Below are 69,270 nucleotides of genomic sequence, written 5' to 3'. Positions count from 1 at the left end.
TGAGGGGGCAGGACACAGGTCTCTGGGCCAAGGGAGCTCCTACTTAGTGCATCCTCACTTGAAGCCGGCCTTGTGCGCCCTGCACTGTGTCATCTTGAGTTATTCTCTTCACCGTTGTGCCGCCAGCACTGAGAAGCAGGTGCTGCCGCAGATGTAGCGGGCGCTCTCGTGGGGGCTCCCCCTGCTGGCCGTCAGAAGAAGGGCAGTGATGACTTGCTGGGGACCCGCCAGGACTCTGGAGCTAGAAACACTGGGAACTCGAGGTCAGGCCAGGCCTTTTTGTTTGTTTGTTTGTTCTGGACCTACCCTGGGTGAAGCAGATTTCCTCAGTCAAGGGGACAGCTGGGAGTTGTGGGCCAGGGGACCAGACGGGTAAGGAACGTTCTGGATTGCTTTCTCCACACTTATAAGAGCCACCCTGGCAGTAGGTTCATATAGCTTCGGGGGGGGGGGTCCTTGTTGGGGTAATATACCCTATAATGCACTGGAAGTACTCCAGTACCCACACACCGTCCTTACCCAGCATCCTTCAGGCCCAGTCTCCTGGTCTGCAGACACCGTCTGAGCTCCCAGAGCAGTCCCTTTGTTCCCCTGGGGTTTAAAGCTGGTGATGGAAGGAAGAGAGATGGAAATGGAACCTAGGGGCTGGGGCAGGGACAACACATGTTTGCTCAGGCAGGGAGGGGGGGGGTCAGACTTCTCCAAATCCAAAAGGCTCCAGAAGCTGGGTGTGGAGGCGCAGACCTTTAATTCCTACGCGCTCAGGAGAGGCAGGATTCTGAGAGTTCAAGGCCAGCCCGGTCGATGTAGTGAGTGCCAGCACAGCTGGAGCTGCGTGGTGAGACCCTGTCTCGAAAACAAACAAAAACAAAAGGGATCAAGAAGCTGGCACTTCTTGCCGGGCGTCGGTGGCGCACACCTTTAATCCCAGCACTTGGGAGGCAGAGGCAGGCGGATCTCTGTGAGTTCCAGGCCAGCCTGGTCTACAAGAGATAGTTCCAGGACAGCCTCCAAAACAATACAGAGAAATCCTGTCTCAAAAAAACAAAACAAAACAACAACAACAAAAAAAAGAAGCTGGCACTCCCAAGGTGTCGGCAGCTTTCATGGGTGTGTACAGCTTTCATGGGTGTGTACATGCGTGCCTTCGTGTGCAACAGTGAAGTCGACTCCAGGAGCCTTCCTAATCCACTCCCCACTTTTATTTCTCCAAGCATGTTTTCTTGCTCACTGGTTCTAGCTCGCCTGGCTGGCCAGCTTCCCCCGGGTATCCTTTGATTTGTCTCTAAGTAGTAGCCTGCCCAGTTTTTTTGCTTTTGTTTTTGTTTTGTTTTGTTTTGTTTTTACGAGACAGGGTTTCTCTGTATTGTTTTGGAGGCTATCGGTCCAGCCCAGCCTCGAACTCACAGAGATCTGCCTGCCTCTGCCTCCCGAGTGCTGGGATTAAAGGCGTGCGCCACCACCGCCCGGCTGCCTGCCCGGTTTTAAGCGGGTTATGGGGCTGTGACTCCCAGGCCTCACGCCTGTCACTGTATCTGTTGAGCTGTCATCTCACCAGCCTCTACTTCAGGGTTTTCTTGACAGCAGTGACCCAGATGTCCCTGGGTGTCTTGGAGTCCCATTTTTTCCTACTCAGGCTCCTCCAAGGTCGGCAAGTAAAAAAAAATTTTTTTTTAAGACAGGGCCTCTCTATATAGCCCTGACTGCCCTGAAACTCACTCTAGACCAGGCTGGCCACAGACTCACAGAGATCCGCCTGCCTCTGCCTCCTGAGTGCTGGGATTAAAGGCGTGTGCCACCGTACCAAATGAGTAACTAAGCTAGATCCTGACCCTCGGCTTCCTGCTGTCCCCCATCTTCAGGTCGACTTCCTTATGTGCTACCAAGGAGATGGTCTAACTTTTCTACGTTGCTTTCAGTTATCAAATAACTCAGCACCTACTGCCTGTCTTGGTCTCTAAGGGTTCCACTGTCCCCCCATTCTGGGGTTCTGGTTACTGTGTTGCCCTTACCTCTCCAATACCTGAGAGATTCAGTATGCCTTGCTGTATCCTCTCCACCCCCACTTCCCCCCTGGTGGAACTCCTCCCCCTCCCCTTTTTTTAAAAAGATTTATTTATTTATTACATGTACAGTTTTCTGCCAGAAGAGGGCACTCAGATTGAATTGGACATGGTTGTGAGCCACCATGTGGTTGCTGGGAATTGAACTCAGGACCTCTGGAAGAGCAGCCAGTGCTCTTAACCTCTGAGCCATCTCTCCAGCCCCAACTCCTCCCCTTTTTAAAATTGCATTTTCTGCCGGACGGTGGTGGCACAAGTCTTTAATCCCAGCACTCAGGAGGCAGAGGCAGGTGGATCTCTGTGAGTTCGAGGCTAGGCTGGACTAACAGCCTCCAAAATAATACAGAGAAACCCTGTCTCATAAAACCCCCCAAAAATCTCGCATTTTCTTCTTTCTTTTTTTTTAAATGATTTATTCATTTATTATGTGAACAACATTCTGCCTCCATGTGTGCCTGCAGGCCAGAAGAGGGCACCAGATCTCATTACAGATGGTTGTGAGCCACCATGTGGTTGCTGGGAATTGAACTCAGGATCCTTGGAAGATCATTCAGTGCTCTTAACCTCTGAGCCATCTCTCCATCCCTAAAGATGTATTTTCTTTTCTTTTCTTTTTTTTTTTGTTTTGTTTTGTTTTTTCGAGACAGGGTTTCTCTGTGGCTTTGGAGGCTGTCCTGGAACTAGCTCTTGTAGACCAGGCTGGCCTCGAACTCACAGAGATCCGCCTACCTCTGCCTCCCAAGTGCTGGGATTAAAGGCGTACGCCACCAACGCCCGGCTAAAGATGTATTTTTATTTTATATATAAATGGATGTTTTGCCTGAATCTCTGTATCACGTGTGTGCAGTGCCTGCATTGGTCAGAAGAGGGCGTCAGATCCCCCTGGAACTAGAGTTACAGATGCTTGTGAGCCACCACGAAGCTGCAGTTCAGGGTTCAGAAGGAAGTCACATCCCAAGGCTTGGGAGCATCTGGGATCTGGTGAAGTCCCTGGAAGACACCCACAGGTGGTGAGGAGCTTCTGGAGGTACAGTCTCCACAGTGACTCCAGTATAGCTCAAACTGGACAGGGCGGGGGGGGGGGGGGGGCTGCATAGGTAAAGGCAGTCTGAAGAGGTCTTCCCCTTCCTGGCTTCAATGCATGGTGCGTTTAGAAGCATGGGAAACTCACCAAAGGGAGGTTTAGAAATGTCAGGCCATCTCCTACCGACCTACGGGATGTGTTAGCAGACTCCAGTGCTGTTGCCAGGTGCTACACTGGGCACCAGTGTTAAATACACAACCAGGACAGGAGGCACACAGTTCACTTTTGTCCAGTGATGGTGACCCTGGCATGACATTCTCACCTCCCCCCTGGCAGGTCCTGGGCAATCTGTGCAAAGCATCGAGTACAGAACGGGGCAAGAGGCTACACCTCAGTGAGGGGAGCTATTATTAGCCACTATGACCAGAAGCTGCGGCATTCAAGGGCCGCTTCTTCCTGTCTTACTCAACGATTAGGAAGGGAGGGGCGAGCCCTTTTCATATTAAAGCGACAAATACAGGCACACGCTGGAGAAAAGTGCAAAACTCATTTGGATTTGGGGTGCGGCGTTGCGCGCGTCCAAGTGAATGCATGCTCACACGTGTGTGGGCACAAACAGTGTGTTAGGGTGACCCTGAACATGTGTGTGCTTACGGATGTGGAACCCAGAAATGGATGCCAAGTATCTTCTTGGATTATTCTCCACCTTATGAAGTAGGGTGTCTCAGTCAGAGTTACTATTGCTGCGATGAGAAACCAGGTGGCAAGGAGAGGGTTTATCTGGCTCACACTTCCACAGCACTGTTCATCATGGAAGGAAGTCAGAACAGGAACTCAGTCAGGGAAGGGACCTGGAGGCAGGAGCTGGTGCAGAGGCCATGGAGGGGTGTGGTTTACTGACTTGCTCAGCCTGCTTCTTTTTTTTTTTTTTTTTGGTTTTTCGAGACGGGTTTCTCTGTGGCTTTGGAGGCTGTCCTGGAACTCGCTCTGTAGACCAGGCTGGCCTCGAACTCACAGAGATCCACCTGCCTCTGCCTCCCGAGTGCTGGGATTAAAGGCATGCGCCACCAATGCCCGGCTGCTCAGCCTGCCTCTAATAGGACCCGGGACCACCAGCCCAGGGATGACACCGTCCTTCCGCTGTGGGCTGGGCCCTCTTCCATTGATAACTAATTGAGAAAATGCCCTACAGGCTTGCCCATGGCCTAATCTTACTGAGGCATCTTTTTTTTTTTTTTAAGATTTATTTATTTTTAATGTGTACCGTGTTCTGCCTGCATGTATAACTGCAGGCCAGAAGAGGGCACCAGATCTCAATACAGACTGTTGTAAGTCACCATGTGGTTGCTGAGAATTGAACTCAGGACCTCTGGAAGAACAGTTGCTCTTAACCACTGAGCCATCTTTCCAGCCCCCCTGAGGCATCTTCTTAATTGAGGTTCTCTCCTCTTAGATGACTGTTGTTTGTGACAAGGTGACATAAAATTACTCTCATATCAACCCGGGGCACGCTGATTTAGATAGTCTAGCAACCGGTTTGCTCTCCAACTCCTGAGCACTGGGATTACAGGAAGGTCACCACGCTGTCCAACATTGCCATGAGTGTCGGGGATCCAAACTCTGGTTCTCACACTTGTTTGGCAAGCATTTTATTCACCGAGCCAACCCTCCAGTCCCTTCACTTGGATTTGCTTTTTTCTGGACAGGATTTCTCTGTATTGCTTTGGAGGCTGTCCTGGAACTCGCTCTGTAGACCAGGCTGGTCTCGAACTCACAGAGATCCGCCTGCCTCTGCCTCCCGAGTGCTGGGATTAAAGGCGTGCACCACCACTCTCCAGCTTGTTTTTGTTTGCCTTTTGAAATAGGATCTGGAACTTGATTTGTAGACCAGGCTGGCCTCAAACTCAAAGAGATCTGCCTTGGTGCAGCCTCCTGAGTGCTGGGATTAAAGGTGTTTTCCACCAAGCCAGTTGTAAAGTTTTATTGTATTCGGTGTGTGTGTGTGTTTTGCCTGTCAGTGTGTCTGTGAACTACATGCATGCGGTGCTGGAGGAGGCCAGATGGCAGCACCAGGCCCCCTGGAGCTGTGAGCCCCCATCTGGAGCTGGAGCTGTGAGCCCCCATCTGGGTGCTAGGAATTGAGCCTGGGTCCTCTGGAAGAGCATCCAGTGCCTGTGACTGCCCAGCCATCTCTCCAGCCCTGTGCATAGTAACCTTTCCCTGAGTGTAGTCCCATGTCCCCAATATCTAGAAAATTACCCTAAATGCAGGGTTCTGCCCTTTTCCCCTATTGAAGGGCCTAAAATACTGTAATAACAAACCACCAGACTGTCATTGACTGTCTGGAGGGGGAAATGTGTGAAAAATGCTTTTCACTGAGCAAGGTTAGAGGCTGATCTTGAGTATTCTTAATTCCTTTTAAACAGCCCATTAGAAATTCTTCATCTGAGAATGTGTCTAAATTTTTAGGGCCTTACTGAGGTGGCACACCAAATTAATAGAATTACTATTTATATTTTACAGTGGTAATAAGGAGCCAACCATAGGGTGGCTGAATAACAGTTCTGCCAGTCGGCAGTTGAGTCTAGGCAGGGGGCTTTGAAGTATTACAGTAATGATTAAATGTTACCGAGAGAGAGCTATATGCCAGGCACAGTTCTACATTTAATCTTAGCCCTGCAACGATGCAGGCATTGCTGTTGTCAACCCTATTTTACATACAAGAAGACAGAGGTGAAGAGCAGCAAACTGAGCTTGCTCAGTACTTCAAGTTCCCCTCTGACTTTCACAGGGTACACCTAGGCCCACACATACACAAGTCACACACACAAACCAAATAAAGAACAAAAGTAGTAAAAATCTTAATTAAGAAAAAAGGGCTGGGAGCCGGGTGGTGGCGGCGCACGCCTTTAATTCCAGCACTCAGGAGGCAGAGACATTCGAATCTATGTGAGTTCTTTTGAGGCCAGCCTGGTCTACAGAGCAAGTGCCAGAAGAGGCTCCAAAGCTACACAGAGAAACCCTGTCTTGAAAAACCAACAAAAAAGAAAGAAAGAAAGAAAGAGAGGAAAAAGAAAAGTGCTGGGAAGAAGGCTCATAGGGTAAAGGCGTTTGCTGTCAAGGCTGAGGACCTGAGTTCAAACCCCAGGACCCAACTGATGGAAGGAGAGAACAGTTCCTGCAAGCTGTCCTTTGATGCCCACACGTGTACCAAGGCTCCTTCACTGTCCTTCTCCCCAAAATAATAGTTTCAGGAAGAAGGAAAGAAACTCAGTTGCTTGGGTTTTTCTTGGGGGGGGGGCGGTTGGTTGGTTTTTCAAGACAAGGTTTCTCTGTGTAACAGCCCTGGCTGTCCCGGAACTCGCTCTGTAGATCAGGCTGGCCTCGAACTCACAGAGATCCGCCTGCCTCTTGCCTCTTGCCTCTGCCTCCTGAGTACTGGAATCACTGGCCTCGAACTCACAGAAATCCGCCTGCCTCTTGCCTCTTGCCTCTGCCTCCTGAGTACTGGAATCAAAGGTGTTCGACACTACAGCCCAAGTTGCTTGTTTTTATAGATCAGCACTAGGCAGCCACGATTTGGAATCACAGATCCTACTTTTTTTGCTATTACTTTGTTTTGTTGTTTTCAAGATGGGGGTCTTACTATGTAGTTCTGGCTGTCCTGGAACTAACTATATAGACCAGGCTGGACTAGAAATCAGAGATCTTCCTGGTCCTTACCTTCACCCACTCCCAACTACCCCTGAGCTATGCATAGGAGGCCTCTCTGAGCTCCAGATTCACCAAGAGGGGTTTCTCTTTTTATTTATTTATCTATTTTTGGTTTTTTTCAAGACAGGGTTTCTCTGTATTGTTTTGGAGGCCGTCCTGGAACTTGTTCTGTAGACCAGGCTGGCCTCGAACTCACAGAGATCTGCCTGCCTCTGCCTCCCGAGTGCTGGGATTAAAGGCGTGCGCCACCAACGCCCGGCTTTATTTTTAATTTTGATTTTATGTGCATTGGCCCTTTGACCATGGGTACCGGATCCCACGGAACCGGAATTACAGACAGTTGTGAGCTGCCATGTGGGTGCTGGGAATTGAACCTAGGTCCTCTGGAAGCGCAGTCAGTTCTCTTAACCACTGAGCCATCTCCCTCCAGCCCCCCAAGAGGTGCTTAAAGGCAAACCACTAGTACTTCCGATTACTGACCTTTATTGTCTCTCTCTATCACAACCTGTAGACCAACAAATCCCTAAGGGGTCATGACCTTCCGACTTCTGCTCGGGAGTCTACACACTCCATACCTATCTATTAAAGCCTTGCTTACAAGCTACCTTAGAGTTGCTTTTTCAGCTATTTAATGAGTATTTGTTTTATGTGCCCAAGGACACTGTCCTCTACGGTACATGTTAAAGGTATGTGCAAACACACCTAGCTGATAACTTTTTAGAAAATTACTGATTACGATTATATGTGCATATATGATGGTTAGAATATTGATTATGATCGGGGGCTGGAGAGATGGCTCAGATGTTAAGAGCACTGACTGCTCTTCCAGAGGTCTTGAGTTCAATTCCCAGCAACCACATGGTGGCTGACAACCATCTACAATTCAATCTGGTGTATATGTAACAAATAAATAAAATCTAAAAAATATTGATTATGATTATATGTGCATATATGATGGCTATGGGCACAAGTGTGCTGCAGTGACTTGGGCACCTACAGGACAAAGATGGCGTCACCCTGCAGGGCTACAACTAGACTGGAATGCTAAAGGCGCTTGTTAGAACTTGTTGACTACGGGTGGTGACACACACTTTTCATCCTAGTACTCACTTGGGAGGCAGGGTCAGGCAGATCTCTGAGTTTGAGTCCAGCCTGATTTACATAGAGAATTCCAGGCCAGCCAGGGCTACGTAGAAAGACCCTGTGTCAAATAAACAAACAAACAAATTACCATTATAGGAAAATGGGAAAAAAGCAGTTGGGGGATTGATGAGATGGCTCAGTAGGCAAAGCATTTGCTACACAAACCTGATGACCTGAGTTCAATCCCCAGAACCCCACATAGAGGTGAAAAGAAAGAACCAACTCCACCAAGGTGTACTCTGACCTCATGTCACTTGTGAAACACCCATCGTATACACACGTATAATCATAATCAATAATTTAAAATTACTTTTTTTGTTTTCAAGACAGGGCTTTTCTTTGTAGCTCTAGCTGTCTTGAAACTCACTCTGTAGACCAGGCCTTGAATTTAGGAGCTCTGCCTACCTCTGTCTCCAAGTGCTGGGATTAAAGGCATGCGCCACCACCAAATGGCTTTATTTTTATTATTTATTTATTTATGTTTTTGGGAACAGGGTTTCTCTGTGTAGCTTTGGAGCCTGTCCCGGAACTCGCTCTTGTAGACCAGGCTGGTCTCAAACTCACAGAGATCGGCCTGCCTCTGCCTCCCGGGTGCCGGGATTAGGATTAAAGGCGTGCGCCGGATTAAAGGCGTGCGCCACCACTGGCCTGCTAACACAGATTAATTTTTTTAAAAAAAGTTGTCAGCCGGGTTGCAGTCTCCGCCCCTCCAGTCCTCTGCGACCACCGCCCTCCCTTCCACCCCTGATCCTGCCCCTTAGTTCCCTGCCTCCCTGCCACGCCCTCGCGGCGGCAGTCCTTCCGCCCCCGCCCCAAGCATCTTCAGCGTCCCCTAGCGACCGGGCGGCGGCTCCTAGCAACAGCATCCCAGCGCCCTAACGACGGAGGCACGTAGGTCCACGTCAGCGCGCTTGGCCCCGCCCCCGCGCCGCCGGCCCCGCCTCCCCGCGCTTAAGCCGCCGCCGCCGCTACCGCCGCCGCTGTTGCAGCCGCCGCCGCCGCCGCCGCCGCCGCCGCCCGAGACTCGCGCCGAGCAGTTATGGCGGATCCCGCAGCGCCCGCGCCCGCGCCCGCTCCTCCCGCCCAGGCCCCGGTGGCGGCCGCCGCCGCCCCGACCCCGGCCGCAGCCCCCGCCGCCGCCCCGCCGCCCGCGCCCGCCACGGACTCGGCCTCAGGGCCGTCCTCCGAATCCGGCCCCGAAGCGGGCTCGCAACGCCTGCTGTTCTCTCACGACCTGGTGTCGGGCCGTTACCGCGGCTCGGTGCACTTCGGGCTGGTGCGCCTCATCCACGGCGAGGACTCGGACTCGGAGGGCGACGAGGACGGCCGCGGCAGCTCGGGCTGCTCCGAGGCCGGGGGCGCGGGCCACGAGGAGGGCCGGGCCAGCCCGCTGCGGCGCGGCTACGTGCGCGTCCAGTGGTACCCGGAGGGCGTCAAGCAACACGTAAAGGAGACCAAGGTGAGGCGGCGGGCCGGGGCGGCCGGGAGGGCTGGCGGGGGAGCGCCGCCTCAGCGCCCGGTGCACCGTCATCGCACCGGCCTGGGCGCGCACGCCGGCAGGGCTCGGGGCGAGGGGAGGGGCCTTGCGAGCGATGCTCGGCGGTGGTTGTGTGTGCGTGTGTGTGTGTGTGTGTGTGTGCGCGCGCGCGTGTGTGGGCCTCGGCGATGGACGCGCCGCACGGACGCCCGTGGGGACCTCCTCAGGCTCTGAGGCGTGTTCGGCATTACACCAGTGCGGCGTTTTGCTGACACCCTCTCCCTTTCTCTCTCTCTATCAAAAAAAAAGGCTCCGTGCTGCATTGTGCTTCCAGAAGGGAGGGCCGTGCGTGCCGGGGAGGGCTTGGCCGTGGGCATTCCAAAACAAAGATCGAGGTGAAAACCCAAGAAGTTGAGCAGGTGCTGACGGAACGCGTGGTGGGCAGCGGCCCGGCGTCCTTTTTTTGGTTTTTTTTCTGATTTGTTTTAACCCCGCTGCCTCTTTTTGGATTGCTGTGGGGAGAACTTTGCGAGGAAAATGATGAGCAGTCCGGAGCCATGATGTTAATAGTACTGGGGGAGATGGTAGCCGCTGCGGTTGGGTGTCCTTTTGAAAGACTTCTTGGGGTGTGGGGGGTATCCTGGGCAGCCGTGGCTAGAGGAGGGACCCGCGGGGAAAGCTGCCGGGTTTTTCTTAACCTGGAGCTGTTAGGCGAATACCACACTCTCCCACCGAGTTGGGATGAGGCTAGTGAACGGAACGATTCTATCAAAGAGGTCTGTCATCATAAACCTTAACCCAAGGTTGGTCTGCGGGCCTGAATTCCTGAGTGTAATTTCTATCAGTGAGTCTCTCTCAAACACCTATCTCTTATCTCCCAGCTCCCCCTCCTGCCCAGTCAGGAAACATTTCTAAGCCTGCCTCATTTTAGGTCCCTGGAAGGTGAAAGGTCTGGTTTTTTGTTTTGTTTTGTTTGGTGGGGGGGAGGATGCTGTTAATTAATTCATTAATTTCTGCAGTGCTAAGGGTTGAACCCAGGGACTTGATACTAGACCGCGCCTTTCCACAGGGTTACATCCTCAATCCATTTTAACTTTATTTTGAGAGTAAGTCATGCCAAGTTGTCCCGGCTGGCCTGGAAATTTGATACTCCCACCTCAGCCTCTGCAGTATGGAGGATTAAAGGGAGCCATACCACCAAACCCATCACAGGAGGCTCTTCAGAGGTTAATCTAGGGCCGGGTGTGGCAGCACTCGGGAGGCTGAGGCAGGAGGATCTCTTGAGTTTGAGGCCAGCCTGGTCTACAGATTGAGTTCCAGGACAGCCCTGTCTCAAAACAAACAAAAGTTAATCCGGGTTTTTCATACTGGGAGAAAAAGACAGCAGAAGGATATGGCTTCATGCCATACTAGGAAGGGAGACACTGCCGATGGAGAATGGCAGGAGACCAGGGAGGAAAAAGCCCTGCTCCTGAATTCTAGTTCCTGTGCAGGAGTTATTGCAGATGTCAGCATCTCTTTCATTAACAGTGAGCATCCAGCCGGGCGGTGGTGGTGCACGCCTTTAATCCCAGCCCTCGGGAGGCAGAGGCAGGCGGATCTCTTGTGAGTTCGAGGCTGGGCTGGACCAACAGCCTGGAAAACAATACAGAGAAACCCTGTCTTGTAAAAACCAAAAAAAAAAAAAAAACAACAGTGCGCATCCACAGGCGCAACTCCACACACCTCAGCTTCTCAGAAAAACTAAATCAGGCAACAGCTTCACCACTTCTTAAGAAAACTGAATTTCCAGGCAAAAGAATTGGGAAAATAATCCATTTTGAAACAGAATTTCTACTAAAAATGATTAGTGTTGTGTTGGGGGGAAAGTTATTGCCCCTTCTGTGTCTGCAGTGTGTTGTCAGTGTTTTTTTTTTTTTTGGGAGACAGGGTTTCACTGTGTAGCTCTGACCTAGAACTTGCTTTGTAGATCAGACTGGCCTCGAACTCACAGATCCGAGTGCTAGGATTAAAGGCTGGGCCACCACCTGAGAGGTTCAGAAAATGTTTCCTGTCCATCAGCCAACTTCTCCTGAGCTTTGTGACCCCAGCCCTGGCTCAGAGAGCTCGGCCTGGCTCTGCCTCTGGGCACCGCCATGCTTGTCAGTTGTCTCTCTTCGACAGGGTCTTGGTGGTTAGCTTTGTTTACTGCTATCTTCCCTCTCCCAACACATGTAATAAAATTTGACCTGAAAAGCCTGCTCTTGAGTTACATACAAAACAACTTTAGGTTTTGCAGATTTCCTCCTGTAACTTGGTTTGAGTGTACTGGATCTCATCTTGTGGCTCTGGTGTTTACTGTGCAGTTTTTGTGGCTTACAGCAGTGGGATTCCAAGGAATGGTGGTCTGTGAGTATCTGAGGTGAGAGGACCCTATTCTGTTGCTAAGGACTAGAGAACAGATGTTTTGGGGAGGATGTGCATTTATAGGTAGCAGCTGTCTGTCATCAGGAGCTACAGATGCAGATGACAGAAGTGGATTCTGGGATCTTGCTGTACTTTGTTTAGGAAGCTTGTCTTCCCCTCCCCCAACTCATTCATCTTAATATCAGGGTGACTGCCGAAAAGAAAGGTTTGGATGGTTAGTGTATTGATTTCTGCTCATCATGAATCTGGTTATGTTACTGGCAGAATAAAATGACTGGATTTCTTTCTAGCCCTGGCTGTCCTAGAACTCACTATATAGACCATACTGTCCTCAAACTCAGACATCTTCCTGACTGTGCTTCTCAAGTACTGGAGTTAAAGATGTACACCAACACACCCAGTTTTTTTGATGTTGTTGTTGTCGGTTGGTTGGTACGTTTGTTGGTTTTCTGAGACAAGGTTCTCTCTGTAGCTCTGGCTGTCCTGGAACTCCCTATAGACCAGGTTGGCCTGGAACTTACTATGTAAACCAGGCTGGACTCACTCACAGAGAGCCCCCTGCCTCTGCCTCCCAAGTGCTGGGATAAAGTTATGTGTCTCCACACCTAGCATCACCCTGCAATGTCTTAGTGCTTCTGTTGCTGTGATAAACACCATGGCTAAAAGCAAATTGGGAAGGAAAAGATTTATTTCAGCTTACAGCTGTGGTTCAAACATCCAGGAAGTCACAGAGATCTGCCTGCCTCTACCTCCTGAATGCTGTTAAAGGTGTGTGTCACCACTGCCTTTTTTTTGACAATTGTTGGAATAATTTTAACTGTGTCTGGTGTATTCCTTATACCCTGAAGTATTTTTGTAGTTTACATGTTCAGTTGGAGAATAAGAATGAGAGACTTAATACTAGTGTCCCTTCCCTGGGTTTTCCTGTCATCCAGGCCCTGAGACACTTTATTGTAGCCATGCTGACCTGAAACTTACCATCCTCCTGCCTCAGCTCCCTGAATATCTGGAATTTCACGGTGTGTGCTGTTATGCCTGGCTTAATATCTCCCTCTCTTTAAAAAGATTTGTTTTTATTTTTAATTATGTGTGTGGGTATATATGTCTGTGTGGGTTTATGTGAACTGCCTGACCTGGGTGCTGGGAACTGAACCTGGGCTCTGGAAGAACTGCAAGCACTCTTAACTGCTGAGCCGTCTCTCCGGCCCCAATGCTTTCTTTAAAGGTAAGCTTTTAGTGAACATATTTAAAAAAGAAAGACAGCCGGGCAGTGATGGCACACGCCTTTAATCCTAGCACTCCGGGGAGGCAGAGGCAGGGGGATCTCTGAGTTCAAGACCAGCCTGGTCTACAAGATCGAGTTCCAGGACAGCCCCCAAAGCCACAGAGAAACCCTGTCTCCGAACACCGTGTGTCGTTCCCCCCCCCAACAGAAAGATGAAGAAATAGGCAGCAAGTCCTACTCCCTTCCAGTCCCCTCCACATACATAAGCAGCAGAAGTAAAGTTGCTTCCTACAGAAATGGCAGAATTTATGGTTGGGTTTCTGAAGCTCCTAGCAGCCAAGATTAAGCTTCTTTAGAACCTAAGAACAGCCAGATGTGGTGGTGCACATCTTTAGTCTTAGCACCCTTATTCTAGCGCTCCAGGACAGCTTGGTCTACATAATGAGTTCACAGCAGCCTAGGCTACATAGAGAGACCCAGTTTCAAAACACAACAAAAAACCACCCTCCACCTCCCCACCCCCTGAAAAAGAACTTAAGCAAACAAGTAGAGGCTCTCCCAGGCAGACTCCCTTCTCCCCAGCTCCTGACCAGCCTGGTGGTCACCTATCCATCTGTGGAGGCTTGCCCTTTCCCCAGCTCATCCTTTGAAAACCATTCTGAAATGAAGCCAAAGGCCGACAGCCCCTTGCTGCCTGAGCCTGGCTAGTCAGGTGGTCTTCCTTGTTGCCGCCTGTCACGCTGGAACAGAGCAGTCCTGAGGAAGGAGCCCGACTGCTGTCTGTCAGTCAGTTCAGGATTCCTTCTGGTGGTGCTTGTTTCAGCTTTTTCTGGTTCTCTCCTCCCTCCCTCCCCCTCCTTCCTGCCTTCCCTTAATAGGGTCTCACATCAGCCGAGCTGCCCTCAGACTCTCCTTGCAGCCGAGGATGACTTTGTGCTTCTGACCCTTGGGCCTCTCCTCCCAAGGGCTGGGATGCAAGCAGGTGTGTGCCGCCACACCCCACAGTTGCTTTCCCACCTCTTGGTGTTGTCTTTTAAGTTGCCGAAACACTTAGTGTCTCCCAGATTTGAGACATGGTGTCTGCATTCAAGCTGTTTGCTGTTACATTGCTTTTGTGAAGGCTGTGCGTTGGGTGTGTGAAGCGCCCTGATGACAGGTCCCTCTGGAATTGGCTTTGCAGTTTATTTTTGGTTCCTACTCAGGCCAGCATTTCCATGAGGAAAGCTATTTAGGTGTAGCATCATAGCCTGAGAAGTTTGTCTCACTTGTCCAGGTGCGGGGCCCATTAAAAGGAATTGTTCTCAGTGATGTAACAGGAAGGAGTTATGTAAGGTTAAAACAAGATGCAGGACTAAGTGTTTCTAAATTGCATTCTATTCAGATAGGATCACAGCTTGGAGACTCTTCACAGCTGTCTTGTGATTTTATTTTGTCCCTTGATTTTTCCTCTAATTCCTTGGCCTTGAAGACACAATTGTGTCTCTGTGGTAATTGCCTGACTCAAGGGCACTTTGACCAGATGAGGGATGTGTGTTTGTGTTGCAATTGGAAGTCAAAACCCTTGGGAGCTCCTGGCTAGCACCTGCTCTGATTGACCTTGGCTAAGTCATTGCCTCATCTCTCTTCTTTGGAAAGTGAGATGACTCCCTAACCCCTGAAGTGAGCCTGCACTGGTGGAGTGGTCAGAAGCACAGCCCTGCTCGTCTGGGGCGTCCACTTGATTTTCAGACCCTATTCTCATTCTCAGAATGTCGCAGGGTTGTGCTAAAGCACAAGGCACCTTGGAAGGCTTGTTTCAGTGCCATGGGAATTTCCAATTCTGTATCATGAGTGATGGCGGTAAGTGTGACTTTGGGAGCCCTTTCCTTTCCGTCAGTGCTCGTGAAATCTCATAACTTTGTGACTTTATAAGAAATTTAGCCTGGTGGTGGTGGTGGTGGTGGTGGTGGTGGTGGTGGTGGCACACGCCTTTAATCCCAGCACTCAAAGGCAGAGGCAGGAGGATCTCTGAGTTTGAGGCCAGTCTTGTCTGCAGAGCGAGTGTCAGAAATACATAGAGAAACCCTGTCTGAAAAGTCCAGGGGAGGGGGAGAGAGAAAGAAATTTATAGGGTACAACTAGAGTAGCACCTGCCTGCCTCCAGGAGCAGACAGAGCAGATGTGTAGGTACGCAGCTGACTGAGTGGATCCCCAAAGCTAGTGACACCCTCATTGTAGACAGAGCAGATGTGTAGGTACACAGCTGACTGAGTGGCTCCCCAAAGCTGGGGACACCCTCATTGGCAGTAGCAGTGGCTTTTGAGGCATAGTCTCACCATGTAGCCCTGGATAGCCTAAAACTGTGTGTAAGACCAGACTGGTATCCAGCTTACTGTGATCTGCTTGACTCTGCCTCCCAAATGCTCCAATTCTGAAACTCCCACAAGATAGGTGATAAAGATGAATCCCAAGGGTCAGAATGATGTTTTTCTCCTAGGATCACTGCTCAGACCTACCGTTTGTGTGCCAGGTGCTCTGCTTTACACAGTGCTCACAGCAGCTGTCTGAGTGAGATGCTGTGCTGGTCCAGAGGAGAGTGAGGAGCAGTGGGCATCGCACTGCCTAAGCGGAGGGACCTGGAAACAGACTATAGGGAATGCCATTTTTACCTGAGACAGTAAGACTTCAGGATTCATCCATCCTTGGTGTACATACAGAACCACAGACTGGGGTTGGCACAGCCATCCAGTTGCTGAATATGGAAAGCCTTAGTGGGGTATGGGGTGGCCCTAGGTGAACGTGGAGGTGTGTGTGTTGTGGGGAGCAGCCCGTATGCTATTGTGAGCACATGACTCCTGCCCTAGCCTCAGTCATCCTCAGAGCCATGAAAATACTCTGTATTTCAGGGGAGCTCTGGCATTAGCCTGATGCAGTCCAGCACTGAGTACCGCCTTCCACCCCCTGGAGCAGGCAGGAGGGTGGGCTCTCAGTAGTTGGTGCCTCCATATCCCATCAACAAGGGATCCAACCTGACTTGTCCCCTTTGTTGCTGCTGCCACTGTCATCCCACTTCTGGGAATGCTGACTCAGGATCAGGATCAGGAAGTAGTCCTCCGAGAGGCTGAGGTCCACCTCACTTTCTTTCCTTCTGCCTACCCTGTGTGTTCCACTTTAGACCATGGAAGGTGCGTTTGTGTCTTCCCTGCTTCACTGATGTCCTTGCCTTTGGGGGGGATGCGGTGGGGGCATTTCTGTGTATCCCTGGCTGTCCTAGTATTCACTCTGTTGACAGGGCCAGCCTCCCAGACTCACAGAGATCCACCTGCCTCTGCCTCCCCAGTGCTGGGGTTAAAGGCTACCACTGCATGGTACTAAAACTTGCTTTTTTCTTTTCAATTTTCCTGTTTAGTCGAGAACTGTGTCATTTACTATTTTATACACTGCTGGGCCTCATGGAATCCCCTGGAACCTATTTGAGGCCCACACTTTTAAAAAGAAGTGCAGTTATCATGTGTAATGTGAATGACATTGGCACATGATCAGTGTCTGCTGCCTCTAGTGGTCCCCTGAGGGGAGTCAGGGTGACTGCTGTGTGTTCTCCCAAGACGGTATAGGCTGAGCTCCTGTTGGTCCACAGAGGCTCTGAGAGTGCCCGCCTATGACTCGCCTGTTCTTGGGTGAGGTTGGCAATCTTAAGGTGGGGAAGGCAGCCCTTGGGAAGGGTTAGAGGGCTTTCCAGCAGGGGCACTGTCCCTGAGCGTTGTCAGTAGGTGTATCTCAGAGTAAAATTGAATCACATTAATGGCTGTCTGATTTTATCTGTTCCAGGGGTTTTGCCCTTCATCTCAGGGTGACTGTGTTGACTGAAGCCTTGGTCACGGGTGTCCAGGTTGTCCAGAGTCCCAGACAAATGTGTGTGGTGTTCTTCCAGGGAGGATAGCTCAAAGCAGGTCTCCATGATTTAACCTTTGACCTTCCATCTAGCCCCTCACACACAGTAGGCAAATGCTACACCCTCACAAGGATCCAGTCATCAGTAAGTGGCTACCATTTAGGGGTTAAATCTGGTTGGTCGTATGTATGACTGGGTATTTTCAGGGTTTTTGCCTGTTTCGAAAGACTTCAGCAGCAGCATTTTCCTACAGCTGGGTCAAGGGACTGAAACACTTGCTGTGTCATTTTTGGTTCAACTTGATAACATGGCCACATCTGGGAAACAGTCTGACTATGGCAGTTTAAAGTTTTTTTAAACATTAAAATACTGAGTCATGCTTGGGGGTTGGGGGAGATCCAGTCAGCCCTACCCAACCAGCCCAGAAAGATGAAAACACAGCTAGCACTGACAGAGATTTCCTGCAGGCTCCCTCACAGAAATCATCCTTCATTTGCATACTGCAGGGAGAGCCTGGGTTCTGGCAGGCTTCCTGCCTGTCTCATTTCTGAGCCCTTTGTGAGAGCCGCTGCTGGGATGTGCAGGGTTGTTGTAACAGCCTGCTGGCCTCTGAAGGCCAGGTGGGGAGTTTACAGGCACAACTGTGTCTCTGCTAGAGCACCAGGCTTGGCATGTGTGGTGCTGGAGCATCTTATATTTGTCTGCTTCTGTTTTAATGACTTAAGGGACTTGGAGGGCCCTGAAGGTTGATGACATCATCTTCTAGCCAGGGAAGAAAACCTCTATCCCTGCTTCTGGGACATCCCAGTCCTGAGCTGGTGGAATTGGTTGTCTCCCGTTTCTCATGACCTCCCACCTTTGACCTTCCATCTGACTTACCACACTGGATGTGATGGCTTCCCAGAGATCATAGGTGACTAGTGAATTCCTGGTCATCACATTTGCTGTCTTGGTCATTGTCATCCTCCTTTAAGCCTGCTGTTATTTACTGTGGTTAACTCAGCTGTCTCTCTTATTTTTAACATTTATTTTGTGTTTATATGTGTGTGGGCACGAGTGCTGTGAAACACAGTTGGAGGTCAGAGGACAACTTAGGAGAATTGGTTCTCTTCTCCTACCATGTGGGTCCCAGGGATCAAACTCAAGGTTGTCAGGCTTGGCAGCAGGCACCTTTACCCCTTGAACCATCCCAGCAGCCCTGAACCATGCCCTTGGAGACAGACGTCTTCTGTGTGCTCTCATTGTATCTGACTGTTACAAAGCTTTCTTTTTCTTTTCTTCCCCCAGGCCTTCCTCAACCTCTCCTTGCCTCTCTTCCTCTACTCTCCTCCCCTCTCCTCTCTCCCCGTCTCCTTTCTCCTCCCCTCCTCTGCTCCCCCCCCAGGTTTTGGGTGCATCTATTGGTACCCGCCTCTGGATGAGTGCCACATCTGTGTCACCTTCCTGGCTTCCTGCTGAAAAGCCCTGTCAAGCCACCTAGCACCTCAGACTTTGGGTGTGAAGTCTTGTGATATGACTGCCCTCCCCTCCCTTCCCCAGCATTTTAATATGAAAACATCAGGCATTCAGAAGAGCTGAGAGACTAGACCACTGATTACTAATTGCCAGCCACCGTGAGTCAGCAGCTGTTGTCACTCTGCCATCTGGCTTCATCCCTGTGTATGGAAATGCTTCCTTGGGAGCCACTTCTGAGTTAGGCACAAACACAATGGCAGTGTGCTGTCCATGCTAAAGCTCGTAACTTGTGGCAGTCAAATTGTTGCCACCATCACAAAGTCCCTTGACCCAGTTCTCACCCCTTTGCTGTCAGTGTCTTGCTGAGCCGTCCTTTTTCCTGTGCCTGCTTTCGTTTTCCTTCCCCTGTCTTGTGTACTTGATTGAGCCCATGGCCTCATGGATGTTAGGTGGGTGCTCTCACACTGTACCCTCTCATCATTTGATTCCGACACAGGGCTTGCTAAGTTGTCCAGGCTGGTCTTGAGCTGACTTTGTAGAATCTGCTGCAGCGCTTGCTCAGTCCTTCCCTGCAGCCTTGGCGTGTTCCTTCTTAGGCTAGAGTGACATCTGTCTCCTGGATCGCCCTGTCTGCAGGCCCTCCTCCAGCCCAGACAGCTTCAGGGTGACCTGCAGGTGACTGCTTACTCTCTCAGGCCAGCCTTTCCCTGCCTGAGGTTGTCCCTCCTTCTGTCCTGCCTTCCAGTTGTCTACAGCCAGTCTGACAGTTTCCCACAACTCACAAGTGTGGCCCACGGGCATTCATTCTTGTGAAACAAGGATAGCAAGAGAGCCTCCTGTGCAGATTCTTAGGACTCATGAGGACCAGCATTTACTCCTTCCTTCCAACTTGCTCATGAAGGAGTCTTCAGTACTTGTCATTGGCTTTCTTTCTTTTTTGTGGTGCTGAGACTTGAACCCAGGGCTTTGTGCAAACTAAATAAGCACTGCTGCTGAGCTGTCTCTGCAGCTTCCCCCCTCTTCAGATGTCTCATGGTACTGGAGCTGTGGGCCCCTTGCCTGCCTGCCCCTCATACCAGCCTTTCTTTAGTCTTGGTTGGCAGTTGATCCTGTCATTTATTGCCCAAGCTAGACTTCCTTGAAAGCACTATGAAGAGTTACTCCAGGACCAACCCCCACAAGTATCCTAATACTAGGAGCAGATTAGTCATAAGACACCATATTGCCATTTACTATTCTGGCAACTTCCATCACCAGGCTTGTAGGCAAACTACATGTGTAGAGGGCTAGGACAAAGCTAGCTTTAGCTATGTCTATCAGAAATGGACATTCCTGGCCAGAGAGCTTCCCAAGACTGGGTGAGACCTGAGGACGTCACATCCAGGGGAGAGTCACACTGGCCTGTAGAAACTAAGTTATAGTTAAGTTCTAGTAACTTTAGGTTAAGCATGTGTCATATGTATTTCCTCCTTGATCAGTGTGAGTGACTCCTTTGAGGACAGCTTGGGTCTTGTGTGCTGCCTGCATGGACACTCTGGGGGAGGAGTTCAAGAGCATAGCGGCAGTTGTAATGATTATGGCAGGCCTGCTTCTTGGGAGAGGTTTAAAAGAACTGTTAAAAATGGATGTAACCAGCACAGTTATCAGGGTGTCTGGTGGAGGAAATAGGGAAGAGTGAATGAACACAGCCTAGGCTGGCTCTAGGCAGATGCACCTGCCTACACATGGGCCTCTCCTCTGCAGATTGCTCAGTTGTTCTACCAAGCTCCAGGGATGCCTCTGCTGGGCAGGCCTGCTTCCAACCACACTAGTGGCACTAGGTAGACCTAATGACTACCACACCTTTCTCCCCCTCTGCTATTGCTGCTGGTGGTGGTTATTAGAGTAATGCTTGCTTGCTCTTTTAGGGTGAAAAATAGAAGGTGTCTGAGTGTGATGTAACTCCAAGAGGGTAGTTAAGTGTTTTACTGGACTTGCTCTTCTATAAATCCTGCCTCAGTGAGCTGCTGCTGCTGCTACTGCTGGAGGACACAAGCCTTCTACGTGAGCTCTCACTCCCCCAGTGGGGCTGCTGCCCTATTGGAGAGATGGAGAGAAACCTGGAGTGTTTGTAACTTGCCCAAGGCAGAGTCCAGATTTGAACCCAGGCCTGTTTGTGCTACTAAAGTGCAGAGTTGACACTGCTAACTTCTCTTGCTCCTCCAGGCCAGATGGATGCAGGGAGAAGACACACTCCACCCTCTAGACTAGGGACCAGCAAGCCTCTTCTGGACGGAGCTGATGATAAATGCTTGCAGGTTTCACTGTCTCCATCACTGCTCCGCAGTTCTGCGCATAAGCACTTGGGGATAATACTCAAGTGAATGTTAAATGTTCAGGCAGAGTTCCAGTAAAACTTTATCTTAAAATTGTTTTGTCTCACTACATATCACTGGTTCATATCACTGGTTCAGGGAGGTTTGCTAGGGGAGAGAGGGAGTGTACACCTGCACATAGGGCTGCAGGAGCTGAGCCTGTGGGAAGGTACAGTTTGCATTCAGTGGTGCAAGAGCTTGGGTAGGAAGGTGCCATGGAGATGACTTTAGCCCTTGGAAGAGGAGAACACTGAACAGCAGTGGCAGCTAGAAGGACTAGAGCAGGAGTGCATGTAGGTACTGGTGGAATGGTTCATTTTAGCTGTTCTAGACTAGGGCTAGAAAGATGGCCCGGGCCTATGACCCCAGCACTTGAGAGGATGAGGCAGGAGGATAGAAAATTTGAGGCCAGCCTGAGCTACATAGCCAGAGCCTATCTCAAAAAAAAAAGAATAAAACTTAGACATCAGAATTCCTCTAACCTAAAAATTACTGTGGACCTCAATGGGGTTTTATTATATGAGTTGTGTCTCTTATGAAAACATTAAAATAAATTTAGAGAACAGTGTGTATTCCATCAGACATAAAAGCAATGACGTCATCACATGAGAGGATGAGAATGAAAAAGGTAAACAATGTCTTAGTGTTAGGGGAGTTTTGATTTCAGATTTCCTAAAGGGGCCCGGTGACACTGGGATTGTGTTTAGAGATGGAGGAGAGAATGCTGCCAGGAGATGCTGGCGTTGACCACAGTGAGAACCACTGCTCCCCGTGCATGTGTTCTGCCATAGGCACGGCTCAAAGTGTTTTCTATATGCTCACTTGAAAGCATGTTTGTTATTTTATGCCTGTGTGCTTTGGTTGCAAGCGTGTCAGTGTATCACCTGTGTGCTTGGCACTGTCAGAGGTCAGCCTCTGGGACTGGAATCAAACCAGGGTCCTCTGGAAGAGCAGACTGCTTGTAACCACAGAGCCATTTCACTTTTCATTTTTTTTACTTTCGAGACAGGGTTTCTCTGCGTAGCTTTGTAGACCAGGCTGGCCTCAAACTCACAGAGATCCGCCTGCCTCTGCCAACCCAGTGCTGGGATTAAAGGCATGCACCACCAATGCCCGGCTCATGTTCACTTTTTTTTTTTTTTTTTTTTTTTTTTTTTTTTACGAGACAGGGTTTCTCTGTATTGTTTTGGAGGCTGTGGTCCAGCCAGGCCTCGAACTCACAGAGATCCGCCTGCCTCTGCCTCCCGAGTGCTGGGATTAAAGGCGTGCACCACCACCGCCCGGCTTCATGTTCACTTTCTTAAGCCTTTTTGCCTGATCCCAGTGAAGCAGGTAGTGTTACTTTCAGATGAGGACATGTCTGGGGGACCCTGCTCAAGGTCATAAGTCTGACCTTCAGGATCTCAGGTTAAATCTGCTCAGGGTCATGAGTCTGATCTGCAAGAACTCAGGTTAAGTCCTGGCAGTGTCCCCAAGCTACCCAGTCAGCTGTCCTTTAGAAGACTTGGCAGCATGCTTGCTCTGTGGCATGCAGGTCTTTGGGTGACAGACTCGGGAGCTAGTGAAGAGCCACTGCAGAGGGACAGTGGCTCACTGTGGATGAGTAGCCAGCTGGAGAGTGTGCAGACAGTTAGGAAACTTCTGCAGTGCAGATGAGCTACCTTAGGGCATTTCACGGGCGTGACTTAGCATGCACGCCAGGCATGGAGTGTTGAATGTGTTAGATTTTAGAACAGAATGACCCCAGCTGTGAACCAGCAACTTCATCAGAACCCAGGGAGGAGAGCCTGTGTTGACTTAGACTGGGAAGGCCTCCCAGGTTAACTTTACTGATGCTCTTTCAGCTTCGTCCTAACTCCCCAGTGAGAAGCTGAGACAGTGGTAAAGCTTTGAGTGAGAGTGAGCAGTGGGTGGACAGCAAGACAGCTTTTGGAGGGTTTGTCAGCTGGAGTGCCATGAAAGGCATTTGGGGAGGGACAGGTGCCCTGCTGGCACACAGTGGAGGCTGGTGTGCTGGGACATGGCGACGCAGCAGAACAGCGGTCATAGTTATGCCAGGCTTTCAGAGGATCAGGAGAGAGGAGGTGCATTTTGTTCTAACTATGGTAAAATGTTGAAGTAAACACGGCCTTCTGTGCCTTTCCAGAGTCACGCATACCGCACTGGCCATCTCGACCTTTTCATCATCCTGTCTGAGCCTTGGTCTCCATCAGTCAAACTCCCTAAACCTCTCAAATGGTTTTCAACTTTTAGAGAGACCTTTTATAATAGTAGAGTTTAAGCCTGTGACTCCAGCCCCAAGGGGATCTGATTCCTTCTTCTGGTCTTTGTGGGTATCCCCTCACATAAATAAATCTTAAAAAAAAAAACCAAATGTTTACTGTAAACATGGTTACCTGCTGTGAGGATCTAGAAGAGTGACAGGGATGCAGGCTCTGCTGTGCATGTTCCCCCAGAAGACCAGTGTGGGGAGAGTCAGTGTCAGTTCTTTGTATGTTTGCGTGTGTGGGATGTGTATGTATATGTGCATGTTTGGGTGCTTGGGTGTGCTGCATGTATTGGGAACCTAGAGGCTAATTGGGTGTTTTTCTTAATCACTTTCCCCCATCCTTTTGTTTTTGAAATAAGGTTCCTCTATGTAGCCCTCAGCTAGCTTGGAACTCTATGTAGACCAGACTGGCCTTAATCAAACTCAAAGAAATCCCTCTGTCTCTCTGCCTCTCAAGTATTGGGATTAAAGGTGTGTGCTACCATAGCAGCGTAATTTTGTATACGTATATATTTTCATTTTAAAAATAATTGATGTTTATGAGTGTTTTGTGTATATATCTGTGTAACGTGTGGGCCATGTGTGCGCCTGGTGCCTGTAGATATCAGAAGAGGCATCAGATCCCCTGGGACTGGAGTTACAGAGGGTTGTGAACTACCATGTGCATGCTTGCAATTGAACTCATGGCTTCTGAAAGAGCAGTCAGTGCTTAACTACTGAGCCATCCTCCACTCCTGAGTCCAACCCTTTTTGAGGTAATGTTCATGTTTCAGATCTCAGAGCATTTCAAAGTTTTGGATTAAGGATGTCCAATCTGTTACCCCCACAAAAAAAAAATCCAAAAATCCTAAAAAATTGGGCTTAAAGTTTGCTCTAATGCAGTCCCTGAGATAGCTGCTTTATACTTTATATTTCAGTGGATGTTTATTTTACTCTTTTATAAGTATATAAATATTTCTGTTCAGAAAAATCTGTCATGCTAACTGTAATCTTCTCACTCCCCAAACTTAAGAAGCTCTTCAAAGGGGTAAGGTTCCAGAGGACTATTAGTGCATACTGAGAGGGACCAGTTTGCAGTACCCCGCGCACTTGTATTCCAGCCGTGGAAACCTGAAGATCCCCTAGCCTTCTCACTGTTGATGAATGTTCTAGAGTGCCTGGCCTCACCTGCGCTGACAGTTGTGCTTTAAGTGAGGTTTACCCCTTCAGGATGACATTGCAAACTAGAGCTCAGCCTCTGGAAGTCACCCTCTGCCTCCTATACGATTTGACCTCCAACCTTGCAGGGTTGCCTTGGCCTGTGCTCCTCATGCTGTTGGGCTGTTGGCAGCGCATCTCCATGGTTTCAAGTATCTTTGTTTCCTCCTGCTCGTTCCTAACAGTAGTATTTGTGGTGTTCCTGCTCAGGTTCCCTTTGAAGGGCAGTTGCAGCATGCAGGACCTTTGCTCAAGACGGGTGCAGCGGGGTCAGTTCTTCTCAAACATGCAGACCAAGCACTTGGCCCAGGTTAGAAAATGAAATGACTCTGCTTTTTCAGGAGTCCCCTGGAGTCATTCTTCTTCTGAGATGGAGGTCATAGCAAACGGGTATGCGTGTCAGAAAGCCTTTCTGTTTCAAACAAAGCATTGGAGGGGGTGTCAGGAGCATGTACATGTAATGTCAAAGGCCATCTTATGTCTTCAAATCATTCTCTACCTTAGGTTGAGACAGGTCCTGACTAATTGAGTTAGGTTGATCTAGTGAACTCCAGCCCTCATGCTTGTCTGGTGGCACACTACTGCCTGAGCCAGCCACCCACCCCCTAGAAAAACTCTTGATAGGACTTCTGCTGAATGCAGACAATGCCCTTAGAGAGGGACTTACTCTGGAATCTGTCTCCCAGGACCTGTTCAGATGCTCTCAAGTTTAAAGGACAGGGACTAACGTCATTGCATTTCACATTCTACTTTGTTACACCTTTACCTTTGTTTAGGATAAGTTCCCATGTGGAATTACTGGGTGTTTAAAGACCTTTGGTTCATCTTAGCTGTCGTCTCAGGCAGGTAGTGTCTGTTTACAGTGCATCTCAGAATGCTTGTTGTCGAGCATGAAGGTGAGGATTTGGGGTGACATGCCAGACCCTGTGTTCGTTGGCAGGATCTAGAGGCTGGGATGCAGTTGGTTAACTGTCTGCACCCTGGTGCTGGAGCTGCCCTTCTACAGGATAGGCTGGTCTATGGTGCCTTGAGCTTAAGGGTAATACAGCCCTCGTGTATATGGTAGACCGGGGGCATCGCCAGCCAAGAGGAACATGTGCAGAGCAGTGATTGCTGTGTCCATAAATAAACTGGGAATGTCAAGTTTCTACTCCCTGATGATTAGATGAGCTTACCTTTGAGGGGCTGAGCAGATAACCTGACCTTAAAGGCCAGTTAACTCTGCTTACCTCTCCCCACTGTGGTTGGAAGCCCACTTAGTGTGGTTGAAAGAGTTTAGGGGAGGACTGCTGTTAGCTTGCCCCTTAAAACGGTTTTCTCACTGCAGTGGGGATCAGTCCCAGAGCCTTTGCATATTAGTCAAGTGCTCTAACACTGAGCTACACCTGAAATTTGATATTTTGTTCTGGTGGAAACCATCAAAATCTCACCTTCGGCTTTTTGAAAGGTGCAGAGTGTGTTGTTAATATCTAGTGAAGTGTAAACGTTTCTGTGTCTGAAGAGACACATGCACATGGCACTGTATTCCAAAAAGCCAGAGGTGCATGTTGGTCATATTTCTGTGACCATATCTGTGCATGCATACGCTAGTGCATATGTCTGGGTTATGTGTTCTTGTTTCGTGTGCTCTCATGTGTCTAGCTAAGCACGACCTTAAACTTCCTCCTCCTTCCCATCTCCTGAGTGTAGAGATAGTTATGTGTCATCACGCCTGCTTTATGTAGTTTTGAGATCAACCCAGAGGCCTGGCATACTAGGTGAGAACTCTATCCATGACCCACATTCCCAGCCCCAGCCCCCCTCCTGTATTTTTTTTTTTTTTTGCTTGTTTGATTGTTTGTTTTTGTCTTTTCCTTTTAGGGTCTATGTGGTTCTGGCAGTCCTGGGACTCACTATGTAGACGATGCTGGGCTCTCAAACTGTCAGATCCTCCTACCTAGGCTTCCTATAAGTAACTGGGACTCTGAGCCCACACCATTGCAAATCTTTTGTCTCTGCTTCATCATGCACAAAGCTCTCTGTGTAACTGCTCTACACTGTCCAGGTTATGCTTTGGATCTGGGTAACCCTGAGTCCAGCTAAGACAGTTCTTTTCAGTGGTTCTTTGGTTCCCATCTGCTTGGTGGATGCTGTCCTTCCGAGCTGTTCAGGCATGTAGCTTCCTTCCTTTGCTCTCTGAAATGTGATCCTTTTGCCAGTCTGCTGAGCCAGTTTAGTGCTATCTCAGGAAAGAGACTGGCTTTGTTATTTAGGGAGTCCCAGGATCTCTCTTGGGGTGGGGTTTTTCTCAGTAGCCTATGGTGCCACAGATGGAGTGGGGGGTCAGAGCTAGTTGAATTAGATAGAACAAGGGATATTTTAAGAAGCTTAAGGACCAAGTATTTCTACATGTACCTGAAAGCCTTAAGTCCTGTCCTCGGCACTCTGCCTGCCAGAGTTGTTCAGTTGGTTTCCTCTCCACCTTTACTTGGGTTCTGGGCATTGAACTCAAGTTATTGGGCTTGAGCTGCAGAGCTGTACCCACAGCCCACACACTGTGATAGGTCTGTGATATACTGGCCATGTGTGTTTCTTTGTTGGACATGTGACTATTAGTTTTTGTTGTTGTTTAGTTTTGGTTTTTTGTTTAAGACAGGATCTCTACATGTAGCCCTGGCTGACCTGGAATTTACTATGTAGACCAGGCTGGCCTCGAACTCACAGAGATCCCCCTGCCTCTGCCTCCCGAGTTCTGGGATTAAAGGTGTGTGCCAATACCTTCAAGCTGTTTTTGAGTTTTTTAAAAAAAGATTTATTTATTATGTATACAGTTTTCTACCTGTATGTCTGCCTGCAGGCCAAAAGAAGGTACCAGACCTCATTACAAATGTGGGTGCTGGGAATTGAACTCAGGTCCTCTGAAAGAGCAGCCAGTGCTCTTAACCTCTGAGCCATCTCTCCAGCCCTGTTTTGACTTTTTTTCGGGGTGGGGTGGGGTGGAGACAGGGTTTCTCTGTGTAGCTTTGTAGACCAGGCTGGTCTCGAACTCAGATTCCACTGGGATTAAAAGAGTGTGCCACCACCTCCCAGCCCTGTTTTTGGCTTTTTGTCTTGCATCATATGTATGCTGTGAATCCCCCGGAACTAGAGTTACAGATGGTCGTGAGCCCCCACTGCAAGATCAGCCTGTACTCTTAACCACTGAGCCATCTCTCCAACTCCCTCATCTGTCCACTTTTAAATTGGGTTATATGTTGGCCTGCTTGCTAGGCCTTGAGCTTGGGATCCTATCTATCCTTCAGTTTGGCCACTTGTGTGCAGGTGTCTTGCATCATTTTGGTTAAACTCTGTTTCTATTTATATATACTGTTAAAGATTTGAGACTCTTAGCAACTGAAAGCGTTAAGTCCAAAATCTTCCTAGCAACAGCATTCTAGTTCTAAATATTGAGCTGCAGACCTTCCTTGGGTCTTGGACAGTGTGCAAGCTTTCCAGTGTACTGTCACTCTCACTGTAGTGTGCCATGCCGGGTGTGGTTTGTGAAAGGTGGAGAGATTGTGTGACCTCTGTCGTTTGGAGCATGGTCCTCTTTATGCAGTAGGATGGACTGTTTGTTGCCTGGCAGGAGCGTAGCTCTTTGAGAACGAGGGTCATTTGGTACTTGATGATCATGGGAAACGAGGACTTTGCCTGTGTGCTATGGTTGGGAGGTCCCGAGTGTCTCAAGTGTGTCTTGGCTGCTAATTGGCTTTGTTGGAGGACATGTGTCACAAACTTTGAGATTTCAAAGGACTCACTTATGCTCAGTATGCCTTCTCTCTGCCTCCTGCTTGTGGATGGAGATGTGAGCTCTCAGTTGTGCCTTCGGACATGCCTCTGCTCCACCATCATGGATTCTCTGAAACTGTGAGCCGGAATAAAGCTTTTTAAGTTGCCTTGGCCATAAGATTTTGTCACCGCAGTGGATAAACAGTTGGGTCAGGATATTGGCTATAGATGATGTACAAAAGTTCATGTGCTGCTGTGACCAGCCACTATGGATTGCCCCCACCCCAGCAGTGCTGGCCTACTTAATTTGGTGGCTGCTACATGGGGGGCTTTTAGGGACCTGCCTGCTCACCCGTCTTTAGGTTCTAGTGTAAAGCCACTGTGGCCTCTTTGCATGACAGCAGCCTTGGGAATCCTGGCAGTCCACTGGAAAACCCAGCTTTCCCGAGGGATCAGTTTCTGACTGAGGCCCAGTGTCATGGATGTTAGTGTCCTCTGCCGGCCGGGTTCTTTGTAGACACTGCTGTAGACTTCCTGCTCCCATGAGCTGAGAGAGAGAGGGCAAGAACACGCGAGCATGCGAGCACACGCAGGTGCCCAGAGTCCTGAAAAGAGCATTGGATCTCCTGGAGCTGAAACTAGAGGTACTTGTGGGTACAGGCATTGCAGACGGTCAGTCTAGTGCTCCTCTTGGTTGTCTTCAGTCTCCAGGCCCATTACACATGCACACACACACACACACCACATGCTCCCACACCATCCAGGGCCCAGGAATGGGGAAAATAGAGCCAGCCCGTGTAGAGGAGAAGTATTTACTGTTAGGAATTGTAATGTAAACATCTGATATGCAGTGGTGTGTGCCAGTGACTTCAGAGACTGTTGGATTGTCACAACCTGTTCTCATCCCAGGCATCTTATCTCATCTTTGGCTTTCCATGCTTTCCCAAGCCCTTACTTCCTTGTGGAAAAGAGTCCCAGCTGACCAAAGAGGTGTGAACAACAGTGCTGTTACACGGTTGTTCTGGTAGGTCATGAGTCCTGCCTCTTCTCTCTGGAGAATTCTCTCCCTGCCTGTGTGAATTTGCCCAGCTTCATGTCCCTGGAAAGTTCTAGCATGGTCTTCTGTGGCCACCAGGAGTGATCCAAACAAAAGCAAGACCATTCAGGAAATGGAGACTGCTGTAGGATGGTCAGCACCTGTACTCTTCAGTGGGAACCTGCCTCCCCCCACCAATCCCCACAGCCTCAGTTCCAAGTCTCTTGTGGATTATTTTACTGCCTTTCCCTACTATATTTGCAGTTTTAAAAATAGCAGTGCTGAGTGAATTCTTTCTTGGGTGAGTCTGCCTAGCCAGGCAGGATGATGCACTTTATAGAGTGGCCATTGATTAGCTGTCACTGTTCAGCCTTGGGGATCATGGCCACAGGAAGACACTGCCCTGCCTGAGTGAGATGAGAGACTCCTTGCTTCAACCTCCCCGGAGGGATGGTGACTTACACGCCTAAGGGTCCCATTATACCGGTGGGGAACAAAGCAGGAGGAACACACACCCCGAGGGCCGTCCCAGAGACTGGGGCTAGCACCCTCCCAGCAGGGCACAGTACTTTCCTCAGTGTGGAGATTTTGCCATGGTTTACTCATGACCACCTCTAAAACTGTGCTCTTGTACCAGGAAACTGCTCTCCACCTGAACATCATTAGGATGACACAACAGTGTCCTCTGCATGCTGGCAGGATCTGATCTTTGCTTCCATGGCAACAGCTGGCTGGGTCCAGGCCTTTCCTCCATCTCTGTCTCTCTCGGCACTTCCCATCCCTCAGCACTGGCCCAGCTTGGAATCTGGCCCACCTGAGCAGAGTCTCTCAAAGCTGGGGCCCTGTCTTTGAGGACTTGGTGCTAGTGTGTCTATCCCCAGGGCTCACCCACAGAAAGAGCTGCCAGGGAATTCTGAGCAGTGTGCAGTGTTAATTATTTTAAGCTACCATGTTTTCACACCTAGATCTAAGGCCATCTATTAAAAACAACATCCCAGTGGAGTGTGATAGCACATACCTATGGTTCAGGAGCCTGAGGCAGGAGGATCACGAGTTCAGGGTCAGGCTGGGCTGTGAGTGAAACCTGAAAGAAACGCAAGAAAAGGAATGGATTCCCAGTAGAGTGATTGTCTGGCATTTCTGAGGCTCAGGGTTCAGTCCCCAGGCTGGGGGTGGGGAGTGGGGAAGTCTTCATCTACATAGTCATCCAGTAGATTTGAAGTGAAAAATCAGAATGCTATTTTTTCTTCAATTATACTTTTTTCTTTTTGAAGCAGGGTCTCATGTGCAGCCTTAGCTGGCTGGGAACTTTGTATATGTTTATGTAGACTAGTCTGACCTCTGTCTCTGCCTCCCAAGTGCTAGGATTAAAAGCATGTGCCACTATGCCTGGCTTTTTTTTTTTTTTAAGCCCGAATATATGTCTGCATCATGTGTACGTCTGGTGTCTGAGGGGACCAGAAGAAGGTGTTGGGTCAGTGGGACTGGAATTAGACTGCTGTCACCATGTGGGTGGGTGCTTAGAAGTGAGCCCTGGTCCTCTGGGAGAGCAGCCAGTGAGTGCTCTTAACCACTGAGCCCCAGAGCTCTAACCCACCCAACCCTTGCTCCCAGGGATTTTCTGTGGAGTGTAGCTTTGAAGCCTGTCCTGGAACTCTGTAGACCAGACTGGTCTTGAACTCACAGAGATCCCCCTGCCTCTGCTAGCATTAAAGGTGTGAGCCACCACCACCAGCTCAGAGCTCTATTTTTAAAGCACTCCCTGGGGGGTTCTCATTAACAGCCCCCCTAAACAGCCTCTTCCTCCTGAGAGCCCATGGCTGCCTCCATTTTTCACAGTTCCATGACCCTGCTGTTTCAGCAACCCTGAATTATTCAAGATTCCCCTAATTTTAAGGGGTCCTTTGTTGGTTTCCACCAGCTGCTCTTTAAAAGCTGCTCAGCAGCATGAGGCCAGCCACCTGCCACCTTGTGGTTGCTGAATGTAAGGTTCAGCATCTTAGCTCTCTGTCAGGTTTATGATGAGCTCATGAGAGCAGCGAGTCCTGTAAAGGTTGTGCACTCCCGGGGGAAGGAAGTTTCATGTGTATTTGTGTAGGAAGCAACATCCTTCTGGTCTTGGTGACCTTGTCTGTACCCTACCTGTTCCTACAAGCTGCTGTCCTGTCCCGTGGGTGGGCCTGGGTGTGAGGCTTACTTCAGCGTGGCTCAGCCCAGCCCTACATCCCCTGTCTCTGGGATCAGACCTACCCCTGAGGTGCCCTGCTGTAAAGCCCAACTTGGTCCTCTCCCCTCCAGTTACCTCTGCTGGGCCTGATACAGCGCCTGTTTCCTGTCCTGGGGCTTGAGTGTTGCTGCTCATCTCTGTAGTGTTTCTGGGTGTGTTACAGTAACCTGAGAACAGGCTCCCATCAGCTGTCTGTGTGCTCTCATGTGCTCTGACTCACTCTCCCTCCAGCCAGAGCCCATCACTGGGATGGGAGTGTCCCGGGTGGGTAGAGATGTTGACCACATAAGCTAGAGGGTCGTTAATACTACACAATTTATTGTGGGGTTTCCTCAGGAGTCTCCCCTGACAGACCTAAAATTCTTTCAATTTAAAAATGTGCTGAAGTCATGATACAACTGTGTTAATCTCAGTATTTCAATCCATCCTTTGTAAATGTTACTTCACATGCATTTGGCTCCTCTGGCTGAGCTATTCTTCAGGAGACTGCCTTGGCGCTCAGGTTCCTGAGGTCTGTTTAGCTGACTTACTTTGGGTTCTGTAGGTATGCACTTCCCAAGAAGATCACTCGTGCTAAGAGCAGGAGTGTGGCCTACAGCAGGAAGAGGTGCTAGGCAGGTGGCACTCAGGGTCTCCAGAGCTGCATCTGTAAGAATACATCTAGCTTGGTGCTGCCCTGTCCCCAGGGAGTCTTCTGGTTCCCAGGAGGACCCTTGGCACCCACATGGGAATAGCAGTGCTGTTTCCTCAACAAAACCTGGTTCTTGTGTGCTCCCCCTACCTAGAACCCCACTTTTCCCTGTGCATTGGCCTCCTTGTGACTGGCTGTGATGTTGTCTCACGTTCTCGAGGACTAGCTCTTACCCCCATGTGTTCTAAGTACTTTTCAGTGGGTGCTTTTGCTCTGGTTCCTGTCTTGAGATGCTTGTTGCTGCCATGCCCTGGAAGAAATGGGGGTGGAAAGATGGGTATTTGAAGTCTTTGGACTTAGTGATTCACCCAAGCAGTGATGTTGCCCCTCAGAAGCCATCTTGGTCAGTTCTGGTGTCTGCAGACCAGTTAGGGTCTGGAATGCCAACATGCCCACCATGGTTTCTTTTCTTTGTCCTGGAAATAAGTAGCAGGTGTGGGTGTTTGTAAAGCCAGTGATACTGTTGTGGGTCCTGTGAGGTGGGCTCCTCTGCACAAGGTCTGCTGGGACAGGCCCTGCTCACTGGACTCAGCCTGGCCCTCTAGTTCCCCACTCCTCCTGGGGAACATAGCTGCAAGTCCTTTCCACTATTCTGTTTCAGCCCCCTCTTTCTCTTCCTTTTTGGTTTTGTTTTTTGACAGTCTCTCTGTATAGCAGCGTACCCTAGCCCCCAACTCAGATCCTGCCTCGGCCTCCTGAGTGCTGAGATGACAGGTGCACGCCACCATCCTGGCTGCTTCTCAACTTTACTACTTCTGGAAGAGAGAGCCCTGCTCCTTTTGATTGCAATCTTTGCTCCCAACTCTGTCACCAAGTCTCTGTACTGACTATCTCAAACACTACGTCATAAAGATGAGCCTCCTTCCAGGCTTATCTTTCCATCCTTCCCTCTCACAGCAGGCTGACGGATGCCATCCCCTCAACAGGCTGCACCCCTAGCGCATCCCAGCCAAGCTGCTAATTGCTACAGGCCTGCTGCATAACTCCTGACTGTGGACTGCCTGTCTTTGCAGCATGAGAACAGAGGTCCCTAGGAAAGGGGTGGGACTGCCCTGGAGTGGAGTGTCTGTGCTGTTCCAGTATCTCGGGAATGCCTGTCCTGTGCAGCCTGGCCCCTCCTGCCATCTGGAACAGGAATCTGTCATGTTACCCAGCTCATTCACAGAGCTCTTATGGGATGGTTCCTGGAGTGTGTATTTGGAGTGTTGTACCCAAAGATGCCAACAACAATAACAGTTCAAATGCTTTGTAACTTTACTTTTGAGTCAGGACCTCACTGTGTAGTCTTAGCTAGCCTGGGACTCACAATATATACTAGACTGACCCCAAACTCATAGAAATCCTCCTCCTCTGCCTTCCAAGTGCTAGGATTAAAGGCATACACCACCATACTTGGCCTGCATTTCTTTTCTTTCCTTCTTCCTCTCCCCCAAGCCCTTGAGGCCCTTTGGCCAAGTGTGTTTTTGAGGTCAGGTCTTCCATTCTTACATGGAGGGGCAGATTGCTGAGTTCCCACCAACTGAGCCACATGGTGGTCAACTGCTCCAAGAGAGTCCTTACTCTGGCACAAGCCAGAATCCCTGACCAATCAAATGCCTATTCTAGCGTAGAATTGGGAAGACACTGGAAGAGGGGCCTGGCTCCAGCAAACAGGAAGCCCTGTTTTTCTGCTGCCACTGCATTTACCACTCACTGTAGCTGATGGAGGGATGTTCAAGGAAGGCCAGAGTTATAAGTATAGATATCCAGATGCTCGTGGGGACTTTGTTGCTGGGCAGAGACTTGGGGTGGAAGGAGGATTCTCAGGGCTCTCAAGCTTCCCAAACTTTTGACAGTGACCCATAATAACCAGCTTATTTTGTGACACAGGGCATGTGTCTTGATTTCATATAACTGAAAAGCCTTCCTCAAAATAGCACCTACCCTTCCTGCACGTATCTAATGCACCCAGATACTCTCGCCTTTTCCCAGCTGGCCATGACCTACTGAGTTGTCCTACCATGGGTTATGATCCATGGTTTGAAAACCACTGCTGTGGAGAGACTGCTGTTCTAGGACACTTTGAGATGTCCACAGAAGAGTGAACCCTTCAACCTGGCGTGAGGAGCTCCCAGGCCACCTAGTTAGATGAGGGCGAGTCTGGACCCGCCCCACAGTGAGGCAGGGCGGTGCTGTGGAGTGGGCTGCAGGCAAGCCATAGTAGGAGGTCCTTCAGGGACAACAGACTGAGAGGCATCTTTGCCGGGGCCTACAGGAGGGTGAACAAGGCCTCCTTCACAACCTCAATTGACCACTGTCTATTTCACTTTTGGGGGACAGGATGCTGGGGGGACATGCTGGGCAGTACTCTACCTTTAGACTACGTCCCTAGTACTTATTTCTCTCTTCATCTGTGTGTCCAGGACACACACCCAGCTCAGGCTGTGTGGAGGGGAGTGGGTGGGTGGTTTACTCACCACCTTGGCAAAACGGCAAATAGGGACTAAATCTTCCATGCCAGTCTGGTGTGGTGATCTCTTTGGGAATCTGTTTGGAGTGTTGGCCATTTGAATAACTTCAATCTCTGTGTGGCCTAACTTGGTCAGTGGTGGGAACCTCTCTCTTTGAACACAAGTCCAAAACAGGGTCCGCTGTAAACTATCCCCGTTTCTCCACTCACCAAGTGGTAAGGGAAGCTTTTTCTTTGCTAGCCCCTTTGGTTTATCCCCTGCCAGCCGCCTGGGTTCTGCCGCATTGCAGTCCCCAAATAAACACACAAGACGCTCTATTAATTATGAAGCTGTTGGCCTTTGCTTGTTTCTTACTGGCTAGCTCTGACTTAAATAATTACCCCATAATTGTTAATCTAAGTATGTCTCTTACCGGAGAGGTTTCCAGGCTTCCTACCCCAATGGTGTTACATCTCGACTCTCTGTGTTTCTCCTTCCCAGAATCCTCCTGGACTCCTAGTCCCTCCTATCTAGATTCCCTATTGGCCAGACAGTGCTTTATTGGCATAAGACTTCCCCAACAACCAAGGATGCTGTTTATTCTTGAACCCTTACCTTGCTACAGTAGGTGCGAGGTATGACTGGGGAGGGGCATTCTTGCTCCCTAGTAAAGGAAGGGCCCTGTCCTGGTTACATTCCTACCCCAAGGAAGTCTGGGTCATTTCCTGAGACCAAGGCATGGTTTTCTCATTTGGGCTTTCCCAGGAGATAGTGACAGCGGTTATGGCCTCCTTCTTGAGACATGCATGCTTAGGCCCACTGAAACCCTTTCTGTGGGGGCTGGAGAGATGGTGTCAGAAGATTGCCTGTAACTATAGCTCCAGAGACTCTGCGGACACCTGCACTTGTGTACATGTCCACGCACAGATGTACATGCACACAATTAAAAATAAACTTTAAATAACCCTTCCTGTGGCCTTGTGGCAGCTCCGCCTTGAGTGAGGAGCCCCGTTAGTTGGAGCTGTCTGTCTTAGCAACCTTCTGTTTTCAGCTGCTTAATCTTGGAGACTTTTATACGGGAGACTTTTAGTATGCCTGGTTGACCAAGTTCAGTTTTATGAATGAGCTTCTAGGCTGGGAGCACAGCTCATGCTCAGAGTACAGCCAGGGAGGCAGCGAGGAGTGGCCTCTTGGGCAGATGGGGTTCTGGGAGGACAGAGCCTGCTCACTCCACAGCAGAGCCTTCTCCCTGGGGCTGCTGACCTCTGCCTTTCCCCCATTATTCGTACGGTTGTGTGTGGATGTGGATTCACTCATTCCGCCTGTGCCAGTGGAGGCCAGGGGTCAATATCAGGTCATCAAGGTGTCTTCTTTTTGTCATTCTCCATTTTGTTTATTTTTGTTTTATGTGTATGATTGTTTTGTGTGTGTGTGTGTGTGTGTGTACGTGTGCACGCGTGTATATGCATATGTGTGTACCATTTGGATGTAGTGCCCTGCCCAGGAAGCTGGAGATGTTGGATCCCCTGGAAGTAGTTACAGATGGTTGTGATCTGCCATGTGGTGCTGGGGAATCCTCTGAATTTTTAGTTGTTTTTTAAGTAAAATAGGCTGGAGAGATAGAGGTCCAGCCGCTAAGAGTGGCTTCTTCCACAGGAGCTGAATTTGGTTCCTAGCACTCATGTCAGACAGCTTGCGACTGCCTGTATTTTCAGTTCCAACTGACTCAACACCCTCTTGTGGTCTCCATGGTACTGCACACGTGTGCACAGAAACACAGATACATATAGATACTGAAGTCTTAGGTTTCACAGTTGTGTTTAGGGTGTGATGGATGTGTAGAGGTCAGAGCACACTGGAGGGTCAGTTCCCGTCTCGTCTGCCTTCTGGCTTCCATCAGCTGTCAGGTGGTGACAAGTGCCATTATGTATCCCTGGCCCTCTTCCTCAATGTGTTTGCATTTGTTGAGCCATGGCTGTGCGTTCTGTGGGGTAGGGAACAGATGTGCATGGCACTTAAGCGACATTGCAGGACACCTTTCAGGCATTGGTTAGTCTCTACCATGTACAATGTCAGGGTTGATCTTGAGTTGTCAGGGTGACAAGTCTGAGTATCCGCTTCTCTCTGGCCCTGACCCACACCCGGGACTAAAGTTATAGACACCGCTGCACCTGGCTTTTATATGGGCACTGAGGTACTTAAGTCCTCATGTTTGTACAGCAAACACCTTACCCACTGAGCCATCTCCTCGGTCTAGTAGGTAGTTTTTATATATCAGTTATAAAAAAGGAAATGTCATGGTGCCACATAGCTTTAATCCCAAAATGAGAGGCAGAGGCAGATAGACCTTTGAGTTTGAGGCCAGCCTGGTCTAAAAAAAGTCAGTTCCAGGCCAGCCAAAGCTACACAGTGAGACCCTGTGTTAAATTGGGGCCAGGACAAGAAATGGGGTGCAGTGGAAGTGACCTTTGACTTTGTTTCCCAGTGTCCTGAAGAGCCTCAGGTTTCTCAGCCTGGACTCTGCTGACCCATTGGCCAGTCATTCTTGTGACAGGAGCTGTCCTTTGTATCATGAGATGTACAACAAACCTTGGCCTCAACAGCATCTGCCATGTGTGACAGCCTGGAGTGTCCCTGGGGTGAGAAGACAGCGTGGCTCCCAATTGAAAGTCACAGAACCAGTTCTTTCCCTTGCCAACAGCAGATGGTCCCAGTGTGTTTCCTTGGCTCAGGGCCCACAGGGACTTATGCCTTGCTCAGGGTGGACATTCCTAGGGCCTGAGTAACCTTCCAGCCTCCAGACACTGCTCTTATCCCTGGAAGCTCACTGCCTTACTCACCCAGGTCTGTAGTCAGATGCCGCCTCGGAGTGGCCCCTTTATAGTCCTCAAGTTGCATATTGTGTGGCTCTGTACACGGCCTAGCCTGTGTCTGCTCTGTTCCCTCATGTGCTTGGGCGTCCGTGTTGTGTGGACAGAGGGTGCTGTCCCTTAAAGCCAGCTGGCCTCCCTCCTCCACAGCATGGCCCTGAGTTGTTTCCACAGGAGGCAATGAGGTACCCAAAGTGACCCATGTTTATTTCACACAATCCATGACTCCGCCCACACAGAGCCTAACATTTGGTGTCATGGCTTCTCTCCTGCTGTTCCAAAACGTCTGCTCACTGCTGCTTTCCAGGAAATGCTAAACATTATGTGGCCAGCTCTGCATTGCCGAGCATGTTAGAGACTATGACAGTTAAAATCTACAGGGTCCACTCACCTCTGGCTCTTGTGACACTTGTGATGGCCACACCTCAGGGCCTCCCTTGGAGGTCGAGACTTGGGTTTTTGTTTCACAGCTCTAGTTTGGCAGTAGAGTCTTTCTCAACTGAGCAGGTGCAGTGTTCAGTTCCTGGTAACGCTGGCACCTGTGAAGTCCTTGACCTTTCCGATGGAAGGGAAACTGCTTGAGAATGTGTGGACCCTTTGACTCTGTCCTGTCTCTGCAGCTGAGGGTGATATGGTGAAGGAAGAGGGCAGAAGCAGGGCTGCTGAGTTCAGCTCAGCCGGAGCCTCTGTGAGCTGTGTGACCTTGCACAGTCGCTTTCTCCAGTCAGAGGAACGGTGTTTCATGAGTTGTGACACCTCAAGGTAACACATGCAGGGTCCAGAAACCAGCCTGGGGCCTGTAGTGCAGAGCAGAGGATGCCCCCAGAGTCACAGCAGCTCCTGACAGAAGGGGACGTTGAGGGCTTTGAGAAGTGGGTAGCCCTTGCTGGGGCAAGGCAGGAAAGGGGCACTGAGGTAGAACGGCACCCAAGCTGCAGAGCACAGGCATGTTCGAAAGTGTTGGAGAAAGACAAGGGAGCAGCGAGGGAGAGCCTGGCCTGTCCCCTTTCTAGACTGCCAAGGCCAAGAGAATGTCATACAGTAATGCCAGGCCTCCCTCTCACTGTCTCCCTCCCCACTGCTCCCAGTGCCACTAGGTCTCTGGGGAGATGGGGCTCCTTGTGATGACAGCATTGGAGCCGGAGACAGTTTCCAGGTGGACAGCCACACTCTGAGCCTCCCTCCTGGTACACAGGGCCTCGCTTCAGCCATAGGCCTGGAACCTCCACTTGATGTGCCCTGTGTGAGGTCATGCCAGTGAAGGCCTGGATATGTGTAGGCCTCCCCTCATCCCTGGCAGTGCCTGGGCCTGACAAAGCTGCAGACTCAGCTCAAAGCTCTCCTCAGGGACCCTCAACCCTTGACCTTTACATGCAACTTCTGGTTTTTGTGGTGACTTAGGCCCCTAATCAGTGGCCTCCTGGATCCTGTCACAGGTACCCAGAGTTGGCTGCTGAGGTAACACGTGTGCATATAATATAGACGGCAGAGTGTTTCTTAGCAACAATCATAGGCTGTTGTCATCTGGAACAGGTCCTGGTCCCTGTGGGAAGTTTTTCATTCCTGCTTCTGGAGTCTGCTTTAGTTGACCTTGCCAAAGCATCAGTGACCTTGTGCTAGAATCACACTTCCACCGCTTCTCTTACACTCTTCTGGTGACCACCTCTCCGAGGTTGAGAGAGGAGAGGTCTTTGATGGGGTAGTGGGTTGGGTGGGATTGAAGAGGATAGCTCTTCCTGGGGTGTGGTCGCCAGTCTTTGAGCAGGGAAGATGGAGAGCTCCCATTACTTGTAGGTTGCTGAAGAGTGGCAGAGGAGCGGCCGAGATTTGGAGACCCAAAAACACAGGAGACAAACTGGCCTGGCAGAGACCCAGCTCTGCCTGGTTGTTGGAGGCCATCCAGCAGCTTGGTGGCAATAGGTGGCAGTTGCTGGGGGTTCACATGGGTCAGGACAGACTCTGCAGCCAGCCTGAGAGCCACACAGCCCAGGCTCTGCAGTGCCACAGATAAGGAGCATACTGCAGCTGGGCAGGCAGGGTAACCCAGATTAGAAGGGTGGTACCCAGTGATAGCTGGCTTCAGCGTGACCAGCCACAGCCCTGTGTCATGCCAGTTCCCCACTCAGTCCTGAGTGCTGACCAGCCAGGGTCAGAGAGCAGGCACTTGGAGAAGGATTTAACTCATCGGGGTGTTTGCTTTTGTAGAATGAGCTAAACCCTGGGTAGAGTGCATCCTGCCTTTAGACCTGCTGCTTTCATGCCTCGTACTCATGTTTTCTTTACAGCTGAAGCTAGAGGACCGCTCGGTGGTACCCCGGGATGTGGTCCGCCACATGCGTTCAACCGTGAGTCTCACCCCCCCACCCACCCCACCCCCCCCCCCGTCCCATCCTGAGTCCTGAGCCTGTCTGTTCCCACACTGGTTTGGAGGAGAGAGAGCTGCCTGGTTGGGGAGTGGGAGGCACTTGGGACTGTCTGGGTGGAGTGTGCCATGGCAGCTTTGCAGGATATTTTCTCCCTCCCCTAGGACAGTCAGTGTGGCACAGTGATAGACGTGAACATTGACTGTGCTGTCAAGCTCATTGGCACCAACTGCATCATCTACCCTGTCAACAGCAAGGACCTCCAGCACATCTGGGTAAGTGCCTCTCATCTTGGCTGTGTGACATCTGTGCTGCTCCTGCCAAGCTAGTCTTTCTGGGTCAAATAGCACAGTGCTTGTTCCCAGTGGCCAGCCTGCTCCTGGAATCCTCAGTGTTGTCCTTGCAACTACGCTATTGGACAAGAGGTCAGGGTGTGCTTCTCCTTGGCATCAGCACAAACCACTGACAAATGTGGTTATTTTCCTTGTTTTCTCACCTCCAACACTGATGTTTGTTTAATATGGGAGGCTGTTTTGTCTGTGTACGCTCTGTACCACTTACATGTCTGGTATCAGAAGAGGGAGTTGAATTCCCTGGAACTGGCGTTACAGATGCTTATGAGCTGCCATGTGGGTGCTGGGCCTGGAATCCAGGTCCTCAGTAAAAGCAGCCACTGCTCTTAACTGCCGAGCCATCTCTCCAGTTCCATCTAACACTTAACTTTTAAAACAAGAGGGCTGGAGAGTTGGCTCAGCAGGTAAGAGTACTTATTCTTGCTGCGGACCTATTGTTTCAGAGAATTCAACTCTGTCCTTTGACCCCTGAGAGCACCAGGCAGGCACACACGTGGCACACATATGTGTGGCCAAGTACTTACTCATAACAAAACAGGTTTCTTTTATTAACTTACTTTTGTAAGTGGCTTAAGACTTAGCCAAAAGTGCTAAGTTCATGTGCCCACTTCTCTAGTGTCTGCAGCTGTTAATAACTCTCCCACTCACTCCATTCATCTTCACCCAGCACCCCCCGGCCCCCAGCATCCCTGCTCACTAGATTTTGACCCTTCCAAAGATTTGGATACTGCCACTAGATAAGGGATCAACGATGACACCTTTCTGCCTCAAGCCTCAGACTATCCAGTCGTCCCAACAGTGTCCTTTCCCTGAGCTCAGTCAGGAAGACACCTGGCATTTGCTTGTTAATTCTTCCTTTTCTTTTCTGTCTGGGATGCTTCTTCTCTCCCACATCCTGGACAGTGGTGCTTTTAGTACTGTGACCCTCACCTTAAATAGCTCATACACGAAGTTGTCCCTGTCCAGCTGTCCCCGGCTTTATGTCCAGCAGCTACACTGCTGCTGGGGATACTCACTCTGCAGGTCAAGTAGTTCTGCACAGCCCTCTCCCATCACCCTTAGTGAGTAATTATGTTCCACAGGGAATATTATAGCACAGATACTTAGCATCCTTGTCAGATAGTCATCTGCCAGCCTTATCCCTGGGCATGTTGCCACCTAAATGGGCCACCGTTCTGACAGTCACATGGTGTGACCTGAAGTCCTCATTTCCTCGTTTGTGTGGCTGGCATTCCTCTGTGTGGAGGAGCTGTGCCCGTTTGTTCCTGTATCGTTTTTTAGATGCGTGTGCACCTGAGTTCTTTTTTTTTTTTTTTTTTTTTTTTTTTGGTTTTTTCGAGACAGGGTTTCTCTGTGGCTTTGGAGGCTGTCCTGGAACTCCCTTGGTAGTCCAGGCTGGTCTCAAACTCACAGAGATCCGCCTGCCTCTGCCTCCCGAGTGCTGGGATTAAAGGCGTGCGCCACCAACGCCCGGCGTGAGTTCTTTTTATTCAACTGCTTATAGTACAATTCCCTCATCACATATTTTGCTTTAATTGTCCCAAACTAGGAAGCTCCTTTGGTCTGTCTGGCATCTGTTTGCTGAGCACCCCCAAACTCCCCCGCAGTGAAAATGCTGCCTTCAGTGTCCATGGTGAATTGATCTTTTCATTCAAGGCCTGTCCACGAAGCCCACCTCCCAACCACACCAACCTCCAAGCTTGGCTTTGTCTCCTTGGTCCCTGTGGGGTACTCCCACCCACGAAGCAGTCAAACTACTGCTGACCACTCACTGGAAAGGGGCTTGGGATGCAGTGCAAGTAAATTATCTAGAACCTTCCTTCTCCATCTTAGCACAGTGAAGAAAGTCCCAGGCCCTGTGTCCCTTCTCACTGCCCTGTGTCCTTGGTCTGCAGCCCTTCATGTATGGAGACTACATCGCCTATGACTGCTGGCTAGGGAAGGTCTATGACCTGAAGAACCAGATCATCCTCAAATTGTCGAATGGTGCCAGGTAGGTGTTAGCCTGGGATGGTACAAGGACTTCCTTCAGGAGTTGTGAGGACAGGGGTGGCACAGGACAGTGACAGCAGCTGCTGGACCAGGGCTAACTCTGTGGCCTCTCTTCTGCTGCAGCTCAGGTTTTGGGCTACTTGAGCTTGGCGAATGTCCCTGAGGGTTGGTGCTGTATGCTGTGTGTGTTAATGGTGGCAGCCACTGACGTGGGGCTGGACTGTAAGTGTTGCTGTGTACTGTGCCCCAGTGGAGACCAAGCCTCTGTCCTGTTTCAGGTGTTCCATGAACACAGAAGATGGTGCCAAACTCTACGATGTCTGCCCACATGTCAGCGACTCGGTACGTGTGCTCTGTTCCTCACCTGCTTAGGCGTAGGAACTGTCGGGACTGGGCAAGGGATTGAGAGACAAGGGCACAGTGTGCACCTGAGCACCTGGAGGCCTGGCAGGGACAGAAAATATTAGTGCTGTGTTTGAGTTGTGTTAGTAGTTATATTTGGATGGTTGACTGGTTATTTTGTTTCTTGAGGCTGTCTTACTCTGTAGCTCAGGCTAACCTGCAACACAAAATTCCACCTCCTGAGTGCTAGGATTGCAGGGTAGCACTGTGCTGTGGCCCCTCTCTCTCAGCCTCCAGTACACAGTCACTCCGTGGAGCAGGGCATGTCAGCACAGCAGCACATGGAGGTAGTTTGTATTAGGGGTGTGTGACTACACAGACGTGTGTGCTGCTGCTCCATGGAACTCTGATCTTGTGTGGGACCCCTGATCCCCGCATCACATTGTGTGAGAGTCTGTTAGGCCTAGAATAGTCTGCAGCTACATTTTAATATGATTCCTGGGCAGCCAGTTTGCACCAAACTTGGAAAGTATGTTCTCTATAGACTGTGCTGCCGGGAGCCCGAAGGCTCTGTCACACGGTCCTGCAAGGCAAGCACACTGGCCAAGGGGGTCTACTCAGGGGTCTTTTCCTCTGCCCCACCCTGCAGGGCCTCTTCTTTGATGACTCCTATGGCTTCTACCCAGGCCAAGTGCTCATTGGCCCTGCTAAGATCTTCTCCAGTGTCCAGTGGCTCTCGGGGGTCAAGCCTGTACTCAGCACCAAGAGCAAGTTCCGTGTGGTGGTGGAGGAGGTAAGGGCATAACTGGTGGCGTGCAGGCCGAGTTGTAAGCTCCAGACCTTGGGGCTGAGCTGCTTCCCTCCAACCTGCTCCCCAAGACCCAAACCCTGGTGACCTGAATGGGATTTGAGCATGGAGCAGCCTAGGCTTAGTCATGGGGTGCCCGATGAGCAGAGATCCCTCCCTGCTCAGGGAGAGTGGCCACATGTGCCTGTGAGTGGCTGCAGACCTTGAAAGTCCACCTCTAACCACACCCCTGTCCCACTCACCTGTCCCCAGGTTCAGGTTGTGGAGTTGAAAGTCACATGGATTACCAAGAGTTTCTGCCCTGGGGGCACGGACAGCGTTAGCCCCCCACCTTCTGTGATCACTCAGGAAAACCTAGGCAGGTGAGCGTGCCCCTACCCCAAAAACCCCGGCGTATCTTGGTTGTGCCATAAATGCATCCCACCGGCCTCTCAGAAGTCCATCCAAACTCCTTGTTTCCCTTCAGGGTGAAGCGTCTCGGATGCTTTGACCATGCTCAGCGGCAGCTTGGGGAGCGCTGTCTATATGTCTTCCCAGCCAAGGTAGAGCCGGCCAAGATTGCCTGGGAATGTCCAGAAAAAAACTGCGCCCAGGGGGAGGGCTCTATGGCCAAGAAGGTATGTCCTTGAGGTGGGTGGGCGTGGGCACTCATGGAACTGGCCTATGCCATTTCCACAGCCAGCAAGGTGGGTCTGGGCTCTAAGCCTTGGGGACAGCCATGAGGACCCTTGCTGGCCACTTAGGTATTTATAGCTCTACTCCCCAAGACAAATGCCTGGGGTCACAGTGGGCCCCTACCTGACTCACTTCACAACTCCCTCTCCTTTGCTCTGCTCTCATAGGTGAAGCGCCTGTTGAAGAAACAGGTTGTAAGGATCATGTCCTGCGCTCCAGATACCCAGTGTCCTAGGGACCATTCCATGGAGGACCCAGACAAGAAAGGGGAAGCCAGAGCCAAAAGTGAAGTAGGTTCTCCTAGCCCTGAGGAGCAACCCGATGGATCAGCCAGCCCAGTGGAGATGCAGGACGAGGGGTCAGAGGAGCCTCAGGAGATGGGCGAGCCGTTGCCCCCCTTCCTGCTGAAGGAGGGTGGAGATGACGGGCTGCACCACTCAGCAGGGCAGGATGCGGATGACGAGGCTGCTGACGACACAGATGACACCAGCTCAGTGACCTCCTCCGCCAGCTCCACGACCTCCTCCCAGAGCGGCAGTGGCGCGAGTCGTAAAAAGAGTATCCCCTTGTCCATCAAGAACCTGAAGCGCAAACACAAGCGGAAGAAGAACAAGGCCACGCGCGACTTCAAGCCTGGGGACAGGTGAGTGCCACCCTGCACTGCATCCAGGAAAGAGAGCCAGCTCATGGCCGCCTCCTGTTTACCCAAGTTTTCTCTCCCTTATCGCCCTGACCCCAGATAAGGTGTCAGGCTTGGGCCCAGGGGAAGTTTACACGCACTAGATATCTCACCCTGCCCACTTGCAACTCGGGCAGGCCTGGAAGGAGTGTCACCTCCTGTTTGTGTTGCCTGGCTCACGGGCCTGTACTTGGCAGGGTGGCCGTGGAGGTGGTGACCACGATGACGTCAGCAGATGTGATGTGGCAGGACGGCTCTGTAGAGTGCAACATCCGCTCCAATGACCTCTTCCCCGTGCACCACCTGGACAACAACGAGTTCTGCCCGGGAGACTTCGTGGTGGACAAGAGAGGTAGTGCTAAGCCTCAGGGTGGCCAGTGGGACACTAGCTGAGGCCAGGGGCCAGTGGGGATAGGACTTGGCGTCTATGAGTACTTTGGGGGGTCTCTCTTTAACAAACCAGGGGAAGCCTGTGGTTTGAAATGTGGTTACAGACAGGCACCCCAGGGCTTTTCAGATAGTCACATCCCTTCTCGTTTCCCTAGTCCAGAGCTGCCCAGACCCTGCTGTCTATGGTGTGGTGCAATCCGGGGACCACGTTGGCCGTACATGCATGGTGAAGTGGTTCAAACTCCGGCCTAGTGGGGATGATGTGGAGGTGAGCTTGCTGTACCTGCTTCCTTTGGGTGGGCTCTGGGGGATGGGGGGAGCCCCGCCTCACGCCAGCTTGGCTTATGCACAGCTCATTGGAGAAGAGGAGGATGTGAGTGTCTACGACATTGCTGACCACCCTGACTTTCGCTTCCGCACAACTGATATTGTCATCCGCATCGGTAACACTGAGGATGGAGCTCTGCCCAAGGAGGATGAGGTAGGTGTACTCTTAAATTCTTGCTGTGAGCAAGTGCCTGCAGTCCCTGACACTGCCACCAGATGGGTTCAGGAGCTAAGACCTCAAAGTTTAGAACTGGGATGCCCAAGGATGGCTGGCATGGTCTGCATCAGAGACAGGCAGCCCAGGCACCTGCAGGACTTGGACATCTTGGACCCTGCCAGTCGGTCCCTAGACGGGTCACCCTCTGTCTGTTACAGCTCTGAGCACCACACAGTCAACTGCAACAGAGTCTAGTCAGGCTTGGAGATGGAACTTGAACTAGACCTTGAGCAAAAGGTGGGGATGTTGGGAGAGGTCAAGACAGATTCTAGACAGAGGACCAGAAGCAAACCCTGAAGGCAGGACACCCACGCTGGGAAGAGTGCAGGCCAGGGAGGCAGGGGCAGTGACTGTGGGGACAGTTGCTGCAGACTGGGAAAGGCCACTTAGCATTTGCTGCCAGGCCAGGGAATGGGTGCCATGGGTGGGCAGTCTGGGAGCTTCATCTCTTGTCACCCATTTGACTCTGTCCCCGTTGCCCTTCAGCCGTCAGTGGGCCAGGTGGCCCGAGTGGACGTCAGTAGCAAGGTGGAAGTGGTGTGGGCTGACAACTCAAAAACCATCATCCTGCCACAGGTAAGGCCGCCAAGGGCCTGGTCGCCAGCCATGTGTTGCCCTGGCCTCTCGGGCTGCTCGCTGCCACTGAGGGTGGCTCTGTAGCCTTCGCACATCGGCTCCAAGGACTGGATCCCACACGTGTGAGGGTCCCAAACTTCTAGATTGGTCTAGATTCTCCATACACCTTGTTGAGCTATCTAGGGTATTTCCTGCTCCTGTTTCTAGAATAGCTGCCGACAGAAGAGAGTAAGAAAAGATGGGCCACAGTCCAGCTGTCCCTAGCTGGTCCCCTTCCCTCTCCTGTACTTGCCAGCACTCCTTTCCTGTGCACATAAGAGGGTGGGCCAAGGGGGGCAGAGAATGACTTGTCCCTCACCTTGGAGCCATTATAGGGGAGAGCAGGGCAGTGTGACCGGCTCTGGTACACCTGCTTTGCCTGCCAGTAAGATTATCCACTCTCTCCTGGTGCAGCCCACAAAGACTTGTCCACCCGGCACCTGACCTGGGTCCTGAGGACGCTGACTTTGCTCAGGTTTCCCTGTGGTCCTGACTGCCCAGAGGCTGGGAGAAGGCGGTGCATGCATTAGCTGCACTTCATGTACAGCTTGGGGTGGACGGTGGGCAGAGGGCCCCTGGCAGAGAGCTACAGGCTTTCAGATGCCAAGTTGAGAGGAGGGGTCACCAAGGAAGGCCACAGTGAGTTGTCAACAGGAAGGAAAGAGGCCAGAGTTCTGAGTTGCTGTCTTCTGCTCCCAGCACTTATACAACATCGAGTCTGAGATTGAGGAGTCAGACTACGATTCGGTAGAAGGCAGCACCAGTGGGGCATCTTCGGACGAGTGGGAAGATGACAGTGACAGCTGGGAGACAGACAATGGGCTGGTAGATGAGGAACACCCCAAGATAGAAGACTTCGCCAGTCTACCAACAGAGCAGCCGGCAGCCCCTGAGGAGGACAAGGGGGTGGTAATCAGTGAAGAGGCAGCCACAGCTGCCATCCAGGGAGCCGTGGCCATGGCTGCCCCCGTGGCAGGGCTGATGGAGAAAGCCGGCAAGGATGGGCCTCCCAAGAGTTTCCGGGAGCTCAAAGAGGCCATCAAGATCCTGGAGAGCCTCAAGAACATGACCGTAGAGCAGCTGCTCACAGGGTCCCCCACCTCACCCACTGTGGAACCTGAGAAGCCAACCCGGGAGAAGAAGTTTCTGGACGACATCAAGAAGCTACAGGAGAACCTCAAAAAGACCCTAGACAACGTGGCCATCGCCGAGGAGGAGAAGATGGAGGCGGTGCCCGACACAGAGCGCAAGGAAGATAAGGCTGAGGCACAGTCGCCAGTGAAGGCCGAGTGGCCCAGTGAGACGCCTGTGCTCTGTCAACAGTGTGGTGGCAAACCTGGTGTCACCTTCACCAGTGCCAAGGGCGAGGTGTTCTCTGTGCTGGAGTTTGCACCCTGTGAGTGGCTTCATGTCTGTCACCCTTGCTCGTCCCCAGAACCCGTTTCTGCAAACTCCTGTAGGCTGAGTAGCTTATCCCCACCCTGCCCTAGGGGATAGTAGAGGGAGGCACCTGGGCCCTCACCATCTAGAATCTCTCAGGCCATACTCCCGTAGGGCTTCGGTTCAGGGCCTGACTGCTCTCTCCTTGCAGCAAACCACTCTTTCAAGAAGATTGAGTTCCAGCCTCCGGAAGCCAAGAAGTTCTTCAGCACAGTGCGAAAGGAGATGGCTCTGCTGGCCACCTCGCTGCCCGATGGCATCATGGTCAAGACTTTCGAGGACAGAATGGCAAGTGGGCTGCTGGGCACTTAGGGAGGCAGGGATGAGTACCATTGGGCACTGAGGTGCAGCAGCACCCATATTGCCGTGTTGCTAGGGATGTGGCTCAGTCACCTGAAGTCTCAGGATGTCCTGCACACTTGAGGGTCCAGGTAGTCTTTCCTCTAAAAAGTAGCCAGGTGGTGGTGGCACACTTTTTTTTTTTTTTTTTTTTTGGTTTTTCGAGACAGGGTTTCTCTGTATTGTTTTGGAGGCTGGCCTGAACTCTGAGAGATCCGCCTGCCTCTGCCTCCCGAGTGCTGGGATTAAAGACGTGCGCCACCAACACCCGGCTATGGTGGCACACATTTTTAATCCCAGGCACTTTTGGGAGGCAGAGCAGATGAATCTCTTAAGACCGGCCTGGTCTACAGAGCATGTTCCAGGACAGCCAGGGCTACACAGAAACCCTGTCTCAAAAAACAAACAAAAGTAGCTCTGAATCCATCTAAGACTGGAGCCCAGTCAGAGCTTGGCTGCCTTTTGTATGCCTTTCCTGAGCCCCCAAACCAGAGGCCTTTCCACACTCTGAGGCTGCTTCCAGAGGATGGTGTCTGAAAGAGTGCTGTCCTCAGGGTCACCACAGCATAGGGTCTTTGTACAGTTCGTCACCACATGCAGCTGCCCTGGTAGATTGACGCCAGAGAGTCAGTGTCTGACTCCAGTGCGGGACTACAGGTGGCCACTGCCACGCCCATCCTTCTTGAGCTTCCCAGGACTCCTGTTTGACGTGGGTAATTGTCTTCCGAGACTCCAGCTTGGTGCAGCTTTGCCATGTCTTCACGACATCTCCCCAGGGTGCCACAGACTGGTAGAAGGTCCTGGCAGGAGCGCCCACATTCACACACATACAGAAACACCGTGCTGTGTCCTGGAGGTCGCAGCTCCTCTGGCCTCTCTGCCAGTCCTTGCTGTTGAGCTCAGACCCTCAGTGCCATCCTTCCAGCACTGAGACTGCACCTCCGTCTGTCCCCAGAAGGGAACGCAGACATTTGGGTTTGGCGTCTCCGTGGCTGTGGCTTTGGAGCGCTGCCTCCTCCTTCCCCCTGTCGTCACAGCGACTGGGAGGTCAAGAGGCTGGAATGCCAACTGTCTCCTGCCCTTCCAGGACCTCTTCTCAGCGCTAATCAAGGGCCCCACTCGGACTCCCTACGAAGATGGCCTCTACCTGTTTGACATCCAGCTCCCTAACATTTACCCAGCGGTGCCCCCCCACTTTTGCTACCTCTCCCAGTGCAGTGGCCGCCTGAACCCCAACCTGTATGATAACGGGAAGGTGTGCGTCAGCCTCCTGGGTACCTGGATTGGAAAGGTGAGGATGGGCTCCGGTGGAGATGGTGGCACAGTGAGGCGGAGTCGTCTGGGGCAGACCTGAAGGCTTGATTTGTGTTTCAGGGGACAGAGAGGTGGACGAGCAAATCCAGTCTTCTCCAGGTGCTCATCTCCATCCAAGGTACGACGGGCTGGCAGGCACACTCAGGCCATTCCCAAGCCTGCCTTTTGGGCTTACCCACTTACTGAGGGAATCTTTCTGGCAGGTCTGATCCTGGTAAATGAACCATACTACAATGAAGCCGGCTTTGACAGTGACCGGGGCCTGCAGGAAGGCTATGAGAACAGTCGCTGCTACAATGAGATGGCACTGATCCGTGTGGTGCAGTCCATGACCCAGTTGGTGCGACGGCCTCCTGAGGTCTTCGAGCAGGAGATTCGGCAGCACTTCAGTGTGGGTGGCTGGCGTCTGGTGAACCGCATTGAGTCATGGCTGGAAACCCATGCCATGCTGGAAAGGGCCCAGGCACTGCCTAACGGGGTCCCTAAGGACAGCAGCTCTCTGGAGCCCCTGGCTGCCACTGAACTCTCAGACTCCGGCCGAGAAGAGCCTGAGGATGTAGGGATGGCCCCTGGGGAGGCCTCCCAGGGATCAGACTCAGAAGGTGGTGCCCAGGGCCAGGCCTCAGCCAGCAGGGACCACACAGAGCAGACTGAGACAGCCCCTGATGCGTCAGCACCGCCCAGCGTTAGACCAAAGAGGAGGAGGAAGAGCTACCGCAGCTTCCTGCCCGAGAAGAGCGGCTATCCCGACATCGGCTTTCCTCTCTTCCCTCTTTCCAAGGGCTTCATCAAGACCATCCGGGGGGTCCTGACACAGTTCCGTGCTGCCCTGCTCGAGGCAGGCATGCCGGAGAGCACAGAGGACAAGTAGCTTCCAGGGCTTGAAAAAGTGTCATGTTGGGAGAGGCCAGCCGCTGCCTGCTCCCTCCCTCCCCCCCTCCCTCCCCCCTCCCTCCCTCCCTCCCTCCCTCCCTCCCCTCCCCTCCCCTTCGCTGCCCTCCCCTCCCCTCCCTGCGGCAAGTCTGATGAAGTGCAACAAGTGTCCCGAGAGGCTGCACTCTGCCCCTCAGTGACCTTTCAAAGGCGCCCCTGAGGCACTGGGACCCCACTGCTGTTCCTCTTGTTGCCCCAGGCAGAATGTCTTGGCACTTGTCCCCTAGCTGTCCCTTCTCAGGTCAGAGGTGGGGTGTTGAGGGACCTGCAGATGGCAGGAGAGAGAACGTGCCTTGCATGAAGCGTGGCTGCCCCTGCAATGCTCCCGGTCCCCTTCCTCTTCAGCTTGACTGTAGCCTCCCCACACCCCAGACCTCCTGCCGCCGCACTGGGTCCTCTAGTCCCCACACCTCCATCTCTTGGAGCTGTGGCTGCTGTGGCCTGTTGACCTTACTCTCTAAGAGAGATTGGGACTAAGCTAAGGTTCAGAGTGACACCCAGGAGAGGTGGTGGCCCTTACATATATAAGCGTGGAGTTAAGGACAGGGTGCTGCTGGGAAAGAAATGGCTGTCGGTGCCTTGCTCTTCCAGTCCAAGCTGGCAGTGGCACTTGGCAGTCCTGCCCAGACCTGCCTGTGTGGGCTGTACTGACATCTGCTCCATCCAGCCTTGTTTTGTCCCTGCTGAGGCCAGAGGAGCCTCTGCACAAACCAGGCCAGCAACAGGGCCTCTCCCCATCCAGTGGCTCCGTCTGTCAGCCGTGGCTTACAGACTCTGCAGTCCGAGGGAGGGAGGCTGGATGGCAGTGGGAGCTCCACCCTCCCCCACAGGCCCAGAGGTTTACAAGTTTCTAAGCTTTTGATAATGTGAAGCTCCAGGTAGAGAGGATGCTGTTGAGCGTATTGCAGCTATGTCATTTCTGGTGTATGTATGTAATATTTAAGGTTGGGAAAATAAATCTCAAAAGCAAAGATACTAACTCTTACTAGAAAAAAGAAACAAAAAAACAAAACAGACAAAAAAAAAAAAGCCAAAGCATGATGCGTCTTGTCAGCCTTAAGCGGGCTCCACGCCTGTGCTGTGCCAAGACTGCCGGGCATCAGAGCCTTGGGAAGGACAGAGCCAGAACTGGACACTCACCGGGAACCTGTCGGTACCCTGCGGACATCATGAGTGCATGGTGGGCTGTGCATCCCAGGGCACCATTCATGTGGAGATGTGAATGCCTACTGCTTATAATACCTGTATAAAGTGCTGTGTGATTAAACTTTTTTTTTACTTGCATTTTTTGGGGGCTGGCTCATTAACAAGTCAAGGTGACACCATTAAACCTGCCTCTGCCATTCATTCAGACACTGTTGCCTTCTATGTGCCCAGACCCATCCTCCCATACCGTTTCCACAAGGGATTCTGTGACACTGGGTCCTTCATCTGCAGGCCTGGGGTCTGTTGGGGCCAGTGAGTATCCTGATGGCAGTCAGCTCTCAACACTGGAGTGGACACCAGTGTGCCTGAGTAACTGGCCATCCAGCTTCCAGAAACTGGGGGAGCCAACATCACAGCATCTATCGATAGGCAGGTATCGATATTCTGAGCTACCGGCTGGAATGGTCACCCAGTTTGGGGGATCAGCACTACCACTTTCCAGCTGCTTCTTCTGTTCCTGCCTGGGACTATTAAAGGACAAGTTGGGAAGGGCTCAGGTGCCCTGGGTGAGCCTGGAGGAGACGCCATGGGTGTAACCCAACTCTTTCAAGGAACTGCTGCTGCCTGCATTTTTCAGTTTGAAATTGTCAGAATCCGTTTCCTGGAGAGAGACTAGCAAGCCTTTCTTAAAATCCTACCAATGTTTGGGTACACCAAAGCTCCCCTGGGGAGCCAATGAGCCTTCTGGGCCTCCTTGCAGAGCGTAGGGGACTCCAAAGCAGCCACACTGGGAAGTCCACCCAGCACGGGCGATGGCTTCCCTGGAGCCACACGCGTGGGACGCCCCCACTCCCACCCCATTATGTGCTCTAGCGCTTCCCAAGACCACCTGGGGCCAGGGCAGGGTTCCATGTAATGTTCCACCTTCTCCTAGACAGTGCCTAGTAAGCAGGCCCAGGCGGGCACCCACATTCAACAGGATCTGCGTCCTACTTCCGAGGCTAACTCAGGAAGGATTCCCTGCTCCGTCCACTCAGGACGCCTACCATTTACTTCAGAGATGGAGCACTCAGCCTCAGACTTCCCTTGTGTAGGATGGGGCATCTGGCCAGGCTCTGGAGGCCTCTACAACTGAAGGGGTCTGATTATCAAGTCCCTAAGGAGTCGATGTGCCCAACACTGACATGACTGTGCCTTGGGATATAGCTGGAAAGTGCCTACACAGCATGTTGGAGACCCCGGGTTCTATCCCCAGTACAGTTCCATAGCTCTTCCCAATCCCTAGGGCGGGATCAGCAGGTTGGAAAAGTCACTTTATTTGGGTTTGATTCTCAGGGAAGGGCACCAAGAGCAATGGGGAGTTGCCTTCTACATGCAACCCGGCTTCTACATGCCAGCAGGCTCTGGTCCAGCGTCTCAGTCTAATGTTTAGAGGGCAGAGCCTCTTTCCAAACCAGCCCCGCCTTCCTGCTTCATCTACAGAGTCCCCGCCACCTCCATTAGATACCCTCCCACGCCGGGGGATGGATGCAGGGGAGGGTCCCATCCCAGTGTAGACACAGCAGACAAAGGCACAGAGAGCCAGGGAATCACAACGGTTCTGGAGGTGGCGTCTGCTGGGGCTCCCGGCGGGACGGGGCATCTCTGCCCCCACAAACCATCCAAAAGTAGTTTGGGTGCACCTGGCCCTGCACAGCCTCACACGACATCAATTCTCCATCCACAGAAAACACGCCCCTCCGGGTCTTGGGCTCCAGGCGGAAGGCAACCACAGGCACATGCACCAAATATGGGCAGTCATACTCCATGTGCTTGCCCTTCTGCATGGCCAGGAAGAGGCGCAGCAGCATGGCCCTCGACACCCCTGCACGCACATAGAACAGGTGCATGACGCCAGCCTCGCAGCGGCCCATGGGTGCCGCGAACATCTCCGTGCTCAGATGGGTGTGTAGCAGCACCAGCACCAGAACGAAATCCTCCTCGGGCACCACAGTCCAGTGAGGGGGCACTGGCTCCCCCAGGGGAACGAGGTACGTGTCCACGGGGCCCCTGTGCGCCGGTGCAGGAGAAGCAGGTATCCTGAAGGCAGCCTCTCCCACAGGAAGGTAGGCCAGTTGGCCCTGGTAGACCCGCAGGGTTGCTAGGCGGAAGATGGTTCCCACGGTGAAACGGATCTCCCCCAAGCGCCTGTACTTCTCACTCTCCAGGTCCACGTCCGCCACGAAGCCCCAGGCCAGGCTGAGCACAGAATAGAGCTGCAGTCCCGATGCAGTGTGCAGCGACAGCAGATTCATGGGTGACAGGCGCCTGCGGCACAGTACCAGGGTGCAGTTGATCAGGAGGTCTTCGTTCGTCACCTGCTCGTACCTGCAAGGTTGAAGGTCGGATGGGACCGGGCAGGCGCACCCACGCCACGCATCCTTTTTGTTCCTTCTGGAGAGTGCGGGCTAGCAAAGCGGCAGCAGTGGTCCCCAGGGAGTTAGTGGAGCCTGCGGCAGCAGACGAAGGGAGACTCTAGCGCCAGGAAACGGAGGTTTAGGGCTCCAGAAGAAAAAAGGGAGCTTCCCAGGGGGAACTTGGAAAACCTGGTGGTAGCGGACATGACACCCACGGGGGACCCTCGGCTCTCACCCAGCGTAGTAGTTCAAGGAAGCTGCCAGTGCGTTGCCAGAGCCTCCAGGGAGGCTACACAGGGGCTTCCGGATGGCAGTCTCCCAGTCAGGCCGTTCCATGAGCCCATTCACCACCTGTTAAACCATAGTGCCCTCAGCCCAGGAAACACTATCCCGACCCCCCGGCCATCCTCCGGCTCCACCCTTACCTCATGCATCAGACCATCACCGGACATGACCACGAGGGCGTCCCAGTGACCCAGTTCCTCGGCACACACGAGCTCCCTGGCATGGTTCTGCCGTTCTGGGGGGAAATTTTGATGTTCTCGGAGCCAGTTTTCTGACGGAAGATGCTTCCTTCGCGCCCTGGGGACAGTACTCACCAGTGAGCACCAGTTTGAAGGATACCTCAGCCTCCTCCAGGAGGGGCTGCACGAGACTCCGGAAGAGCTGCAAAGCCTTGCCCTTGCCGCTCCAGGGGTTCAGCAGCACCAGCACTCTGCAAGGCCGTGGGAGTAGTCCCCGCGGACAGCCTGCTACAGACAGACAGACAGACTGGAGAGAGGATTCAGGAACTGAGAGCACTAGCTTCTCTGCTAAAGGATCCAGGTTGAGTTCCAGCACGCGGATGGTGGTTCACAATGGCCCCAAACTCCAGTCCCAGGGACCCTGCACCCTCTTCTGGCCTTCAAGGGCACCAAGCACACACGTGGTGCACATACACACCTCCATGCTATCAAAGCGCTCATACACATAAAAATAATCCTTAAAACAAAAACAGCCTGGCAGAGGTGGCACACACATCTAATCCCAGCACTCGACAGGCAGAAGAAGGCAGATCTCTGTGAGTTTGAGGCCAGTCTGCTCTACAAAGCGAGTTCCAGGTCAGCCAGAGTTACATAGAAAAACCCTGTCTCAAAAAAAAAAAAAAAAAAAAAAAAACCAAAAGGCCGGGCGGTGGTGGCGCACGCCTTTAATCCCAGCACTCGGGAGGCAGAGGCAGGTGGATCTCTGTGAGTTCCAGGCCAGCCTGGTCTGCAGAGCTAGTTCCAGGACAGCCTCCAAAGCAATATAGAGAAACCCTGTCTCGGGAAACCTTAAAACACACACACACACACACACACACACACACACACACACACACACACACACACATACACACACAAAAGAGAGGACAGAGGAGGAGGGCAATGTCACAATCAGCCGCTAGAGGGCGGAAGAGAGCTGCAGTGACACGAATGGAGGAACCCAACACTTGGGTACCTGGTCAACACAGCCCTGCTAGAGGAAGCGGCCTCCCACAGGTTGTCCCGGAGTGGGACACCTCGATACTTCTTCCTTTGGCTCAGGGCCAGACGGCTTCTGGCGTCGTGGGATAAAATGTTTCTGTAGAGCGACCCTAGGCCTTCTGTGGTCCATCATTTCTTAAGGGGTCCCTTTAGCCTTTCCCAAGACAGGCACCCCACAAACCTGGTTCCATCGCCAGGTCCCGGGGCTCCCGCTGACAAGGGGCCACCGGCGCTGTCCCGGCGGTGCTAAGGGTAACGGCGACTCCTGTATTCAGCTCCTTATCGGTGTTGCCCAGGAGGGTGTCTGGCGACTGGCTGTGGGGCTCGCCCTCTCCACCTCCCTGGGCTGTGAGAGCGGCCCCGTCATCCCCCGAGGCGGCCAGATCTGAGGGACAGGAGGAGGCAGTGTTGGCGGGGTTCGCTGCCGGGGCTCTATGCAAGCGGGCAGGGTTCCCAGCCGGAGCTCCTGGCTCGCACAGGGGTCTGCCTGCTGTGGAATCACAGAGCCCCATGGGCCCGGGATCTAGCTTTCCAGACGGCGCGCCCACCCCGCGAACGTTCCGATCCAGGGGACTCTGCATTCCGGCCCGACGCATGAGTCAGTGACCCGTGGCTCCCTCGGTCGGGCCAGCTCGTCACCCCTTGGGGTTGGTTGACGTAGATTCCAGTTGCAAAAGCTTCCCAGAACTGGCATTGCGGGGCGCTCACTCTGGGACGAAGAACCGCGCGTCCCAGCCAGCCTGGTCGCCGCGTCCCCCGCCTGAACTCCGAAACCGCCGGGTCTCCGAGTCCCCAAAGGGGATGCGCGCCGCGCTCGTGAGGACCGCGCCCAAGCCCCGCAGGAGCCAGCCCGAGCCGGGTGGACCCACCGCTGCCTTCTGCCCTGGGACCCCGGCCGTGTGGTCCCCTCCCTCGCGGGCCCACGAAGGCGCCGCCAACTGCGGGAGAGGGGGGGGCGTGGGGGACGTCCCTACCCAGTCCGTCCCTCTAGCGGCTTGTGGCGGGAAGCGGCTCCTCTCGGGCTCGGCCTCGCGGCTGGGGACTGGCGCCGCCGACTCCCGGGGATCGCTCCCCTCCGGCCTCAAACTTTTCGCTCAACTTGGCGACGGCGCGGGGAGGGCGCTGAGCCTTTGAGCCGGCCTGGCCACGCCCCGCGTCCCTCCGGCTCTCCTGGTTGGAACCAGCGCTGCGCACCGCCCCGGTCCCCCACCCGCCCGGGATCACACAGTGCCGCCTCCAACACGGTCGCTGCAGCCCACGCGCAGATTGGGGTGGGGTGGCTGGATCCCCGGACACGATTGCGCACCCGGTGGAGGAGCAGCTGGAGAGGAACGGCTCAGGAAACCAGCGAGGCGTGGAGTTCCGAGCACGGCTTTAAGCAGCACGTCCCGGGAGCGCGAAAGTGAGGGCGCAGCCCAGATCCCCGCGCCCGGCATCCGGTCCGGGTGCGCGTGGTTCTGCGCTCTCGCTGAGGATGCTGGGCTGCGTGCGCCTCGAAACCGCTGCTCACAGTAGGGAGGCAGCGCCTCTTTGGCGTCGCCTAGCTAGCCCCAGCCTGATCAGAATTCCACACCCAGATCCTTCCTGCTGTCCTAGCTCTGAGCCAGGTCGGGTCACCCGCCACCCGCAAGCTTCCCTTGCTCCCCTGCTCCTCCGTGGCGGATTTACTTTCAGCTTCCCGATGCAGCCGCTGGACCACTCAGCCGCCGGACCTGAAGCAGTTAGTCAAGTCTTCCTGGAGAAAGCGGAACCGGTTTGGGGACTCCTGGAAGGAGCACGAAGTCGGGAGGAGGGGGTCTCCTCAGCAACCTCGGGGGATAGGGGATACTGTCGAGGCCTGGGAAGCTGCCTGCAGCGGATGATTCGGATCCACGATCCTCACCAACTGGAGGAACCCAGCAGCGTGGACAGGGCACTGGGGGGCTCTCATCGGGATTGGAGGGCAAGCTTGGGGGCGTGGTCCCACCGCTCCCCACCCCCTCCTGCAAACTCCGGGTGAAGATGCACTCGCGCCCGGGAGTGTGCGCTTCGGGGGAGATAACCAAGACGCAGGGGTCGTTGTGTAAGTTATGTATTTCGCGGCGAATGACCTGAAGATGTCCATAACTAACCCGAGTTAAATTCCTGGGAGATTATTGGCGGAGACCAGGAAAACGAAGCCGCCAAATCCGACTTGGTGACCTACCCAGGCAGGACCAATACAGACACCAAAGCCCCAAAGGAAGCTGCGGTGGTCCAGCCCCAGATGCCGAGGGCTCGCACGCCCACACCGGCCCCCGCGCGACCCCACACACCTCTCTCTCTTTGCATCGCCTTCTTAAAGTCCAGACGGGGCGAGTCCCGGAGGAGCGGGGGACCAGATCACAAGGAGTTGCTGTGAACTGGGTCACGCCTTGAAGGTGGCTTCTCTCCCAGAGGACTGCTGAGTTCCCTACCGAGTTTCCCACTATTTCAGGGGTCCCCGGACTGGCCATGGGCGCAGGCTGGACCTGCAGTTCCGCACGCGTCTCTGCAATATGTACCTTGCCTCTGCACCTCCCCGGGACAGCCTGACCCGAGCCTTCCTAGAAGGTGACTCAGCGACACGCTCACGGGTGGAGAAACTCCCGGAAAAAAAACTAGAGGAGTTGGAAGCAAGGGCGTCATCACGCACGGACGCGCGTGGCCACCGAGATCTGGTCTTTCACCCACCCCGGTCTCCGGTTTCCCACCTCCCACCCCAGGAATCCAGCACGGACAGAGACTGAGGATGGCGGCTCTGCAGCCGCAGTGCCGCGGTCACGGTCACGCGCTGCGGGGATGCGAGCCGTGGTGGGAGGAGGGGGCTCTGCGGGGGAGCCGGGTCTCCCTGCTACTCGCTCCTCTTTCGGCCCTGTCCCTCCCCTTTCCAGAGATCGGGGTCCAGGTTGGCTTTGGCGTCTAGCAAACTCAGTTAGGAAGCTCTTCTCCCCGAGGAGCTCCAGCTTGGAGGAGGCTGGCTGCCCAGACTCCTGCTCCCTCTCCCACCTTTGGGAGGGAGTGTCTACCAAGCCCGAGAAGCCAGCCGTTAGCAACTGAAGAGGGGAAAGCCAGGCCCGGGCAAGGGAAAAACCAGGCTGTAAGTTCATGCTCAAAATGCCGACCTGGAACAGGATAGCGCTTTTCTTGGAGGCCTGGGGCTGGATCCTCCCAAACTGCAGGCCAGCTGGGGTGCGGCTGACTGGAAACTGAGTCGGTGAGAGAAGCAGAAGCAGCTTACAGGGCTCTTTATCCCGGGCCTCGGGGCCCAGTTCCCTTCCTGACCGCGAAAGACCCAGTGGGAGGGGGGGCTCCGTCTGGCTCTAGTCCCTGTGAGCACAAAGCCTCCTCTGTGCTCCCTGCCACCTCACCCCCTGGCCTCCTCACCTCTTTGGCCTTTGCCTCTCTTGGTCTTGATCCTCTCCCCAATCCTGGGTAGCCCTTCTAGACCCTTTCCCCTTTTAGAGAACTATATCCTAACTCCAGAAGCCGTGGGATCGCACCCCTGGCTCCGGAGCCCAGGGAGACATCAGCAAGATGCTGCTTTGTTTGTGAAGCCGGAAGGCGCTGAGAGGGGAAGGGTCTTCTTGGAGCTGTCAGACCGATTTCCAACCCTGCTGAGAACAAACCCAAAGCCCTTCCCCCGGACTGGGAGGCCACGTCCCACCAGAGCTTATCCGGGTGTCTGTTAGCCTGGTGCACCGGACAGCTCACCTCAACAGCCACTCCAGGTACCCAGGGCCCCCAGGAGAAGGAAACAGCAGCTAGCCCAAGCACTACACGCACACAGAGACACACACAGAGACACACACACACAGACACAGACACACACACACACACACACACACACACACACACACACACACGCACGCACGCAAGCACACTCAATAACTAGCCTGTGTCCTGCAGGGCCCACTTAGCCTTGACCTCAGGCCAGTCAGGAGCTCTGACTTGATCATCAACCCAACCTCTGTTTCCAGCCACACCTGCCTCATGTGAAAGAAAGGAATTGTTTTTCTACCTAGGTTTCAAGCACAGCTTTCCCAGAGAAGAACACCTAAGAGCTGACCTCTGCACCCCAGGAACTCAAGACCACCAGGTGGTCAAACGTTTAAGTGTTTTTTGGTGTTTACGTGTGTGTGTGTGTGTGTGTGTGTGTGTGTGTGTGTGTGTGTGTAAGTGAGTGTAGAAGTCAACTACTTTTTAAGCCAGGCATTGGCGGAGCATGCCTTTAATCCCAGCACTCGGAAGGCAGAGGCAGGGGGATCTCCTGAGTTCGAGGCCAGCCTGGTCTACAGAGCTACACAGAGAAACCCTGTCTCTACTTGCATCGTGAGAATTCCAGGGCATGAACTCCGGAAGTGAGGGTTGGTGGGAGGCGCCTTTACCTGCAGAGCTGTCACTGGCCCTGGTTGTTTTCAGTAGGCAAGGATGCCCGGCACCTCACCCACCATGCCTTCCCTGGGTGATTTCTATTTCCTTGTATTTTTAAGGGATTTGGTCTTTTGGAACAGGGCTTTGTGTATCGTAGGCTGTCCTCAGACTTGCTACATAAATGAGGCTGGCCTTGCTTTCCTGGCCTTCCTGCCTCCACCTTCCTAGTATTGGGGTTGCAGGCTTCTGCTACCACACCGAGTTCATGTAATACTAGAAATAAAACCCAGGCTTTGAGCACACGGGACCAGCACGGTACCAACTGAGTCACTTTCCCTGTCGCCCTTGACGGTTGTGTTGTAATTTTAAGATAGCATCTTTAGATGCATTTATTTATTTTATGTGTACAGGTGATTTGCCTGCGTGTACGCATGTGCACCGCACGTGTGCCTGGTCCCTGTGAAGGTCAGAAGAGGACACTGGATCATATGGTGGTCAGCCTCCATGTGGGTGCTGGAAACTGACCCCAAGTCCAGCCTCAAACTCAAGGCTATGCTCTGATCTCAGTCTCCTGAGTGCTGGGATCACAGGCATATACCCTAATGCTCAGCTTCCCTGGTAAGCTCAATTCCCCCAAGGGCAGACCTCCTGAACCTCAAATTCTCTGTTCTTACAGCATGTCGCTACCTGGGAGGCTGCAAGAGGAAGGAACTGTTCACCTCTGCAAAATGTTAAGACTGTGTTCCCAGACTTCCCAGCGTGTGGCTTTCCATTCTGAGAGTCTCCAGATGCTGCGCCACGGTGGCCAAGCCGGGCATTGCGTGGCATTGGCTTGGGGGTGCCACACGGGGAGATGTGGAGTCTGTACGGCCCCCTGGCTGCGTGTTGAAATGGAGGCTTCGTCTGTGTTTCCTCTTCTGTGGAATAGTTTCACTACTATAGCTGTGTGAGGGCAACCCTGACTCTACTCTGTGGTGGTTTGAGGAAGAATGGCCTCATAGGCTCATAGATTGGAGTGCTCAGGGAGTGGCATTGGGAGGTGTGGTCTTGCTGGAGAAAGTGTGTCATTGTGGGTGGGTGGGCTTTGGGGTTTCAAAAGCGGAATGCAGTCCCAGTGCGCTCGCTATCTCTCCCTGCTGCCCGAGAGTCCAGATGTGGAGGTGTCAGCTCTCTCTCCAGATGTGGAGGTGTCAGCTCTCTCCAGATGTGGAGGTGCCAGCTCTCTCTCCAGATGTGGAGGTGCCAGCTCTCTCTCCAGATGTGGAGGTGCCAGCTCTCTCTCCAGATGTGGAGGTGCCAGCTCTCTCTCCAGATGTGGAGGTGCCAGCTCTCTCTCCAGATGTGGAGGTGTCAGCTCTCTCTCCAGATGTGGAGGTGCCAGCTCTCTCTCCAACACCGTGTCTGCCTGTGCTGGTGATGGACTAGACCTCTGAGGCATTAAGCATGCCCCACTTAAATGCTTTCCTTTGTAGGAGTTGCCATGTCCCAGGTGGTGTTGGTGGTGGTGGCATACACACCTTTAATCAGGAGGCAGAGGCAGAAGGATCTCTGTGAGTTCGAGGCCAGCCTGGTCTACAGAGCGAGTTCCAGGACAGCTTCCAAAACAATACAGAGAGACCCTGTCTCAAAAAACCAAAAAAAAAAAAAAAACCCAAACAAACAAACAAAACCAACAACAACAAAGAAACACTGACTCTCCTTTGTCCTCCTGGGCCACATTGCTGCGGCTGGGGCCCAGGGCCCACTGAGTCTTTGGAGTCTGCCTCCCACATACCCTTACCTCGAGGCCTTGTTGACCTGGCTACAACTCAGGGTCATTAGGATTCCAGAACGGTCTTGAATCTGAACACCCACAGGTGTGCCACTTTGATGATTCCAGCCACCTGCCCGGCATCCTGGTGGCTCAGACAATAGTGTGTCAGCCAGACTGGTGTCTTCCGGTGTTTGGCCAGAGGACGCTCCTGGTTTCTCTTTCTGCTGCTGTTTCCGGCACCCTGATCTCTTCCTCTTTTCACCCAGTGTCCTTTCTGTTGCCTGAGATTTGTTCCTACGTTTACACAGGCGGACGACGTTTTCCAGGTAGGAGCGCTCGCCTGTACATGCATGTGTCAAGGGCAAAGGTCAGCTCCACTCCACCTCCGTATTTTTGCTTTTGAGGCAGGGTTTCTCTGTGTAGCTGGCCTGGAGCTTGCTGTGTAGACCAGGCTGGCCTTGAACTTGGGGATCTACCTGCTGCCAGATAGGGTTTCTCTGTATTGTTTTGGAGGCTGTCGGTCCAGCCCAGTCTCGAACTCACAGAGATCCGCCTGCCTCTGCCTCCCGAGTACTGGGATTAAAGGCGTGCACCACCACTGCCCGGCTTTTTTTGATTTTCGAGACAGGGTTTCTCTGTGTAACTACTGGTCCCGAACTCACAGGGATCAGCCTACCTCTGCCTCCCGAGTGCTGGGATTAAAGGCGTGCGCCGCCACCGCCCGGCTTCTCAGACCCAAGTTCTACGTCGCTGCTAGAAATCTGAACTCAGGACTTCGTGTTTGTACAGCAAGGACTCAACCCACTGAACTCCAACCCCTGAAAATAAAAAATATATATATGGTGTTTTCAGACAAAGTTTCTCTGTGTAGCCCTGGAACTCATTCTGTAGACCAGGCTGGCCTGGAACTGTCTTTATGTGGTACCAGAGGTTAAACCCCAGACCGTGTGAATATTCTACCTCTGAGCTACACTCCCAGCCCAAGATGTATTGGTTAGACAAAGAAAGATGCATCCTCCATTACCTTGTACAGAAATGCTCCTCCTCAAGTTGAAGGGTTGGGAGGGGAGACAAATGAGCTCTTAGGGCCATTATTCATCAATGTTTTATGCCTTCCGTGGAGAGATGTAACGCTGGGCACCTTGAAGGAGGGAACTGCCATGGATAGCATCGGTACAGAAGAAAGGGGGTGTCCGGAAGGCGGGCCACCCTCCCTGCAAGCGTTGCCCGGTGCGACTGCTGCTCATGCCTGCAGGCAGCCCGGGCTCCTGCACTGTTTTGGCTACCTTGACCTTCAGATTCTGGCTCTACCCTGACTTATGGCATCTCCGGTTTCCTGAGCAGATGGGTTTGTTCCCCGGTCCCTGGAGGAGCAAAGTTTGAGTTTCGTGTTGGATGTTGTTGCATGATGTGTCTTTACTGCAACTCAGGCTTAGCACAAATTTAATCTTACGGTTCTGGAAGTCCTCAGCGGACCTGTGGTCTGGGAAACCTAGCCTTCCCTTAAGCTTTTAGAGGCCACCTGCGTTCCTTGGTAGGAGGACCCTTCGTGACCAAAGCCAGCAATTGATACTTCTTCGGATTTTATTTCGATAAGCATGCCCCTTCCTTCTCCCTGTCTCTCACAAGGTCCCTGGGACCATTGGCCCCAGCCAGGTGCCCCTAGATAATTTCCATCTCCAGACTCCTCCTCCTCACGTACCCCCAGACTAGTCTCAAGGATAGCCTTGGATTCTTGACCCTCGTGCATCCTCTTCTCAAGCACTGGAATGCAGGCATGTGACCTCACACCCAGTTCATGCGGTGCTGGTGCTATAACCCAGGGCTTCCTTCTCACTACGAGAGGACTCTCCCAACTGAAGTACATCCCCAGCCTCCCCCCATGTCCAGATTCTTTTCATTGCTGGTTTTGTTGTTTGTTTGTTTTTGTTTTTGAGACAGGGTCTCACTAATGTATCTCTGCCTGTCCTGAAGCTTGCAATGTAGACTATGCTGGCCTGGAACTCACAGAGATGCTCTTGCTTCTGCCTCCGGAGTGCTGGGATTAAAGGTGCAGGCCACCCCCTCAGGCCACCTCTGCAAATTCCCTTCTGGGAATAGCCCATCATGTTCATTCACAGGCTTCTGAGATTGTGGTGGGGACAATTTTGGGGCCAGTGTTTCACTAACCACAGATGGAAATCACATGGTAATGCTGTCCTCACTTGGCTCCAGAACCTTCTTTCCCAACTCCTCTGATTTTATCCAAACACAAACCAAGACCTTGCTTTTTCCAGAAATAAGCATTTACGTTGAGTGTGGGGCTGAGACTGGCCTTGCTGGGCCTGAGATGCAGTCCAGAGAAAAATTGCTTTCCCATTTCTGAAAACAACCCAGGAGAGAGAAAGGCGTCTTTGCTAAACAAAGTACTGACTGGCTTGCAAAACTCCAACTTTTCACCCAGGGCAGGGGCTGCAAACAGCTCATCCAGTGCTCCCTCAGCCTGGCACTGCCTTGCAGACAGCGCTCACCCTTGGAACTGCCCACCTACTCGGCCTCCCCCCAGGCACCAATGGACCTCTGCGGCTTTGCCACCTCCTCTCGTGTGACCTGGAAACCCAGCTGCTTCTATTCCTCTGTGACAAGCCTGGAACAGGCTAACCATACTGCCAGCCACAGACATTGGGAAGAGCCACTCAGTGGAAACATTCCCTGACTCCCTCTGACATCATCTTCCATTTGGGCCTGAAGTGGGCTGCGGCCTGGTCTTTGCGCAGCCCCACATCCTGGATACTAGCAGGATGGATGTTTCCTGGTTTACTCAGGAATCCTAGTCTGCCCACCCTACCTCCCGAAGAAAGGGAAGCCGCATTAGACCACCTGACTCAGGCAGGTCCTGGAAGAAGTGGGACTGCGGTTGGTGGCATTGGTGGCATTGGTGGCATTGGTGGCGGAAGCAGGACCCAGCACCCCCGCAGTTAGGAAAGGAAATCAGGCTGCAGCCTCAGCCCAGCCACCCAGGATAGAGCTTGGAGGCTGAGGGGATGGGTGTGGGCACGGTTTTCCCCGTGCTTTTTGTTTTAAAATATTTTCTACTTTCACGTTTCTCAAAATGTGTCCTCGGGTGTTTCCCAAAGCAAAACAGACAGACAGTGAGTTGGCCCTGGTCCCCTGACAGACAGTGTGTGAGGGTGGACAGACACAGGCAGGGGGACTTTGGGGGTGCCGTCCTAGAGGCGTACCCCTCTTTTATCCAAACTTGCACCTGCTCAGGCTTCCTCTATGGAGGCAAATTATTGAGGACCAGGGGCAAAGGAGGAGGAGGGAGGCAGATACCCTGATTGGCCAAGCTGGAAAAGACACGGAGCCAAGAGCAGGAGCGAGGCTTGCCTGAGCCTCTCGCTCATTATGCACATCCGAAAATAGAACATCCCCTCCCCTGGAGGCTCAGTTCCTGAAGGTCACAGCCTGGGAGCCTTTGCAGACAAGCCTAGTAATTTAAGTAATGATTATTCAGGGGGAGCCGGACTGCTGGGGCTCTGGACAAGGCGAGCCTTCGCCTCATCCCGCAGAGGCTGGCTGAGGAGGCTTCACGGACCACAGCATGCACGGATGCGACAAGGGAGCCAGTTTCCAAAGGCGGAGCTCCTTGTTCCCTTCGCGCACTGCCCTGAAGTCCTGGTCACAGTGACGTGGCTGGCATCTGAGCATGAGCTGGAATGTCATTTCTCCTTCAAGGCACTGTCAGATGATCTCAGCAGCTTCCCCTGGCCCTGTTTCAGAACTGTGGTCACCAAGGGATCACCCGCCTGCGTGCCAAGGGTTCAACTTGGTTTTTCCTTTTTTCCTTCCTTGCTTTCTTTCCCTTTTCTTTCTTTCTTTTTTTTTTTTCTTTTTGGTTTTTCGAGACAGGGTTTCTCTGTGGCTTTGGAGGCTGTCCTGGAACTCGCTCTTGTAGACCAGGCTGGTCTCGAACTCACAGAGATCCGCCTGCCTCTGCCTCCTGAGTGCTGGGATTAAAAGCATTTGCCGCCACCGCCCGGCTAAAAACTTTATTAGTTTTTACATTGATTTTTTTTTTGTTTTAAGACAAGGTCTCCGGTAGCCCAGGATAACCTTCTGCCCTTACATCCTTCTGATAGAACCACACGCACACTCTCACCCCATGACCCACGGCTGACCCTTGCTTTAGTGCATGTGGGGTCTACATGGCATGTGTGTATGGGCAGATATGCCCAGGGAGGCAATGTGTGTGGAGGCCAGAGGTTGGCACCTTATTTTGTGAGACTGATCCTAGAGTTCACTATTTTGGCTAAACTGGCTGGCCAGTGGGTCCTCAGAACTGGCCTTCATCTTCCCGGCACCAGCCACCACACCGGCTTTTTTGTTGTGGGCTCTGAGCTCAGGTCCTCGTGTTTGCAAAGCAAGTGCTCTACCCTTGAGCCAGCTCTCCACCCCCTTTGCTTTGAGGCAAGGTGTAATGTAGGCCAGGCTGGCCTCAAGCTCACTATGTAGCCAAGGATAACTTAGAATTTCATACCTTCCTGTCTCCACCTCCAAAATGCCAGGTTCAGCTGTGCACCACCAGAACTAACTGGAATTTTGTGGATGTTGTTGACAAGGTTTCTCTGTGTGGTTTTGAGTCTCTCCTGTTCTGTAGACCAGGCTGGCCTCAAACTCACAGAGATCCTCCTGCCTCTGCCTCCCCAGTGCTGGGATTAAAGGCGTGTGCACCACCAACACCCAGTTCTGAATTTTTTTTTAAAGATTTATTTATTCTGAATACAACATCCTGCCTCCATGTCTGTCTGCAAGCCAGAAGAGGGCACCAGATCTCATTACAGATGGCTGTGAGTTACCATGTGGTTGCTGGGAATTGAACTCAGGACCTCTGGAAGAGCAGCCAGTGCTCTTAACCTCTGAGCATTCTCTCCAACGCCCCAACTGGAATTTTTATTTTATTTTATTTTTTGTTTTTATTTTTTGGTTTTTCGAGACAGGCTTTCTCTGTGGCTTTGGAGGCTGTCCTGAACTCACTCTGTAGACCAGGATGGTCTCGAACTCACAAAGATCCGCCTGCCTCTACCTCCCTAGTGCTGGGATTAAAGGTGTAAGCCACCACTGCCCGGTAGAATTTTTATTTTTATTGTATTTATTGGTTGATAAAGGGTTCCCACTCAACCATGTAGACCACACTGGCCTCAGACGCTTAGAAATCCGCTTGCCTCTGTCTCCAGAGTGTTGAGATTGAAGACGTGTGGCATCACACCTGGCTGGGATTTTGATCTTTACTCTCTCTTATTTCCAAACTTGTAGATTGGTTGGTTAGTAATATACGTTTAAAATAAAAAAATGATTTTAGAGCTTAGTGGTTAGTGGGCAAGCAGTTAACCACTGAGCTAAAAATATGTGTGTCTTAAATATACAAAAAAAATATGTAGAGCGTTCTCTAAAAGCCGAGGAGCCGACACAGTGTTACCTATCATTGACAAAAGCTAGTATTACCGGAGAGATGGGCCTCTGAGCACGCCTGGGCAGGTTACTGTGATAACCTTAAAGCAGGAAGACCTGCCCACCGTGGGTGGCACCATTCCCTAGCTGAGTCCTGGGAAGCGTAAGGGGGGGGCAGAAAAGCAGACATTCACCCGTTGCTCTCTGCTCCTTCCCCATCTCAACTCCTGCTACTACAACTTCTCCCGATGGTGGACTGTAACTGAACTGTGAGCTGTAAACCCTTTCCTCCTTCAGTTGCTTTTGACAGGAAATTTTTATCACAGCAACAGGAATGGAGAGCGAGACAAGATGGGAAGTGTATACTCTGTCTCTTTTTGTCTTCTACTCAAAACTCATCAGCAAGGTCCTTGGCCCTCTGCATCTGGATACAAAGTCCTCTGCAGAGATGTAGGCACTCCGGAGGACACCTTCCCATCTGCCTTGTCCCCTGGCTTCACAGCCTGAGAGTTCCAGAGGGGCAGATAATTCTGGTGCGCAGCTACAAAGACAAATCATCTTCCTGAGGTAGCATGGCTAGAAAATCCCCACGCCAGAGCTTGCCATCTTCAAACAAGCACAAAGCATTTTGGGTTGAGTTCCTATTGTACTGGGGTCCCAGATCGAGAACTAGGTTGTAAATCGGGCATGGTGCTACATCCTTTAATCCCAGCACTAGGGAGGCAGAGGCAGGCGCATCCAGGGCTGCACAGGGAAATGCTGTCTCAAAACACACACACACACACACACACACACACACACACACACACACAGAGACAGAAACAGAGAGAGAGAGAGAAGAGAGAGAGACAGGGAGGGAAGGAAGAGAGGGAGGAAGGGAGGGAGGGAGGAAGGGAGGGAGGGAGGGAGGGAGGGAGGGAGGGAGGGAGGGAGGGAGGGAGGGAGGGAGTTAGGCTCTAGAACAAGAGGACACGTCATCATAACTGCCAAGGAGGATGAGCACGAGATCGGCTGTCTCCTTTGGCGCTTGGCAGGCATCAGTGTCATTCTTACAGGAGGACATGCTGAGCCCTCACAAGTAAATCTGCCATCTGTCCCTCTTGAAGCTTGCAGAGGCACGGGACTTGGGGAAAATGGAGCAGAAGCCAGGAGCCCTGGTGAAGCTAGGCATGGTCTCCCTTTTAGGACCCTGTCAGGCGTGCCCCTGGGTGTGTGACGAGCAGGAGTCAAAGCTCCAGCCTACACTGGGACTGAGGACACAGCTCCAGGTGACAACTGGGGTGACAGCATGTGCCAGCTTGAGGACCCGAGTTTGAACTCCTTGGGGGTCTACACATAAAAAAACCCGACAGATCTGTGCGCCTGTCACCCCAGTGTTGGGGTGCAGACAAGGGCGGGTCCGGGAGCTGCCAGCCCAGCCCTCCGGGTTCAGCTAGAGAGCCTGTTCCGAGGGGATGAGGGGAGAACGTAGAGCAGCAGCCTGGTGTCCTCCCCTGGCCTCCGAGGGTCCATGCGTCTCTCACATACATGCCAACAATGAAAGAGGAAAGTCAGCGTGCAGTAACCAACGACTTGAGGAATCTTTTTTCTCTTTCATTTTGCTTTTCCCTTCCCTCCTGCCACAACCCCAGCTGCCATCGTTATGCCAAATCCCAGCCCCTCTGCCTTGGTTTTAAGACAGAATCTTGCCCAAGCTGGTCTAGAACTCTTCCCTCGGCCCACTGAGAGCCAAGGGTTTTTTTGGTTTTTTGAGACAGGGTTTCTCTGTATTGTTTTGGAGGCTGTCCTGGAACTCGCTCTGTAGACCAGGCTGGTCTCGAACTCACAGAGATCCGCCTGCCTCTGCCTCCCGAGTGCTGGGATTAAAGGCGTGTGCCACCAACGCCCCGCTCCCCCTTTTACTCTTATCCAGTCCTGTTTGATGTATCTGCTTGTCTCTGTACATGTGATTTAAATGTAACTTTATAAAGTCAAGCTACTGTTTAAAAATATAAGCTAACTCTATATACAACTTAAATTTGACTGTGATGTATCTTCAAATGATGGTAAACTTTTAAAATTATAAAGATCTGCTTCAAATTAACAATATTTATACCACAGATATATCTGCCATTATCATGTTTTAAAGTGAGGGATCTGGGAGTTAAAGGTTACCCTGGGCTATATAACAAGTTCCAATGCCAGCCTGTGCTCCACAGGGAGACCCCACCTCCATAGATAGATAGATGGATGGATAGATAGATAGATAGATAGATAGATAGATAGATAGATAGATAGATGGATAGATGGATAGATGGATAGATAGATATGTAGATAGATAGATAGATAGATAGATAGATAGATAGATAGATGGATGGATGGATGGATGGATGGATGGATGGATGGATGGATGGATAGATAGGTAATCAGAGATTGGAGTGCCTTCAGAATTACACACAGAGGCTGGAGTGGCAGAGTGGTCACAGCTACCTAGCATGCCAAATTAATGGTAAACCTCAAAACTATGCCCAGGTGCCGGCTCTAGGGAATTAACCTGACTGGGGCAGTGGGGGGGTGGGATGAAGAAATGACCGACATTGTAATAGGAAAGCTGTGGAGAGGGCGGGGTGGCTGGGAGCACGTGCTGCAGCCCATTGATTGGGGCGGAACACGCTGCAGCCCCGAGTGGGGTGGGAGTGAACTGG

The 69,270-nt window shown here is 52.1% G+C and overlaps 2 protein-coding genes and 1 long non-coding RNA gene across 6 annotated transcripts; 2 read left to right on the top strand and 1 right to left on the bottom strand.

The window, feature by feature from the left end:
* The first annotated feature begins 8,952 nt into the window (after positions 1-8,952).
* On the top strand, positions 8,953-50,012 carry Ube2o (ubiquitin conjugating enzyme E2 O). Of its 2 annotated transcripts, none has more exons than XM_040750085.1 (18): positions 8,953-9,403; positions 39,484-39,543; positions 39,726-39,836; positions 41,810-41,907; positions 42,185-42,248; positions 42,898-43,041; positions 43,309-43,418; positions 43,523-43,598; positions 43,899-44,374; positions 44,608-44,762; positions 44,956-45,068; positions 45,153-45,281; positions 45,831-45,920; positions 46,659-47,355; positions 47,551-47,687; positions 48,826-49,029; positions 49,113-49,170; positions 49,256-50,012. In XM_040750085.1, exons 1-18 carry the CDS (start codon positions 8,984-8,986, stop codon positions 49,921-49,923), a joined length of 3,810 nt encoding a protein of 1,269 aa, XP_040606019.1. In that variant the 5' UTR covers positions 8,953-8,983; the 3' UTR covers positions 49,924-50,012. The 2 variants fall into 2 exon arrangements, with proteins under 2 accessions (XP_040606019.1, XP_040606018.1); XM_040750084.1 differs by having other exon boundaries at positions 43,523-43,673.
* Positions 50,013-52,431: 2,419 nt separating this feature from the next.
* Positions 52,432-57,461, bottom strand: Sphk1 (sphingosine kinase 1). 3 transcript variants are annotated; one of them, XM_021227075.2, is made up of 6 exons: positions 57,327-57,461; positions 55,214-55,417; positions 54,127-54,279; positions 53,953-54,047; positions 53,763-53,878; positions 52,432-53,498 (listed from the first exon to the last, which is right to left on the bottom strand). In XM_021227075.2, the coding sequence occupies exons 1-6, from the start codon at positions 57,340-57,342 to the stop codon at positions 52,721-52,723; spliced, it is 1,362 nt and encodes a 453-aa protein (XP_021082734.1). In that variant the 5' UTR covers positions 57,343-57,461; the 3' UTR covers positions 52,432-52,720. The 3 variants fall into 3 exon arrangements, with proteins under 3 accessions (XP_021082734.1, XP_040606021.1, XP_021082732.2); XM_040750087.1 differs by lacking the exon at positions 57,327-57,461 and adding an exon at positions 56,701-56,839; XM_021227073.2 differs by lacking the exon at positions 57,327-57,461 and adding an exon at positions 56,007-56,145.
* A 633-nt stretch (positions 57,462-58,094) lies between these two features.
* LOC110340876 lies at positions 58,095-60,470 on the top strand. The gene is made up of 3 exons (XR_002382707.2): positions 58,095-58,760; positions 59,055-59,128; positions 60,080-60,470. It is a non-coding gene; the product is annotated as an uncharacterized LOC110340876 (long non-coding RNA).
* Positions 60,471-69,270: the final 8,800 nt, after the last annotated feature.

Source organism: Mesocricetus auratus, unplaced genomic scaffold (assembly GCF_017639785.1).
Source record: "Mesocricetus auratus isolate SY011 unplaced genomic scaffold, BCM_Maur_2.0 Super-Scaffold_100007, whole genome shotgun sequence".
Classification (NCBI taxonomy): Eukaryota; Metazoa; Chordata; class Mammalia; order Rodentia; family Cricetidae; genus Mesocricetus; species Mesocricetus auratus.
The sequence above is the reverse complement of the archived record's forward strand: the minus strand, read 5'-3'. Positions and strand labels throughout refer to the sequence as shown.

Coding starts and splice junctions, on each gene's coding strand:
- Ube2o (XM_040750084.1), top strand. CDS start 8,984: ATGGCGGATCCCGCAGCGCCCGCGCCCGCGCCCGCTCCTCCCGCCCAG. Junction 39,837..41,809: donor AGGACCTCCAGCACATCTGG/GTAAGTGCCTCT, acceptor CTTGGTCTGCAG/CCCTTCATGTATGGAGACTA. Junction 41,908..42,184: donor AAATTGTCGAATGGTGCCAG/GTAGGTGTTAGC, acceptor GTCCTGTTTCAG/GTGTTCCATGAACACAGAAG.
- Sphk1 (XM_021227075.2), bottom strand. Junction 54,280..55,213: donor GGACCTGGCGATGGAACCAG/GTTTGTGGGGTG, acceptor GTCTGTCTGTAG/CAGGCTGTCCGCGGGGACTA. Junction 54,048..54,126: donor CTTCAAACTGGTGCTCACTG/GTGAGTACTGTC, acceptor ATTTCCCCCCAG/AACGGCAGAACCATGCCAGG.